At 38.2% G+C, this 72,089-nt stretch overlaps 2 protein-coding genes across 3 annotated transcripts; both read left to right on the top strand.

Annotated features, from left to right (window-relative positions):
* The first annotated feature begins 6,435 nt into the window (after window positions 1-6,435).
* LOC100554438 (lipase member M) lies at window positions 6,436-24,344 on the top strand. The gene is made up of 10 exons (XM_016995710.2): window positions 6,436-6,515; window positions 11,386-11,495; window positions 13,106-13,223; window positions 14,098-14,296; window positions 17,165-17,274; window positions 18,499-18,635; window positions 20,233-20,379; window positions 20,486-20,557; window positions 22,198-22,263; window positions 23,219-24,344. The coding sequence occupies exons 2-10, from the start codon at window positions 11,391-11,393 to the stop codon at window positions 23,450-23,452; spliced, it is 1,188 nt and encodes a 395-aa protein (XP_016851199.2). The 5' UTR covers window positions 6,436-6,515; window positions 11,386-11,390; the 3' UTR covers window positions 23,453-24,344.
* A 10,421-nt stretch (window positions 24,345-34,765) lies between these two features.
* Window positions 34,766-65,025, top strand: LOC100552476 (lysosomal acid lipase/cholesteryl ester hydrolase). 2 transcript variants are annotated; one of them, XM_003224369.4, is made up of 10 exons: window positions 34,766-34,855; window positions 41,718-41,826; window positions 51,638-51,755; window positions 52,687-52,885; window positions 53,655-53,764; window positions 55,159-55,295; window positions 60,973-61,119; window positions 61,898-61,969; window positions 63,532-63,597; window positions 64,760-65,025. In XM_003224369.4, the coding sequence occupies exons 2-10, from the start codon at window positions 41,725-41,727 to the stop codon at window positions 64,991-64,993; spliced, it is 1,185 nt and encodes a 394-aa protein (XP_003224417.2). In that variant the 5' UTR covers window positions 34,766-34,855; window positions 41,718-41,724; the 3' UTR covers window positions 64,994-65,025. The 2 variants fall into 2 exon arrangements, 1 of the variants encoding a protein (XP_003224417.2); XR_001730648.2 differs by lacking the exons at window positions 63,532-63,597; window positions 64,760-65,025 and having other exon boundaries at window positions 60,973-61,372.
* Window positions 65,026-72,089: the final 7,064 nt, after the last annotated feature.

The following is a 72,089-nucleotide window of genomic DNA, read 5'->3' as shown; positions in this document are numbered from 1 at the left end:
ATAACAAATTAAAGTTAATGATAAACACTACATTGAATAGGCTATTCTAAAGATATGAATTAAGTGTAAATTTAGATTGTGTCTTAAACTATCTTTATGAATTTGTGGAAAGAGGCTTTTAAAAATATAAATTGGATAAGAGAAAATGAAAAATGAATAAGATATGGTTTGCTGATATTCAAAGACAATCAATATACAGTAGGTTTAAGGCAGTTAAAGAATTGTCAACAGAAGGACTTGACATTCATTGGTACAAATATAGGCAGTTAAAGGAAAGACACAAAATGAATAACAAATTATACAATTTTGATTAGAAGCCAAAATTAGAGCTGCAGTTATGTCTAAATGACAACACTCTGATCTCCAGAAGGTACAAATTAAAACAGAGTTGGAAGATGAATTAATCAAGGACTGGGCACAGAATTTGGGTTATACTCATCAATGGAAAGAATGTGCGGAAAGCATTCGAAATTCAAATGTAGTGTGATTTGAAACTTCTACTAAATGATGTATCGGTGGCATTTGAGATCACCAATTTTAGCCAAAATCTATCAAGGATGTATTAACTGATATTGGTGATGTAAAAGACAAGAAGGAACCCTTTCCCACCTTTGGTGGATTTACAATAAAGCAAAACAACAGCAGCAGCAACAGCGACAACAACAACAACAAACCCAAACCTCAAATCTGTCCTGTAGTAGCACTGAAGGTAGAACACTGAATCTGACTTAGGTGAAGGTTTCCCTACATTTGGGGAAATCTACCATGAACAGAGATGGCCCTGCAAATCCACATCCTGCATTGTTTATAGAATCATAGAATCATAGAATAGTAGAGTTGGAAGAGACCACATGGGCCATCCAGTCCAACCCCCTGCTAAGAAGCAGGAAATCGCATTCAAAGCACCCCCGACAGATGGCCATCCAGCCTCTGCTTAAAAGCCTCCAAAGAAGGAGCCTCCACCACGGCCCCGGGGAGAGAGTTCCACTGTCGAACAGCCCTCACAGTGAGGAAGTTCTTCCTGATGTTCAGGCGGAATCTCCTTTCCTGTAGTTTGAAGCCGTTGTTCCGTGTCCTAGTCTGCAGGGCAGCAGAAAACAAGCTTGCTCCCTCCTCCCTATGACTTCCCTTCATGTATTTGTACATGGCTATCATGTCTCCTCTCAGCCTTCTCTTCTGCAGGCTAAACATGCCCAGCTCTTTAAGCCGCTCCTCATAGGGCTTGTTCTCCAGACCCTTAATCATTTTAGTTGCCCTCCTCTGGACGCTTTCCAGCTTGTCAACATCTCCCTTCAACTGTGGTGCCCAAAATTGGACACAGTATTCCAGGTGTGGTCTGACCAAGGCAGAATAGAGGGGGAGCATGACTTCCCTGGATCTAGACGCTATTCCCCTATTGATGCAGGCCAGAATCCCATTGGCTTTTTTAGCAGCCGCATCACATTGTTGGCTCATGTTTAACTTGTTGTCCACAAGGACTCCAAGGTCTTTTTCTCACACACTGCTGTCATGCCAGGCATCGTCCCCCATTCTGTAGCTTTGATTTCCATTTTTTCTGCCGAAGTGAAGTATCTTGCATTTGTCCCTGTTGAACTTCATTTTGTTAGTTTCGGCCCATCTCTCTAGTCTGTCAAGATCGTTTTGAATTCTGCTCCTGTCTTCTGGAGTGTTGGCTATCCCTCCCAGTTTTGTGTCGTCTGCAAACTTGATGATCGTGCCTTCTAACCCTTCGTCTAAGTCGTTAATAAAGATGTTGAACAGAACCGGGCCCAGGACAGAGCCCTGCGGCACTCCACTTGTCACTTCTTTCCATGATGAAGACGACGCGTTGGTGAGCACCCTTTGGGTTCGTTCGCTTAGCCAATTACAGATCCACCTAACCGTAGTTTTGTCTAGCCCACATTTTACTAGTTTGTTTGCCAGAAGGTCGTGGGGGACTTTGTCGAAGGCCTTAATGAAATCCAGGTACGCTACATCCACAGCATTCCCTGTATCGACCCAACTCGTAACTCTATCGAAAAAAGAGATCAGATTAGTCTGGCATGACTTGTTTTTGGTAAATCCGTGTTGACTATTAGCAATGACCGCATTTGTTTCTAAGTGTTCGCAGACCACTTCCTTAATGATCTTTTCCAGAATCTTGCCTGGTATTGATGTGAGGCTGACTGGATGGTAATTGTTTGGGTCGTTCTTTTTTCCCTTCTTGAAGATAGGGACCACATTCACCCTCCTCCAATCTGCTGGGACTTCTCCCGTTCTCCAAGAACTCTCGAAGATAATTGCCAGTGGTTCTGAAATAACTTCCGCTAGTTCCTTCAGTACTCTTGGATGTAGCTGATCTGGCCCTGGGGACTTGAATTCGTTTAGAGTGGCCAGGTGTTCCTGGACAACTTGTTTCCCTATTTGGGGTTGGATTTCCCCCAATCCTTCGTCCATTCCATGTTGCTGAGGTTGAAGATGGCTTTCTTTTTGTGAGAAGACCGAGGCAAAGAAGGCATTAAGTAGTTCTGCCTTTTCCCTGTCCCCTGTCGCCATCACCCCATCTTCTCCTTGCAGTGGCCCTATCACCTCCTTTTTCTTCCTTTTTCTACCAACGTAAGCAAAAAAGCCTTTTTTGTTGTTTTTTATGTCCCTGGCAAGCCTGAGCTCATTTTGCGCTTTAGCCTTGCGAACCTTTTCCCTACAGGTGTTGGCTATACGTTTGAATTCTTCTTTGGTGATTTCTCCCCTTTTCCACTTCTTGTGCATGTCACTTTTGAGCTTTAGCTCAGTTAGAAGTTCTTTGGACATCCATTCTGGCTTCTTTGCACTTGTCTTATTTTTCTTCTTTGTTGGCACTGTTTGCATTTGCGCCTTGAGTATTTCACTTTTGAAAAACTCCCATCCATCCTTAACTCCCTTGTTTTTTAATATCGGCGTCCATGGAATGCCACTCAGTAATTCCTTCATTTTTTGGAAGTCAGCTCTCTTAAAGTCCAGAATGCGTGTTTGACTTGTCTTAGTTTCAGCATTCCTTTGTATTGCAAACTGCAGGAGCACATGGTCACTTGCCCCTAAGGATCCAACCACTTCAACTGTATTGATCAGGTCTTCCACATTTGTTAAGATTAGATCAAGAGTTGCTGATCCCCTTGTTGCCTCTTCTACCTTCTGGACCATAAAATTATCTGCAATGCAAGTGAGGAATTTGTTGGACTTTGTACTCTTGGCTGAGTTTGTTTTCCAGCAGATATCGGGATAATTGAAATCGCCCATGACTACTATATCTCTTCTTTGTGCCTGTTTGGTCAGCTGTTGACAGAAGGCTTCATCAAGTCCTTCATCCTGACTCGGAGGTCTGTAGTAGACACCCACGACAAGATCTTTTTGAGTCCCGGTTCCCTTGATTCTTATCCAGATGCTTATCTGGATTGTTTAATTTTGGATTTTTCTTTCTCATTTCGAGAATTATTAATACCTGGGGAGTGAGTTCCAAAATTCTAATTTTCTTCTGCATTGTAGGTTTTCACTTTGTCTGAAATAGAACTATTAATGTTAAGTGGGGCCAGGCCCACAGAAAGGAAAATCAAATTGAAACTGCATTGAATATTAAGGATTCATGTCCAGGCCTTGATTGAAATTTATCCCACCAAACTTTCATTTGAATGTAAATGCAATAGGTTTCTAAAAGCTTTTAAATGATTAGCTATATGTATTTGCACTTTTCTATTTCTATCTCTATTTGGAACTAATGTTTTTTTAGGAGATTTGCATATTTAATGAGTAATTCAAACTATGTTGTGAGAACTGTTTTTGTTTCTAGAATATCTCTTCCTTGAAGAATGCAAATAGGTTGTTCTTGCCAAGTCTTAGATTGCTGAGTCAGAAAAAAAGGAATGTTTCCTAGAAAGGCTTCAGATTTCTTGGTTACTACAGAAATAGAACAAAAACAGCTGTTTTCCTTAATATAGAATAGTACTATTTAGCAGTGTCTCCCGCTATAGCCAGAAATTCCTCTATTGTTTCCTGCTCAATAAAATTCCACCATTGCTTCCTGCTTAACGAACCCAGAATAATTTTGACAAGCCTCTTAATTGCCATAACAATTTAATTTAGTATCTATAAATAAAATACAGAATACACATAGAAATACAAAATGAACCTAAGGTGTCATTTATATTATCAAACATGCTTGTCTATTTCCTGGGTTCAATGAATTTTTTTTAAAAAATGTTTTAGTTAGCATATCTTATATCCTTTAGTTCGAATGTGCTGTTACTGTAGTGGTATAGTCTTCCCATATTATTTTAATCTAAACAATCTTAATCCCTAATTAGAATTACAGTCTTTCTGTATTAGTACGTTTTCGGCTGGAGGGCATATTCCACTGGAGAGAATTTCAGACGTGTCACTTCAAAAAAAAAACCTATTTATTTATTAATCGTGTCAGAAGCAAAACGAGGGTTCAAGTTCTAATGTATTTGAAAACACAAAGTTAAAAAGAACACAACAACAACAACAACAACAACAAGGCATTATACTAAATGTCCTTTGACTAGTAGCTGGCTACTTGGAGTGCCTCTGGTATTGCTGTAGGAAGGTTCTCCATTATGCATGTGGCAGGGCTGTGGTGGTCTGTGGTTTGTTCTTCTCCACACTCGCATGACATGGACTCCACTTTGTAACCTCATTTCTTAAGGTTGGCTCTGCATCTCGTGGTGCCAGAGAACAGTCTGTTCAGTGCCTTCCAAGTCACCCGGTCTTTTGTGTGCTAGGAGGGAGTCTCTCATCTGACATCAGCCACTAATTGTGGTTCCGGGTTTTAGCCTGCCACTTTTGGACTCTCGCTTGTTGAAGAGTTCCTGTGAGTACCTCTGTAGATCTTAGAAAACTATTTCTTGATTTAAGACGCTGGCATGCTGGCTGATACCCGAACAGGGGATGAGCTGGAGATGTGAATGCCTTGGTCCTTTCATTTCTGGCTGCTGCTTCCCGATGGATGTCAGGTGGTGCAATGCTGGCTAAACAGTATAATTTTTCCAGTAGTGTGAGGTGTAGACATCCTGTGATAATGTGATATGTCTCATTAAGAGTCACATCCACTGTTTTAATGTGGTGAGATACATTCCACACTGGGCATTCCACACTTCAGCAGCAGAGTAGCAAAGCACAAGAGCAGATGTCTTCACTGTGTCTGGTTGTGATTCCCAGGTTGTGCCAGCCAGCTTTTGTACAATGTTATTTCTAGTGCCCACCTTTTGCTTGATAGTCAAGCAGTGCTTCTTGTAAGTCAGGGCACGATCCAGGGTAACTCACAAGTATTTTGGTGTGCTGCAATGCTCCAGTGGGATTCCTTCCCAGGTAATCCTCAGAACTCGAGATGCTTGTCTGTTCTTGATATTCACGAGGAAGATCATTATTTCAGCAAATTTGCATCTGAGCTGGGTCAGAGGAAATCACATGTTGAATAATGTCCTGTATCTTCTCTTTGTAGTTCTTGTTTTTAATAGAGTTTATGACTGTGCAAACAATTATTTTGTGGTCATATTAGCTTCTCCAACATCGTCATGATCATTCCCTCATTTAGTATCACACTTCAAAACATTTTATATATACTAATGATTTCTCCCACACCTCTTCTTAATAAGGAAACACTTATCCACTCGATGCATTCCATGCCAAGTTATATCTGTTAATATTTCCTCTCCTGCATGGCTTTCTAAAGTGCAGGTGCACTGTCCTCTTTTAAAACTGTCAGATTTGGACCAAACTTTAGTGATATTACCTAACATCCCAAAACAAACAATGCCTTCTTCTAATAACCCGGGCACCACCGGGTCCACAAGCTATTATATCTACATCCATGTAATTTTTATTGCAAAGATATGATGCGTGGGGAAAGGTGCAAAGGTGGATACAGAACAGAGGCATTTTAAACATCTTACATATTTGTCTTCTTCCATTGTTATCTAATACAAAAGAGGTTTCTGTGATGTTAAAAAGAAAAGAGAAAAAATAGAACATTTCTTTTGTAATCTAAAGCAGAAGGATAGAAAAGCAGGTGTACAGTGTTTTGAAGCAAAGGAGATTTTAAAAAGTTGAGAAATAGAAAAGAGAAAGTCCTAGTGTTTCCTATCCTGTCTATGCAAAGAAAAAAGACATGGTGGTATGGGAGAGTCAGCAAATCTGTCACTTCAAAATTTCTTGGAATATCTGCCACTGCCTTGTATACCACTAAAGACTATATGGAGGAAGGGTGGGTTCCTAAACATAGTCTCTGTGTGTGCTAATTGCAACTTTAAAGACACAGAAGATAATGAATGCTGTAATAACTATTTACTTCTATCACGCATTGTATATGTAAATCAAAACAGTGAAATGATACAGCTGGTGATTGGAAAGCATGCTTGGGGAAGTGCTATGATGAAATCAAATGTTAACCTCTTACTTATTCTCAGATACAAGGTAGCTATCATTGTCTTCACCCTTCAGATATCTGAAACATATATCGGACGGCACGGAACATCGAACAGACGGTAAGATTTTCTTGTGCATTCTGTGGACCCTTAACAAAAAGGTGCAGCAACAATTTTGCTTGGTTTGTAATAGGAAAAGAATGTATAGTTTCTTAATGATGTTTTAAAAACATTGTGATAAAATTCATACATTTCTTCCAATTTATGATGGAAGTAATCTTAACGGAAAAACTGAGTGTGTGAGAATCACACAAATGGTTTTATTTGTTTTTGCTGTGTGCCTTCTAGCTGTTTTTGATTTATGGAGACCCTAAGACACATGTGTCAAACTCAAGGCCCATGGTCCAAATCTGGCCCTCCATGTCATTTTATGTGGCCCTCCAGATGCTTGACTATAACTACTGTATTATCATCACTAGACATCATGATTAGAGCTGACAGGATTTTGGAAATAGTAACATCTAAAAGGTTGCAAATTTGTTCTGTTTAGTCAGGATAGTGGGGTTTGAATTTAGATACAAGGCTTGTGGATATGATGTCTGACTTTAAAATCTCTGTCAACCTTTCTCCAACCTCAGAGTTACAAGTGCTGTTGGGTTGCAATTCCCAGTAGTCACAGTCCTCATGGTGGATAATCAAAAGTGAAGGAAGTTGTCATTCAGTGACATCTGGGGACCAAAACTGGGTAGTAACTAAAGAGCACTTACCACTATGCAAACAAATTATGGTTGACCATTTGTATCCATGGATTCTCTGTCCATGGATTCAACAGCCCTCTGAGGGTAACCATAAGGCTGATATAAGGGGGTTGGAATGGATGGGCCGTGAGGTCTCTTCCAACTCTACGATTCTATGATACTATGATATAACCCTCAATGAAAATGAGTTTTACGCTCGTGCCCTAATGCAACCCTATCATGAGTTTTTCTAGGGAAGATTTGTGTGGGATTGTCTGCCTGCATCTGTGAGTGTGAAACTTCCCAGAGGTCACCCAGTGAATTTCCATGGTTTTGCAGGGATTTGAATTCTGGTGTCCAGCGTTGTAATCCATTGCTCATACCACTATCCTATTGCTGGCTCACTTGTTAAATACCAAGAATTAAAAATGTATATATGTGATAACTGCATAAAGTTAAGATTTGGCACAGAAAACAGTCTTCACTTATGAAGTCTACAAACCAACAAATTTCTGACACCCCCAAACTAGAGTTAAAACCACACTGACTTGAAAAGCTTCTGTGATTTGATGTATTGCTCTTGGGAACCTAAATTTTAAACATATGGTTAGAAATTATACACAAACCACAGACTTTAGTTCATATTTCTTTAGAAGTGGAGCCTGAAGCAGTAAAAACAGGCTTCAGTCCCGACTACATAAAGGATCATAGCTTTCTATATGAGCTTGCTCAAGTTCAAATATCCCTTTTTTGGCTTATCACTTTCATAGACATTGTGAAAGGGGCACTAGGAAAACTTGGCATGAAAGCAGCCAATCATTATTCAGAGAGGCTGTGAAATGGGGCTGCAAGAGAACAGAATATCAAAAGTCAAGCTTTTTTCTGAGAGAATCTAGACAGGGTTTTTGACTGACACCATCAGGGACTTGAAGTAGACACAGGGAAGGTTGTGATCTGATAAGAGACAAAATTTTGGATGTGAGGAGGTGCTTTGGAGAACTAAAAGAAATATAATATTAGTGGTCAATATGCTGTATTTAAAACATTATCTGGCTCTATATCAAACCTGAATTAGTGTCAGGTCAAGCACATCAAAATTAAAGAATTAAAGTGAATAGGCCGACACTTAAGGGATCACCCAGAGACCTAATAACCCAATCCTTCAAAGGAATAATTGAGAGAATAAGAGTGTATTGTCATATTTCTGGGGTTGGAGTTTGGAGACAGCCAGGATAAAACAAGTTGTTTAATGGTAACTTAAGGGAAAGCTTTCTTGGTGGTTTCTCCCAGGATCTAAAACACTTTCCCTTCTCAGGCCGTAGTTGTTCCCTCCTTGTTGACAAGTGAAAACTTTTCAACAGTGGCAGACCTTTTATTAGTGTGCTGATTTTTATATTTTGCTTTTTTACTGGATTTAGGTCAAATGGCTTAATATATATGTAAAGTTCAATTGCATATTAATATGTAGTTTAGTATGTGTTTATACCTATATCTTTGTGGATGTTTTTATCTGAATTTATTTTGCAAGCTACCTTGAGCCTTAGAGGAAGTGAATTCATTTTCATCATTATTATACAAGCTAGAAATGTGATCTTATTACTAGCATCATGTCATGGCCAGCTCAGATAGAAAAGACGAGGAGTTTCTAGAAGGGCCACTAGAGGAGACAAAGGCCAGCAGCTCCCAGTAGTCTACCTTGCCTGGTTTCAGTCATTGCATGTCCCCTCTGGAGGAAGCTGAAACAAGGGACCTTATATCATGGTATGTGTGTGTGTGTGGGGGGGGGGGGGAGGGTAGCATCAGGAAATTATGGCATTTAGTCATTAGAAATGGAAAAATTCCGTTATTATTTATCACATGTCTGCAGAATTTGCTTATTTCCCCATTGCTGTCTTCATCCTAATCCCACAAGCAAGTAGATTGTCCATCCTTCCCCCCGCCCTTTTTATAGCAGAAAACATCAGAAACTCGAACAATTACATTAAAGGAACAGAAATTTAGTGGTATAACAAAACTGTGATTTTTTAAAGTTTTAAATCTATAAAAATACCGTAATGGATCATGTGGTCACATTACAGCAGAGAGACTTGCTGCTGGTAGAGACCACCCACAGGACAGTCCATGTACCCATGTCATCCTATGCGAATCTATGTGGGCAATTTTGACAGCTTCCATCCCACGTATTTTTGGCACTTTAGAATATAACACATCCTAGGCTTCTGAGACGGTTTCTGATCGTCTCTCTCTCCCCCTCCCCTGTTTTCAACAATTACATAATGAATTGTGACAGGTGGGATGGGCTCTGTCACTTTCTATTAAAATGGATTAAAACAGTTTAAAAATGGGGGGAGGGGCCCTCCTGGAATAAGGTCCTAAAACATCTAAGCAAACTGCAAAAGGGTAAATCATACCCAAATGTCTAGAACATTGGAAAGAGTGGGTAGAATATCACAGGTCTCAGGGCCCTTCCACACAGCTCTATATCTAAGAATATCAAGGCAGAAAACCCCACATTGTCTGAGTGTGGGCTCAGATAACCCAGTTCAAAGCAGATATTGTGGGATTTTCAGCCTTGATATTCTGGGATATAGGGCTGTGTGGAAGGGCCCTCAGAGATTAGCTGAGAAACTTCAAAAATAAAGCCTTCAGTGCCATGGCTCTTTTGCAGTGGACAATGTAAATATTTGGCTTAAATCTAATGACTGTCTCATCTCATCCTGGGACCTGACTACTTTTTCTAGGGGTTCTTCCACACAGCTCTATATCCCAGAATATCAAGACAGAAAAACCTACATTATCTGAGTGTGGACTTAGATAACCCAGTTCAAAGCAGATATGTGGGATTTTCTGTCTTGATATTCTGGAATATAGGGCTGTGTGGAAGGGCCCCAGGTTTGTTACTCAAGAACTTATGGCTTCTGGTAATTTGACTTTTAGTTTTGGCATCTCTGTTTGCTTGAACTTGGTATTTTTGTCTCTGGACCAGACTTTTAGATATCTTGCTGCTTTTTTTAGGATCTAGTAATTGACTTTTCTGAATCTGGACTCTTTATTTTGGCTATTTTACCTGTTTCTGTGAGTTTGTTTGGATTTTGCTCTTAAATAGCAGCACTGTTTATGACACATCATGAAATTTCAGATAGTTTGTTTTAAATAGTATCATATCCTCTTCCCGTTGTTTCTCACGAACACTTTTATCCTTTGGTTACATTCTCTGTAATTTGAGTCTCAAGCAAGCAAACAAACAAACAAACAAAAAACCCCAAATGTACATACATATATTTATTTCTATTCAGAATTTAGGACCAATTTAGGACCAGGACTAAAAGAAATGAATAAAAAGCTGGCCAGGAGTTAAATAATGGGACTGATTATTATTATTATTATTATTATTATTATTATTATTATTATTATTATTATTATTAAGACAATGTCCTTATATCTGCATCATGCCAGCAACCATGAAGTCTGAAGGAGTCTTTTTGGCTTCTTTCATTTGAACCTTGATACCATGGAAGGAAAAAAACCCAGTACAGTGTTCCCTCACTACTTCACAGTTCGCTTTTTGCGGATTCGCTGTTTTGCGGTTTTTCAATAAACTCTAAAAGAATATTATAAATCATAAAAAATTACAATTTACAGCCTAAGGAAGGGAGGAAGGAGAAGCCGAAGGGAGAGAAAAGGAGCCCAAGGAGCAATGGGAAGAGAAGGAGAAGATTTATCATCACAGATTCAACAATTTATATGGCTCTACCAATCCCTAATTTATTATTGGATCAAAACAAATTGATAACTCTTTGTATATGAGTAATGCATTAATGACATGATTAGTAATAACTGTTGTTTTTATGGTTGTGGCCTTAATCAACACAATCACAATAATTTGCTAACATAGAAGTATTCGTGGATATTAAATCTGGCCCAAGTCTAACCATAACTAGATTTCTTTGGAATTGTTCAAAGCAGGTAAAAGATTTTTCTTTCCAGAGCCAAAGTGAACACCACTTGAATTTTCATTTTAGCTTCAGAAGTTGAGGTTGTTGCACCTTAAGCCCTGAGGCAACTAGCTGGAATTGCACTCCTGGATTCAACGGACACAAGAGAAGTCTTTAAAAAATTATAGTCAGTATATGAGGCACACTTTTTGAATTACCAATTTCAAAATACAAATCAAAGCAGAGACCGTCTTTAAGTTGGCATGAGCAAAAGCTACAAATTGTAATAATATTGCTAATTACACTGTTATTTTACAGATAAGATGCTTTCATTTATTGTGCTATCTTTTATGATCATGGGATTTATGGAATCAGAACAATCCTTAAGGAAAAGGACAGAGCTAGACCCTGAAACATTCATGAATATTGTAAGTTTGTTTTCTATTTCATATCTGAAGGAAAAAAAAAATCTATTGCAGTATGTGCTCCACATTGCCTGTGCTAATCTATCTTCCTAACCATGATGTAATGCATGAAATCCATAAACATTTCTTTTACATTCATACATATATGTGTATGTTTCTGTATGCTTCTCAAGTCATTCCATAGATTTTGATTTCTAGAGGCAATCACATCAATTCTATCTTACTTCCCATTTCTGAGTAGAGGAGTGAGATGAATATTATTTTTATTCATTGCCCTGTAATATAAGAAGAAGAACACATTACATTTTGTGAAGAATCAATATTGGATTCAGGCATGTAGCCGGGGGGGGGGGGGGTCAGGGGCTTCAGCTGCCCCCGAAATTCTCAGGATGGTCTGCGAGAAGGCCTTACATGTATTATTTAAACTGTTATGTTTATTCATATCATGATATGATCACCATGCTTAATATATCCCATATGCATGGGGATATTGGGATAATGATACAAAAGGTTTGCTAGGGTAGATCCTCTCTCACTCAGACTCAGCCCCCCTTCACAAATCTCACAAATCTCTCACCAAAATCTCAGCCCTCCCCCACAAATCAAAATCCTGGCTACGGGCCAGATGGGATTATTTTGTGAATAAATATACAGCGGGCCCTTGCTATCTGCTGGAATTTAGTTCCAAGAGGTCCGGCAGATACCAAAATCCATGGATGCTCAAGTCCTAGGATATGCAATGATGTAGTAAAATAGTGTCTCCTATATCAAATGGCAAAGTCAAGAATGGCTTTTGGGATTAATATTTTTATGCTCATTGAACCCATGAATATGGAATCTGTGGATACAGAGTGCCAACTGTATGCAGTTTTCTGTACAAAAAACTCATCACAGTCCAAATATAGAGTACAGAAGAACCACAGATAATTCCACAAGAAACAATGTTCTGCTAATATTTCCCATGAGCTATATAAAATCTTCGTTTTCTTTCATAGCAGAGAGGAAACTCTCAAATTTACAGAGCAGAAGTTGGTGACATCACTGCTGACATCAGTAAAAATTGTGATGATATCATTTTTGTTGCACTATTTTAAGTTGTGTGTTCCTCCCCAGGCAAATGTAATTTCCCTGTTCCTACTAACTATTTTTAAATACTATGAGATCATTGAGGAGGGAACAGAATAGTTTAGAGCAGGCAGGGCTGTAGCCAAGCCGGGGGGGGGGGGAGGTTATGGGTTCACCCCCCCACCCCATTTTTTTCAGGTTTTAAAAATCCTGGTTTACTCGTGAATTTTAACTGATTAACCGAATCCCCATGAGTGTCCACTGAAGTTTATCGATGGAGCCTGATTTCTAACTTATTTTGTGTTATGGAACTATTCTTTTGCTAAAAAATGTTTCAACCCCCCCCCCCCCCCCGAATTTTTTCTGGCTATGGCCCTGAGAGCAGGCAACACTGTGCCCCCAATATTTTAGTGGAACTATAAAGTTTCCCTCAGTGGTTAAAAAAAGTAGTCTTGCTCAGATGACTCCCCTCTTGCTGCATATATACCCCCACACAGAGGATTTTACTCACATTTCCAATTGTGATTGGACGGGGTATCTATCTGCAGAGTGAAATGATACATTACCAAGGCTACCCTAATGAAGAGTATGAAATCCTTACAGATGATGGCTATTTTCTCCCAATCAACAGAATTCCACACGGCAGAAAGGAAGTAGAAAATACAGGTATTTCATCATTTTTGCTTTTTTAAAAAATAAAAAATGATGTAAGGCAATTGATATACTAGTTTTCCTTCTAAATATTTTACTTCTGTTTCTATTTTTTTTTTTTGCTGAAGAAATCTTTGAACTACTATTTTTATTTTATTAGTTTATATCTAGCCTCTCTCTGATATAGGTAGGTACCAAAGGCAGCTGACAACACATAGAAAACAATGCAGATAAAAATGTAAATGTCCAAAAATAGAAATATAAAAATTAAAAAGCAATTGAATGATTTGTGTAATTGAAACTATTAAACTTTAAAATATTGAAATGCATTAAACATTAATTGGAATTAAAATTATTTAAAGCTACTGATTTTCAAAACAGTTCGCTTTAATCAGCTGTTGTAAATTGGTGGAATAGAAATGCTTTAAATATTAATGGAATGTGGGATGTGATTAAGGACAAATTAGGAAATGGAGGTGAGGAAAACAATTTTATTTTTAAATGAAGTGTTTTGATGTTCAATTTTATTTTTGAATACTGCAAATCCATACCATTTATTAGATTTAATTAAATTTTCTATTTATTATTTACTTTCTTTTTATTCTGCCTATCTCCCAAATTAAGGTTTAAATGTGGATAATATCAAATGTTAAAATACAATTAAAACTATGCATCTCCCCATCCCACTAACAATTTATTGTCTTCATAATATTTTGGTCCCACTCTTCTGTTGGGTGATTGACTCCTGCCCAAAGACTATTCTTATTTAGAAGCTGCACTATGCATCTTCAGGCTATTCTCTTTAAAATCTGAAATTCTGAAAATTCCAAATGGTTGTTTGCCCTTGTTGAAAGTTTGTTTTATACCATTTTTTTTGCTTTGTTTTCAGCTTCAAAGCCTGTTGTATTAGTTATGCCTGGTGTACTTACAAATGGTGGGACCTGGGTAGCTAATATGCCCAACAACAGCCTGGGTTTTGTACTAGCAGATGCAGGCTTTGATGTGTGGCTGGGAAATAATAGAGGATGCAGATGGTGTAGAAAACACCAGAATTTTTCAATAGATAAAGAGCAGTTTTGGGATTTCAGGTGAGTTGAATTAATGACTGGGAACTGGGTACCAGAGTGCCCTTATATTTGTTCATTATTAAAAGCTTCTATACAATACATGTATAACACTATGTAATGCAATTTTTGTTCCTGGGTTATAAATGTCATATCCTAATTAGCTCTATCAAAACAACATGGAAACAATTGATTAAACTGCAAAAAAAGTTGTTGTTTTTTTGCGGGACACCTTGCAGCACATTTTGCTATAGTTTTTCAATGAATATCTCTTTAAGTCTCAATCAATCCAACATAATTTGGGGCAGCCACATAAATGAAGTTTCTGGAGTATAACAACTACTTTCAAAGTATGTACGAAACAGTTAAAAAGAAATAACACTTTCAAACCTATTTAACTATTTAAACTATTTAAAAATTGCAAAATGTCTTTTTAAAAGTCAATCTTACTTGAAAAGGAACCCTATCAACTGGTCTTCTCAAACCTTCCTCTCCTCTGGGATAACAGCAAAATCAGTGTTAAATCAGAGGCAGAGAGAATTGATGGAGAGGTTTGTGTCCTATGGAAAATATATTACTGTGTCTCCAAGGGACCTTCCAAACAGGCTCTAAAATGTAGAAGAAACTGGCATAAAAGCTGAGGGGGGGGGGGGGGTACTAAATGATGTTTCCAAAAATATGTGATGGATCGCATTAATGGCCTAAAAACATGTGTTAAAAAGGTGTGCTTAAAATCCAATTTTGTCCGGAAAACATGCATATTGGCATCACTCTATATCCCTGCACTCAAGGAAAACATGTGATTTTGTTGTTATACCCTGGTGTGGGCTGATCCGGTGCAAGTGCACATTTTATAATCCCAAAACATCTGATGGGGGCTGTAAACAAATGGAGCCATGGGCACACAGGTGGCTAGATGGAAGCACAATTGGAAAGCAATTCCTGTGAGAACTCTCTGCAAGCATCTCTTTGTTCTTATGTTTACAAAATTAAACAGAGTTTGAATGTACAAGTGGGCACTAACATGACCCCAAAGGAAAATGGGATTAAAGAGGGGGAAAAATAAAGGCAGCAGGAGGGTCAGGAGAGATAATGACAAGAAATATGCTTGTATGCAAATTCAGATATTTGCAACAGTGCTTATGAGGTGCGTTCGGAGAGTCAATTAATTTTTTTTAAAAAAATCCAGTGGATGTCTCACATCCATCTTGCAAATTAATCTGCTACAAACTGATGTGTCATGACACCGGGGAAGATTTGCTGGGACTGACAGTTCCGTGTTTGGACTTGCTGTCAGGTACTGGGATATTTTGCTCCACATAATTTTCCCAGATTATGAGGCTGTCTGGATGTGCCCCAAGTATTACTAAGAGCTCTTTTACAATAATATTATGAGTGGCAGAGAGCAGAAGATATCTGATTTTCTCCTTTCTCCTTCTGCCAGAATGGTTAGGGTTTCATTGCCGCCGTAGTTATCCTGGGCAAACAGATCTTGTTGATGGAAAGAGGGTTGTGTCAGTTTTATTGCTAAGACAACTATCTATTGTGACTTTATGCTGTCATAAATGCTGCTATGTAACTGATTGCACTTTCTTAGAGTTGCACAAGGATGGCATCTCACCTCATTTAGGGTTATATAATCATGGTGAGAATCAACTCATTTGAAATAAGCTCTGTGGATACATGGACTGTTAAAAAGTCAAATACATGGGTTCTATCAGACCTGGACTCTCCTTAAAAGCCAGGATGTCTAAACTGAGGTCAGACCATGAGACAAGAGACTACTCACTAGAAAAGGAATTAATGTTTGGTAAAATGGAGGCCAGTTGGGCGGTGGATGCTTCCCCTCATGGAATGAGTTAGGGGGGAAGCCAGGCAATGTGGGACATGCAGAGATGACACCCCCCCCCCCCCCCGGCACCACCAGATTTGCCATGATGCATGGCGATTCTGGTGGCCCATCTGATGAGGTTGTCAGTAAAGAGGAAGACTATATTACAGATGGATAGACTTAAATGGGGAAGCAATGGCTGTGACTGTGAAGGACCTGAACAGGGCTGTTGCGAACAGGGTCATTTGAAAGTCTCCCATTCACAGTCGGTCAACAACAACAAAAGCATAGTATGTCCAAGATAAACTACTGTACATGGGCACAAAAGTTCCATGAGAGAAATACTGTACTTGTTGAAGTTTATGTTGCACAACCAATGAAGACAATCTTGCATGATTTCCATCTAATCCAGAAAATTCACAGGGGCATCATAACGTTCACTGGATTTGGTTTGGCATGAGTATAAGGAAGCCCAGAGCTCTACTTGTGGCTGTACTTGGTAAACTTCAACAGTATTTATTGTGTGCACACTGTCAGTAGGAATGCCAATATGACATGGAAGTGGAAAGTAATAATAATATAATAAATTGTTATTTATTACATGCCTCTCCTTTCGGCTTGAGGCACTTCACAATATAGTTAAATGCATCTATGAAATCACATATTTAAACATAGTTAAAATGCAACAAAAAAAAAACACATATCAAAATATACACATATTAAAATACATGAGACAAAAATGCAAACACAATAAACATCAAATGTGATTTAAAAGTCATAGTTTAAAAAAACTGAGTAGGCCTGCTGAAAGAGATAAGTCCTCAGCTGTGTTTTAAATTCTGATAGCTCATTTAGTTGTCAGGTAATTTCTGGTAGGTAGCATGTGGACAGGACCAAAATCTCTCATTGAGATGCTGCCTCAGGCTTTAATTCTTCAATATTGAATGAATGATTAAAATGTCATCGTTAACATGCCATATTTTGAATAATCTATCACAAATTCCTATAGCAGGGTAACTGCTAAGTACTGATGCATCACTGTTCTTTTTGTTTTGTTGCAGTTTTCATGAAATGGCGATGAATGACCTGTCAGCCATTATAAATTTTATTCTATCTAAAACTGGACAAGAAAAAATATTTTACATTGGCCATTCTCAGGGCTCCACTATAGGTATGTTGTGGAATTTGCACATTATTGTTGAGCCAATCTGGTAATAGACTAGTGGTGGAAATGCAATTCATCAGGACTACATTTTAAATGTGTAAGGAATGGTGTGTTTTAAGGGTTTGCACATGACAACTTTAATAGTTAGAGCTTACTTCATTGAAATTACCTTAAATTGAGCATCATCATCCTCTGGGGAATGACCTCTTTCTATAAATAATAAACAAACGAAACACAGGAAGTTGCCTTATGCTGAATCAGGCTGTTGGTCCCACTGTTTCCAAAGGGGTCTGCACACTGATATGGAGGCAGATTTGTAAGATTTCAAGGGTTTTTCTCAATTCTTGGAAATGCCAGGAATCAAATCACCATTGAAGTACTACCCTACCCAATTAGATTATTAGATGAAATGCCGATAAACAATCCATCTGATATCAAAAATTCCTTGTAATCATGGGAATTATAGTTTTATAAAACCTTTAGTCTTCTCTGTTGATGCCACTCTAAACTACAACTCCTATGAGTCATTTGTAAGTTGGATGTTTGTAACTCGTGGACTGCCAGTATATTTTCTTCAAAAACTGTTTAATTTTAAAGGCTTTATCATGGTTGGGAGGAGAAGTCTTCCAGAGCAAAAATAAAAAGAATTGCAGTCCTATTTATGAAGTGATGACGCATAGAGCACAACTTTATATTCCATCAGAGGATCAGTTGTTGCAATACATTTTCCAAGTATTCCTGTCAAATACTAGGTAAAACTCAGAACAAAAAAAACTAACCCTAAGAACTTAAAAAGAGTGCATAGTACATATTCTTCCATATGAAAAATAATTCCGTTCTTTATCATCCCTGGCTGTACATTGAATGTTCTATGACAATAACATATATAAACATTAAAAAATATATAATCCTTGGCTGTACATTGAATGTTCTATGACAACAGCATATATAGAAATTACTGTTTTATGGTTTATATTATTGAATTACATTTCTAGTTATAGTGGCCTCTTGTCTTTGCATTTCAGGGAATCCCTTCTTTAAATCAAGAAATTGCACATCCCTAGTTGTGCCCCCTTGATTGTTGTTGTGTCCCCTTGGGGACCAACATCTGGATTTATCTCCCTATATTTGTTCATATGTTACCAAAACAGTTGTAGAGCTCTGTTTATAAGCAATTCTAGACCTGACAGTGTTTGTAACGCTAATGTAATTCATATTCTTTTCTTCCAGCTTTCATTGCATTTTCAGAAATCCCTCAGTTGGCACAGAAAATCAAAATATTTTTTGCATTTGGTCCTGTAGCTTCCCTGAATCATAGCAAATCTCCTTATACTAAACTTGCATTTTTCGCTGACAATGCAGGAAAGGTATGTGTAGCTTTTTAATGAATAATCCCCTCAAAGACAATGTGTTTGAAACCATTCTATTTAGGTATATTTGATTGGTATTTAATTCATCTTATAGAACACAATCTAGCAGAAATAGGTCACACATGTCATATGAAATATCAAATATTGCATGTTCAATGAAAGAACTAGTCATCATAAACCTTGAAATACAATCTCATCTATTGTAGTAATATGTATTGGTTGTACACATCCTTTGGAGGACAGTAATGATCCTGGAAGTTTGAAGGAAATGTGATTCTTGTTTAAAACAAGATAAGTGCACATCTTGTTAACAATAAGAAAATGCTTTCCCAGGGAAACCTTATAGATGTGAGTCAAAATAAGGACCTCGTCAGATGGGGGAAATTTAACATCCTAAGATGCTTCTACTGCATCTAATGGATGGAACCCCATCCAAGATATCATGTCACTTCCAGTGGAGGCCCTGTCTCCATCCAGGGTGAAAATGACACTGGATGCTTTCCCCACAACATGTGATGTTTCCCGTGTTGTGTGCTGGCTCCAATTGAACCAGCGCAGGGTTTCGCTGGGTGGGTGATGCTTTCCCTATGTGATGGGGAAAACGTCACTGAGGCTGATGGATTTGCCCCGCTGTCTCTCTCCTTTCTCGGTGAAGCCAGGGGAAGCAGGATGATTCATCTCACCTTTTTGATGAGGCCCTAAGACACAAATAAAGTGTAAAATTGCTATATTTAATCCCAAATCATGTGGTATTTTAATGAGTTCTAAGCTCTTGAATAAATTATTGAAGTAATTCATAAAGCTTTGCTATCAACAGCAGTTGATGTTTTGGAACATATTCTTTGGGAATACAGGAATTGTGCTGTACTATGTACATTTTGAAATTGAATTCCTAGCACACTTTTAATCATAAGAACAAGCAGCATGAGATCTTGTACTCCGTGAAAAGTACTCCCATGCAGGGAATCTTGGCCTACCAGATGATTTGGGTTATAACTTCTACATTACCTTACCATTGACCTTGTTGGGTTGGACTGGAGAGTGGTAGAACAAACATCCAGAGGACTAATGATAATCTAGCCTCATTGTACTAAATCTCTAAAAGTTTTATATATTGCATGTAGTTTGTGAGGCTAGGCACCTAGTATTAATGATTGATGGCACTGTAATGGTATCCCAAGTGCAGTTTCCCATCTTTCTTCATTTGTGAATGAAATCAATTCTCTTACATGGCATAAAGCTGGATATGGCAATGGGGAACATCACTGAAGAAGGGTTTAAAAACAGGATATATTGATTCAGTTCACAGAACATAAAAAGGGAGATGGACATTTCCATAAATTTCTGGAGTCAAAGCATGCCACGAGGCCCAAGAAGTAGCAACTGCCAGATTTCTGTCTACACATGAATGGGGTGGAGCAAGCAAGCTGCATTCTTTACTCACATGTTGATTCACTGCATGAGTGGGTCAAATGAAGTGGTATGATATGTATTCAGTGTGCCATGTCATGTGACTTTCTATTTCTTTTATCTAAAAAACAGGGGAGCCAATGCACTGAATATTTAACATGAGCATTGTGGTTATATGTTACAGGCTATCCTTGGTAAGAAAGAATTTTGTGTTCTACATAATAACACACGGACATTCCTTGCTAAGACATGTGACCAGGAGTTTTGGAGAAACATTTGTGTCAAGCTCCTTTTTTCAGCAGGTGGAATTAGCAAAAATAATGTGAACATGGTATGTGTAATTTATTTCAATGAATCAGACATATTTGAAAGGCCATGACAAATATACTTATGTAGACTCAATTTTCCTTAAAATTGCTGCTCTTTTCCTCCACCAGAGTCGCATGGATGTCTTTGCATCACATTTACCAGGTTGCACATCTATCAAAAATCTCTTACACTGGGCACAGGTAGATATTTAGATTTTTTTAAAATTTAAATTTAATACTAATGCATGGTTTTAGAATATAAAAATGAATGAACAAATTGGGTTCACATCTAACTGGAAATCTTTTTTAAAAAAAAATAATTGCTGTCTACATCATAAACTCTTCCAGAATAATCTCTTCTGTGTTGTTTTTAAATAGTCTTTATGGGATTTCTGTAGAGGTGAAATTGTCTCATTATGGGATTGAGAGATGGAAATTATTATCAATGCAATTGCTCCTACGTGCCCAATTCAGTACCTTGATAGCTATAATTGGCCTATAGAAGACCTGAGGGTAATGCAACAAGTTAGATAATGGTTAGAGTGTACATGGTGTAAGTGTTGGAGCAAATTGTGACAGGAAATTAGCAAGGACTTTTCATTGTACCTGATGGAGAAGTCCTTCTCAGTGATGGCAGCCCCCTCATGGAATGATCTCCCCTTGGAGGTCTGATTGCCTATACTGATTTATTTTACGTGTCAAAATGAAAATATAGTTGTTCAAGACTTTTTGTTATTATTAAATGCCATCAAGTCAATCTTGACTTATGGTGACTAGATGAAAGAATGTCCTCAAAATCATCCTGCTTATCAACACCACGCTCAGATTTTTCAAACTCAGAGATATGGCTTCATTGATGGAATCTATCCACATGTTGTGTGATCTCTCCTTATTTTCCTTCTGTCAGCCTTTTTCACTGCCCAACTTTCAGATCCATACATAGAAAGCGGAAATACATTGGCACAGACAATCATGGCTCAGGAATTCAATGAGGATCCATTTAGTTCATAGGTGCTCTCTAAAGTTCTACTCTCCTTCTGAAGTTTCAATTTTGATTAATGGCTGAGCCAAGATCTCTTTGATCTTCTCAATTAATGTCTTTCAAATACTGATGTACATAGATCTAGTACTTTATTAATCTTTTAAATCTGATTTAACATTATGTTTAATAAGGACCTCGTCATATTGAGGCCCAGTATGTGGGCAATAGTAGGGGGATTCACCATGCAGCATGGCAAATATGGTGGGCAGCGTGGGAGCTCATCACCCCGTGCCCTGCATTGCTCTTTTACCCATCCCAGAGTGGAGCATCGCTGCCTGGCTCACTGACTCACCCCATTCTTTCCTATGAGAACATGGGAAGCCTCTTGTGTTCTCTGGGAAGCGTCCTAACATATTGCCAGGATGCTGAAAAAATGAAACTGTGCTGGAAGTAGCGGTGTGTCGTCTAAAGGCATCCAGCAGGCTTCATCCTCCCAGCATCCTCCAAACATCCTAGGATGCTAAAATTCATTAATATGATGAGGTCCTAAGTTAGTAGCTATTTTTATCTTTTAAAACTTTTGACCTGTTATTTTAAAGTTACTTGTAAGCCTTCCTAAAATCTTTTTGATATAGTAGGAAAACTGAAATAAATGAATTTCTAAATATTGTCCTCATAAGATTCCTGTTATATTATACACGCATCATATATATAAATATATTAATTATATCTCACAATTATACATATTCTGATAAAACAAATATCTGTTTTTCAATATAAATTATTTCACTTCTCCAATTTGTAAAACTCAAAGCATCTTTTTTTTAAAGAATTTCCTTTATTTCCTTTCTCTTTTTAGATAAAGACAAGTGGAGTACTCAAGTTTTTTGATTATGGTTCTGAGAATATCATGAAATATAGTCAGGTAAGCAAAGATTTATTAATTGATTTCTTTAAACAAAAGAAAGTATCTTTCAGATAAACAAGAATAAAGCAAAAACTATTACATTCCAAGTTAATTTTTTTTGAAAGATGGGATCACTGTTTAAGACATATTCAGCTTTGACTAGAGGCAGAGAAGTTCAAAGCAATGTGAAACACTGAGTTATTTTGTGTAAACTAGAGCAAGGTAATGGTGTTCCATGCCAGCTCTTCAGCTTAGAAATGGAGATGAACACCAACCCCCAGAGTCGGACACAACTAGACTTAATGTCAAGAGGAACCTTTACCTTTACTTTAGAGCAATCCCAAGCAAATGAGTCAATATATTACCATATATACTGTATAAATCAATCATAAGTTTAAAATTATGGATATTAATATGATCAATAGATAAGATGAGTGTCATTCCATGGAGAGGGGGAAAGCATCAGTGTCACCTCATACCTGGCCACTGCCACCATTTCCTTGCCCAGGCATTCAACAGGCCAGCAACAGTACTATGGCAGTGAGAGTAGAGTGGGGTCAGTCCTCTTCCAGTAGATTTTACTGGGAGAGACCAAGCTCTTGCCCTTTGTCACTCTACTCAGAGAACGGGGTGTTTTCTTATTTGATAAGAGCACTCACAGCACTCACATAAACCTGTGGGGAAGCAATCCCAAGTTTTTTGAGCTTTTGACAAAAAAGATGCTAGACTTATAGATGAGTATATAGTGTAGTAGCAATCTAATCAAAATCTTCTTGGTCTTCTTGGTCTACTTGACTGAAAGTGGAAATGTTTCTCCTTCAGCATAACTTGTTTCCTAGAAAAGCTAAACTTGTCTTCTCCTTCTGTATGTGAGTGTATTTTGCTTTAGCAAGCCTTTGAAGATGGATTGCTTCTGGGGCCTTTGATAGTGTGTTGTATTGTGTACATTTTCTGATTGTTCTCTTCTCTTTAGGTTGCCCCTCCTGCATACAACATTCAAAAAATGGCTGTACCAATTGCAATGTGGAGTGGTGGACATGACATAATGGCAACACCAAAGGATACTAAACAGTTACTGCCTCTTCTTCAGAATCTCATATACTACAAAGAAATCCCACATTGGATGCATTATGATTTTATTTTTGGGCTTGATGCACGTCAAGAAGTATATGATGAAATCATTGAAATCATCCAGAATTTTCCCTAAGCAGATTACCCTGATCAGAATTTTTTTGGAATCTGCAGTTAAAGTGGTTTACTAGAACATAATTATGTTATTTCATAGTATGAAGAACTGTTGCAATCAAATCAGAAATAGAAAACTTTATTTCAATATCACAAGCCAAATACCACTAGAATCAAGTCTCAGAGCAAATTAGCTTTCTCCAGCCATGGAAAGTCTATGAGTCATGATACAAAAAACAAAACAAAACAAAAAAAACAGAAACAAAACCTATGTGCCACCTGTCATACCTGTATTGTATTTTCCCCTATTTTGGAAGATGCTAAGACCACCTTTAGAGGCTTTCCTCCTTGTAGTGATGGTGATAGTCATAAAATGATGTCATATGTAGCTATAGAACACAGAATAGAATCTCCTCCTCAGAAACTTTTACTATATGTCTACATTTTATTTATAATGCCAGATGAAGACCTTTGTAATCACACAAGCATTGTAATCTTTTGTATTTTTTATTTGGCTGTATTAATTCAAATACTTTTGGTGTTTGCTGCTTCAAGTTAATTAAGTAAGTTCTATGTAATTGCAGATTGTTATAATTATCTTAAGGTATTAAGCATTTACTATTGACCTAAGGAATGTATATGGAATGATGTGCAATGATTTTTTGGAACGGCCCGGATTACACTTGTGGATTACGTGATTAATTATGAATGCATTGTTTTAAATATTTTAATTGTTTCAATGTATTTTATCATTCTCTTTTAATGTCCATTTGAATTGTACACTGTTTTTAAGGTATAAATTGTTGCCTATTTGTAAAGTCACCTTGAGTCCCCTCTGGGGTTGAGAAAGACAAGGTAGAAATACCATAAATAAATAATAAATAAAATAAATGTGAGCACTGATAATAAAAAAACAGATTTTGCACTGATTTCTCATAAGAAAATGAAATAAAGTAATTTTCAGTTTTCTACAAATGCCCCTGATAAATGGTTTTGGTGGTTCCAGATTATTAGGCTTGAGCCAGAATAAGTCTGAACGAAAATGATTTATAGTTTCCAGTGGGATATTTTGTATAATTCTTGAAAACAGAATGGGGAGGAGGGAGACAAAAAGCCCAGCAAAACAGACCAAGAAGGCCAGATTTATAGAGTCCACTTTTTTGGGGATAAATGTTTTTGTCTAAACTTTTTTAAATCCCCTCAAATCAGTGGATGTGTGAATCTTTCTGAAATTTGGATGGATTGATGTCATGGTTATCTTGTGTATTGTATATAAAATTCAAGTAAATAGCTCTTGTAGTGTTTTAAAAATACTCTGTTTTTAAAAATCCATGTGCAACATTCTGAAATTTGATGGACAAATAGTGAAAAATGTGTGATACAATTATAGCAAGTTTCATCATGACAACTCTAAATATGAAGGAGCAATGAGTGCCTGAAGTTTCCCCACTTACTCAATTACTTAACAAAAAAAGTAACGAAAAATGTGTTACTTCGTTATTGTTTTGAGGTTCATAATTTCAGAAACATCCTAAAAAAGATTCACCCCCCTCCCCAATTTCATAATGAATACATTTTTCATTGATCACACAGCCCTAGAAGATAACCAAAGATGTTTTCAGACAAAGGATGCCGCCTAGTCTTCTTTGGAAATGTTATTCACTATTTGTTTCATTAAAAAAGCACTGATGTCTTCATCTAGTGCAGTGGTTTTCAACCTGATGTTTTTGGCCTTCAACTCCCAGAAATCTGTCCGGGATTTCTGGTAAACTGGCTGGGATTTCTGGGAGTTGTAGGCCAAAAATATGCTGGGGACCCCAGGTTGAGAACCATTGATCTAGTGTGACATAGTGGCTTGGTTGCTGAACTAGGAGATTGGAATTAATCTTCACTCAGCCATGGAAGCCAACTGGATGACTTTGAGCAAGTCACACTCTCTCAGCCCCGGTGGAAGAAGATGGTGAACTTTTTCTGAATAAATCTTGTCAATGAAATTCCTTGTCAAGCTTATCTTACAGTCATCACAATCCAGAAATTGCTTTTCAAAGTCACTTTGGCATCAGCACTGGGGAAAGTGGTATATAAGTAAAGAAAAAAGGAAAAGTTTTGAATCCTAGAGGAAGTTAATTGAAGTAAGTCCCATGGGTAGATACCCAAAGTATATATGGAGAAATAGGGAGCTTCTCTAAACAATGAGAGAGATGATGCAAAGGGGATATTGCGGTCATATGAGTTTTTTAAATCCATGTATTGCCAGAGAAATTAATTTGAATATCAATTCAAAGTCACACATAGTACCGAGCTAATTCCAGCTCTGCAGATTATATGAGTCAGTCATTCAATCTCTGACAAACTGTATTAAACCCTGTCACATATTAAGAAGCCTTTTTCTTTTACTTATCATTTAGAAAGGTATTACTACTATATCCCTTTGCACAATTATTTGGCAGAGATTCATAAGGTCTGAGCATAATAAGCATTAAATGTCACTTTAAAGATGTAGCTAGCGGACATGTCTGTTTTCCTGTTATTGCTTAATCTAAAGTAAGCTTGGATGTTTCTTTGTTTTAACTTCTGCCACAAGGTTTCAATTAGAACAAATTGTGGAGCAATGCAAACTACTTCCATGCTCACTAGTATGGATGAAGACCATGTGGCCATGCGTAATTCTTTTAAATAAAGTATTCTTACATTTCAAAGTTAAACTGCTAGATATATTTTCAAAATTGTTGGAAAGATTTGGAGGAAGCATTCAGCAGAAGAACTAGAGCAATATGAACTCATGGTAGAAACTGCAATATTCAAATGCTCTTCTAAGGTAAGAATAGATGGCTCTTCTAAAGTAAGAGCAGGAGCTGTAAGAATAACTCCCATTTATGGTCCCAGGAGACCCATATCAGTTAAGTATAGGAGATAAACAATTCACACTGACCTGTACTTAGTACAAGAACTCCTAAAAACTGGCTCTCTGAAATTCGAAGCCTTTTGTTACCATCTTTCAATAGGAGTCAGTCAATGTAGGCATAGAAGTCATCCATACAGTCACAAAAATAAAAATAACTGTATTACATAGCCAATAAGCTTTAAAAAGTACAGAGAGTTATATTAGCTATAATAAACATGAAAGACGAATTAACAACTAATTAGTAAAAAATAATAACATTCCTGTTTTTGATGAACATATGATGTAGCGGTATTGCATGTGATTGAAAAATGTTGCTTGGCAACATCACTGCCATTGTTTGAAAAAAAATGTTCTGCTTTTGTTTCAAATTTCAAGTGCCCCCCCCCCCCCCACACACACACACACATTCTCTTTTCAAGCAGATTTGTCCTGAAATGAAAACGGAACTCAGGATTCCAAATCCTGAATCCAAACACCCTCCTCCTCCTAATCTCCCAGAATCTTCACAAAAAACAGATTTTTTTTCTAGTTTTAAAGTGTTACTTCCTGTTTAATTGTGTGGTACATACTTTGAAAATAGTTATTATACTCCAGAATCTTCTTTTTGTGGCTGCCACAAACTATGTTGGATTGGGTTAAGAATCTATTAGATCAGGGGTCCTCAAACTTTTTAAGCAGAGGGCCAGTCCACAATCCTTCAGACTGTTGAGGGGCCGAATTATCATTTGAAAAGAAAAAAAACAAATTCCTATGCATACTGCACATGTCTTATTTGTAGTTTTTTGTGTGTGTGTGTGTCAGGAGCAACCGGAGTTGCTTCTGGAGTGAGAGAATTGGCTGTCTGCAAGGACGTTGCCCAGGGGATGCCCGGATGTTTTGATGTTTTTACCATCCTTGTGGGAGGCTTCTCTCATGTCCCCGCATGGAGCTGGAGCTGATAGAGGGAGCTCATCCACACTCTCCCCAGGTGGGATTCGAACCTGGCAGCTTTCAGGTCAGCAACCCAACCTTCAAGTCACTTAGTCCACTACGCCATCTGGGGGCTCCTTATTTGTAGTGCAACAACAACAATGAAAGAATACAATATTTAAAAATGAAAACAATTTTAACCAACATAAACCTATCAGGATTTCAATGGGAAGTGTGGGCCTGCTTCTGGCCAATGAGATAGTCAAGTTAATTAGGATTGTTGTTGTTGTGTGCCTTCAAGTTATTTCAGACTTTGGGCGAGCCTAAGTCTAAAATTATTTATTTATTAATTTACTACATTTATTTACTACATTTATATCCCGCCCTTCTCACCCTGAAGGGGACTCAGAGCAGCTGTATGCACATACAATACATTATATTATTAGCATAGCACAATATTAGCATTATATATTACTATATTGAACTATACCACTATACTGTAATATTATATAGAATATATATCATATAATTAATCTTATTATATGGTATTATTAGTATTATATTGTATAACATTATATGATTATCAATATTATATGTATATACAATATATTATATTATTTAAAATGATGTAAAATATTATATTATAAAACTGAGGGCGGGGGCCAGGTAAATGACCTTGGAGGGCTGCATTCGGCCCCCGGGCCTTAGTTTGGGGACCCCTGTATTAGATGTTCATTGAAAAATGATAGCAAAGTGTGCTGCAGGATGTCCTGCAAAAACAAAAACAAGCATCATCCTGATATTATGCAAAAGCTGGTCATGTGCCCATGTAATGCCTGTCATCTGGTTCCCAGAGAAGAGCTCACTCAACACATGCCAGACTGTGATGATCAAACAAGCATTGCACCTGACATCGCACATATGCAGAATAGAAGAGAAGTTAATGTAATACATTCTTCATGGTAACTTCCTCCATATGAAGAAAATTGGAAAAAAGAGCTGGAGGACCCACCCCAGCCTCTGACTTCATTTGGGACATTTTATTATACTTATCTCTGATTTAAAGAAACAAGTTGCTGAGAAGGTAAGAGAAAGGAAGAAAGAGAAAGAAAATAAGAGGGGGAAGGTGTATTAGAAAATATAAGGGAAGACCAAAAAAAAAAAAAACAGAAGAAAAGAGAGATGAATAAAGTGTATGATATAAAGGGGGAAGAAAAGGAAGAGTCACAAAGAAAATGCAAACCTGGACTATGTCAGATATATATGCTAGTTTGTAGGGTTGTCCATATGTTCGTAAAAATTCTCCTACCGTAATTATTTCGTATTGTTCCTGTTTTTTGACACGAGTATTGAAACGTTTTCCCTGGGCGCAACTGGCAATGTAATACGATCCATCGTTGGCCCATTCTGTAATTGTGTCTTAAAATTTTCGTTATTTTTTTTCCTCCAATTTTTTTTTAATATTTTTAAATATTATTTATTTATTTATTTATTGTTTCTGCAACCTAACATGAACGGGAGCCTAGCGCAGCCTAACATGGCTCCCGCTTCCTGCCAATCAGAGTCTTCCACGATGGCTAAAAAAGGTGGGGGCTAGCGTCCTCTGCGTCCACGTGTAGAATCGCTATAAAAATCGCCTCCGCACGGAGCCAAGCCATTCTGGGTTGGGATACCGAGGAGAGAGGGTGGTTCGCGCACGCCATGAAGCTGAGAGGGCAAAGTGACTGGGGGTAGAGGGTTGTTGCTGCTTTGCTTAGATATTATGTTGGGGGGAAATTGGCTTGGGGCAGAGTCCTTGCTGTGGATGTTGGGAATTTTTTTTCCCAAAGGAGTCTGCGTCCCTCCCTGCTAGTGCTGAGCTTTGGGTTGGTTCCTTCTCCTGAGGTAGACCTTTTGCCTTTCTATTTTTCCTTTTTTGGAATAAAGCAATCACCCCATAAGCCTTTCTTTCCAAGCCTTAAAAGGAGGGAGCTTGAAAATGATAGTTTTCTAAGCACATCTGCATCCCTGTAAGCGCTGAACTTCCCTCACACTTCGTTTATAATCCCAAGCCCCCGGGCTGAGTGTTATTGCATCAATTACAAAGACACACATTGTTTTCAAACCTAAAGGGTACATTGGAAGAAATAGTTTCCAAAGGACGTGGGGCACCCGCCAAGGCATTGCTTCCCTCACGCTCCATTTCTATTCCCAAGCCTTGGGCTGAGTTTTATTTCTGCAATCACAAAGTCAGACATTGATTTGATTCAATAGAGGGTCCACAGCAATTTATAGTTTCCAAAGGACGTTGCCAATCCTGTCAAGGCATTGCTTGGCGTGTGCTGCATTTCTAATCCAAAGTCCTCAGCCAGAGTTTCATTTTTGCAATCACAAGGTCAGCCAGTGGCACCATTGATCAAAAGGTTCAAAGGCAATTTATAGTTTCCAAAGGACAGTAGCACTCCTGCCAAGGCATTGCTTGGCGTGTGCTGCATTTCTAATCCAAAGTCCTCAGCCAGAGTTTCATTTTTGCAATCACAAGGTCAGCCAGTGGCACCATTGATCAAAAGGTTCAAAGGCAATTTATAGTTTCCAAAGGACAGTGGCACTCCTGCCAAGGCATTGCTTGGCGTGTGCTGCATTTCTAATCCAAAGTCCTCAGCCAGAGTTTCATTTTTGCAATCACAAGGTCAGCCAGTGGCACCATTGATCAAAAGGTTCAAAGGCAATTTATAGTTTCCAAAGGACAGTGGCACTGCTGCCAAGGTATTGCTTGGCGTGTGCTGCATTTCTAATCCAAAGTCCTCAGCCAGAGTTTCATTTTTGCAATCACAAGGTCAGCCAGTGGCACCATTGATCAAAAGGTTCAAAGGCAATTTATAGTTTCCAAAGGACGTTGCCAATCCTGTCAAGGCATTGCTTGGCGTGTGCTGCATTTCTAATCCAAAGTCTACACAAGTAGAAGAGGGACTTTTACAGTGATAAGAACCCAATTGAACAGGAAATAAGACTTTCAAACCAGGAACAGGTTTCTTCAAATATTGAAAAATAGTGTATTATAAAAAGTTATGAAAATTCACCAAAAATCATAGGAGACAGGAAACGTTCTGCAATTTGTTGAGCAAAGAGTGTGGAATGTGTTCTCCCACTGTACCAAATTTGATGAGAATAGCTCAAGAAATGAGGGCGGGAGACTCCCAGAAAAGTCCCCCTCGGTTTCCTGTTTTTTGGCGATTGCGCATGCGCGTCCGCCATTTTAGAAACATTTTAGAAACATTACGAATTTTCGGAAATATCCAAAAATTTTGGGTGAAACATTTAGAAATAATTTCTACATCGAAGAGCCGGCACCCCCTACTTTAGAAACGAGAATTGAAACATTTTTTCCATCGATCGGACAAGCCTACTAGTTTGTACTAAAATTCAGTGTTAATTCCGCTGGGTGTGTCTTTTGTGTACATGAAAGAAGAAACTGTGCATTGTTTTTGGAAACTCAAGCCCCCATGAACTAGAGGTATAGGGAGGCCAAAAAAATGGAAGTGCCTTTTAAAAGGCAAGTATCTGCTATGAGGAAAAGCCTGCTGATTCAAATTCTTACATCTGAAAATTTCTAATGATTTACAAAACCTTCAAACCTAATATTTTGAAAAGTCAACCACTCTACTTCTTAGGTTGCCAAATCAAATGAATTTAAATATATTGACTATGGAATGAACAACAAAGCAATATACAAGATGACAAGGACAAAGAGGCTGTAATTATGAACCAATGAGTGATTTTGTCTGCTGGTTAAAAAACACGTTACATATAACTATCCAATGGCTCTGCTTTGAAATGCCTTCTTGCTCTTTCTGTTCTATTGTTGTAGACAGCTTACTGAAATATTGTTGTGTCATCGTGGCATTTTTTTCCTTTCTCCATTAGTGCTAACAATACGTAGAGCTATCTTGTTGCTAATCTGACCCATATGCAAAATGCTACTCAGTTTATCAAGATGCCCCTTTCATGTTAATCAGATTCATCTTCTGGATTATGGGAATTTAATAATGCTGGGATCATGTGGTAAAAAAACAGAGCAATAAACAGAAGTATTTCTTTCTCTCAGAGTAGAAATGTAACTTGTTTCTTCACAAAAAACTGTCCTGTACACATTCCCTATTTGAGAATCGGAGCATTGATAATTTCATAAGAGGTTCTTCTGCTCTTTATCTGAGAACCTAGATGTTATCTTAATTTGGTGTGTAGGATGAGCCTTCCCATATCACTCACAAGGTAAGCAGCATTCCTAGTCTGCTATTGTCACAATTTTGTAATAGATAGAGTGGATATCATGTCTAGCTTGAAAGAAAAATATCTTTGTGGTACACAATAAACATGTTTCTTTACTAATTTAGTCATATTATGTCCTCCAATATTTGTGGGTGCTTACATAGGTGAGTGACTACAGGCGCTTGTGTATTCATAGAAAGTTGAAGAATGCAGAATCATATCAGGGAACAGCTTACCAAACTGAAGAATGATGAAGCTTCCAGGGCAACATTTCAAACTAATGATACATAATACAGAGATCCAGTTATTTAGAGTAATTGATATCATGGAACCAGGTGGCTCTAAAAATGTTCCCAATTGACTTATGCTGTTGTAGCCTAGTCTGCACCTGAGCTGTCAGGTGAGCCTGAGGTTGGGCCTGTTCAACTTATGATTGTTCCTGCACCTGACTTGTCAAAAGACTCTGGGTTTGGGCCTGACATTCCTATGCAGTCAGAGTTGGATGAAGCTGCTGTTCCAGGCCAGCCAGAGTTTGGCTCAGAGGACTCTGGGAACAGGCACACAATGGTTTCAAGCAGTCAGCTTGAACTGCATTCCTTGAAAGAGTCAAGGTCGAACCTTCCTCTGCCAGATGGGTATTCTAGTTGTTACAAGGCTAATGAGTTTGACAGAAAGAAAGCGATATGTCAGCAGAGACAAGAAAGGGAGGTTTCCAGAGGCAGGAAAAGGTTATTACTGAGAAAGTTTCCTATGGAAAGAGATCTTGAGTTTAGCCTTAAGAAGAGCTGCTTTTGTGAGAGATTTTCAGAGGTGGTAACTTTGCTCATCGAGAGAGAGATCTCTGTTTCATGCTTCATAGAATCCAGTTTCATGTTCCTGTGGACTTCCATGTCAAGTTATGTAGCCTTGTGCCTTGAATTTTGTTTCAGTCTTTGTCCTGCTCTTGGGGATTTTTGGATTATCCAGTCATTGTTCTTGTAAGTTTGCAGTTTGGAATTTTTTTGCTCCAGTTAAGATCCTGACTTTTATTCCAGTATTGATCCTGTTCATTGGACTAATTTTGGTGCCTTGATTCCTGTGTTCCAGTTTGATCCTGTGCCTTGGACTAATTTTGATACCTTGTTTGGATTAATTTTGATATCCTGTTTGGACTTCGTTCTTTAAGGACCCTTGCTGTAAGATTCTGAAGTATTTTGCACGTTGTGGACTTAAATCTTATTTCATTGACTTTGAACTCTGATTTGCTACTGCTTGCATATAATCTTCAATAAACAGCTTGCTTTGTTTATAATCTGGGGCTCCAATGTGGTTTTGAGGGGCCTTGGCAGCCTAGGGGTGCAACATTTGCAATCCATTCTCCCTATTTTTAATCAGGTATTTTGCATTAGGGGTGTAAACAATATTCCCAGATTTTTGTATGTTTGACGAGAAAGACCCATTGTCAATCTAAACTGATGGTTGCTAAGTTTTTAATCTCTTGCATAAATTATTTTGCTTGGCTGTAAAGGGAAAAGAACTTGAGGTTAGCAACCAAATTTTCAAGTGTCATGATTAGTAGAGCAAAAAGGTTCAACACATCTTTCCACAAAAGTACAGGAACTCTCTCAAAATGTTATTCTTGCAACCCTACAATCTGAGTCATGGCCTCATCACACGGGGTTCTTTTAACATCCAAGGAACTTCCCCAGTAGTCCAGCAACTGATGGGCCATCACACAACATATTTGGACTTCCAGCAGAGGCCCCATCCACAACTGGAGTAGAAATGCCATATGATGCTTCCTTTGCAACACAGGAGGCCTGTGGAGCCAGCACAAATCCGTGTGGCTTCAGTGATGCTTCTAAGTGTGATGGGGAAGTAGTGTTGCAAATGAGCGATGCACAGGGTGACAGATTCATCTCGCTGCCTCTCAGCGGGATGCTTCACCTGGCTGATAAGGTCCTAGAAGTTGCAAAGATTCCCTGATGCAAAAACATATGGCTAGTATTTGGTGGATGGGGCCTCTCTAACATAACAAGCAGTAGTAGCACCTGCAGACTACAATATCTGGAGTCCCCCGAAGTTAGCCAACGTCAACATCACTCCTTCCACTGCTGTTGAACACCAATTTGAAACTGCATGAAACTCCCTGAACTGCCTCATGAGTGGAAGGGTGCTCCAACTGGCACTGGGCAGCCTCCCTAGTGGTCTCCCCAGTCCTGTGTCATGAATAGCCCCCTAGCCATGACACCCCACCTACCATGGAGATGGGAGGATAGAAGGACTCCTTCTCTCCCCCTCCCAATCACCATGTGGACACTCTGGTTGACATTGCAATAGGTTTTGCTATCTATGGGGAAAACAAGTTCATCCTTAACTGGGGGTAGATTCTGATTTGTTTAACTCAGAACATTTCAACCAGTTATGAATTGAGACTGATTCTTCTGTGATTTATGTGTTGGTCAAAATTAGTTAGACTTGAGATTAGCTATTTCCTTACTATTTTTCTTACTTCTATTTCTGAATATAACTTATGATAGTGTAGGAAGAAGGAAAACTAGGCAAATGTATCTGGCTCCATATGCCCTATCCTAACTACAAGCACCATATGTTCTATATGCTCTTTGTGCCTCTGCCTTGGTTTCTCCCATCCAACCACACCATCTTTCTCCACTCAGATGATTTTTTTTCCCTCCTGCATCCAAAGAGTGGCTAAATAGTCTGTTCAGTCCCTTGGGTTCACTTGCAGAGAAAAAAATCTCTTGGGATCCCCCTCACATCTTTTGGTAGTGCCCGTAGATTCCCTTGTGGGATGCCCCAAAGAACAAAGGGGGGTTGCTGTTTTTGCCCTAGCCACTGGGCATTACACAGTGCTACTGAAAAAGCTACTTCCCTTAATCAATTTGTTGCCTGAATAGGGTAGTTCACATTGTTGAACAATGGGTATCCAGAAGTCCACCATTAAACAGTGACCCAAAATGTTTCTTCAAAAACTCCTATTCGTGGATTCTATAGATATTACAGTTACAAGTGAAGTATTCAGTGAGAGAACAGTGAATAACAGTTCTGACTGAACTATTATTTCACCATTAGTAACATCTTCCTTGCCATTTTTACAAATACTAAATTTGTCACTGATCCCTGTCGTGTTTGTAACACACTGAAAATTATCTAGTGGGCGTGTTATGATATTGTATTATCAGGGAAGCTTCCCTGTCCTAGTTCTCTTCTTAATTATCATGGTGTATGTTTATTAAAAGATCCTTATACACGTGGATATAATTATATGTTGCAAGGCTCTCTTCATTTTATTACCTTGCTGCTCATTCTAAGTCTTATACTTCATCTGTTCAAGATTCAAGCTATACAGGATCACAGCACCAAGTAAGTCAAAACCTTTCTTCAAACAATCTCAGTACCATTGTGGAGATTATGCTTGTGTATGAAATATAATGTTAAGAGTTGGTATGTCAACCTATTCTTGTAAAAAACATGTTAAAGACAGTGGGAAGTGAAGATGAAGACATACTTCTATTTTGTATAATTCTATTCTCTAATGTTACATTTTAGAGTAAATATTGGACAACAGAAGATTTGCATTGGCCACTGATAAAGACTTCTAGTCCAAAGAAATCTGATATTTATTTGAATGAAAAATGGGATGAAACCTTCAGCCATCTTTATACAATTTTGCCATTAATCTGGCAAATTTATCTCCCTGTATCATGAATTTTATTTTGATTTCTTTCTTTTTTTGAAGGAAAGTATAACAAAATAACAGGTAATCTGAAAAACCTTGGGGAAATTTTGAGATTAAAAATACTATATGTGGATAAAGGAAAAAGGAAAACAGGAGATTTCTCCCTCCTACTTGGGATAAAATATCATTGAGCTGAATGTGACTCACTTCTAAGAAAATATGGATCAAACTGAGTTTTCAACCAAATTCATAGGTTCTTATATTATGCCTTTATTTCACCAAAGTTTAACTTTATATTATATAGACTGATTCTGGTTTTTAATTTCATGAAATGAAAAAAAAATCCAGTGCTAATGTTTTAACAAAATGATCATTAACATTCTCTTGATATTTTTCTTCTGATTAAAAATATTAAGCATGGCATATCAGACGCTGAAAATTTAACATAAATGCATTTTTAAACTAAACGGTATCTTAACAGTACAAGATTTATTATTTCTCTACATGAAAATTATATTGTAAGTAACTTTAATTTTCTTTGGTGACAAATCTAAAATACTAATTTGCAATTTTTCCACTTTTCATTCAATGGTAAAAAGTTTGTATGTAATCCAATTTACACTAAGAGGCCTATGAAGTTACTTTTAAAATTTAAGTACAGTTCTGAATTCCAAAAATAGTTACTGCTACAGTTTAAAAATTAAATGGCATTATTTACTTCCTCATTATACAGAATATTTTTACAAGTAGCTTTTTAGTCAAAGTACTGCAAAAATACTTGGTTGAAGGATGTTTGTTGTGAAATCCCTGATTTTTCCAACCGGACAGTCTGTTTATGGACAACAAAAGAAATACATTATTTCTTCACACATCATACAATATTTAGTTCAGAGATAAATATCATGTAACTATGGGGCTGCATATGGCCACTCAATCTTGTTTTGAGACCCCTGCCCGCCCCATTTTTAACGTTTTCAAGTAACAGTTTACTCCCTAATTGAAAATAAAAGGTATTTCCTATGATTAAAAAGTCATTTACCCAAACAGCAATGGCTAAAATTATCTTCTATGCACCATTTTAATTTTAAGTAAAGCATTACATCCCTTTGAGGTCCCGGAACACCCCCAGTCTCCAATGTTTTTTCCTGGCCCTCTGGAAGTTGCTTGACCTCAACCTAACCTTAATGCAGTGGTTTTCAACCTGTGGGTCCCCAAGTTTTGGCCTCCAACTCCCAGAAGTCCTGGCCAGTTTACCAGCTGTTAGGGTTTCTGGGAGCTGAAGGCCAAAACATCTGGGGACCCACAGGCTGAGAACCACTGCATTAATGGCATCTAAATTGAGATCTGACATTTAGCTTGGCATTTTCCTATCTATACAGGATGTTTAGGGCTAACTAATTACACTTTTGCAAGTACATAACTTAATTTTCATTCATTAGTATGAATATGCAGCTCTCTACCTTCCTAGGGGGATGACTCAGTGGTGAGCAAGGATCTTTCTGGATATTCCTCTGAATTGTAGTTTCTATAATGATGACGGAGAGGAATTGTTTCCCTTCTTTACAGATTGCGTGGTAGAGAAAACAAGTGATATGCATTTTAGTGTTTATGTGACACAGGTCCTTCTACTACTAAATCAGACCCAAAGTATTTTTTATATTTCCACAAAAAGTTCAATTACTACCAACTTTTAAGTAATTTTATTGTTTAACTTGCTTTCATCTTAAAGGGCTTAATTTGCCTCTTTGGGTGTCAGTTATATTTGTGACCATATATAATTGCACTGGAGGAAGGAGGTTTTTTATTGCATTTTCTTCATTTTTGCAGGGGTCCTGTGCCCCATAAACTATGGGCCTCATCAGAAAGACCAGGTGAAACATCCCACTTCACCATGAAAAGAGGGGGGCAGTGGGATGAATCTATCACCCCACATGCAGTTCCCTCTTGGAAATGCTTTCGCCATCACATGGGGGAAGCATTACTCTCCCATTGAGGCCTTGTGCTGGCTCCATTGAAGCCAGAACAACACAGGCAGCCTCTTGTGTTCTGAGGAAAGTATCTAACAACACTTGCACCCTAGTTGGAGGCAGGGCTCAGCTGGAAGTCACACAAGGTCATGTGATGGCCGATGTGGAACTTTGTCCTAGGATGCTAAATTTCCCCATCTAATAAGGTCATTTGTGAAAGTGGATAACTTTCTGTCTTAGGAATAACAATTTCTGGTTGTATTATTCAGAAATAAGTATCAGTCCCAGTTGCATAGAGTTTGCAATGAAGATTAAAAAAAATACCAAGTCCAACAAATAGATAAAAATATTTTCAAGATAATACTTTTTCCTGCCATTACTCCCTCTGGCCCTGAGGAAGGGAGAAGAGATATCAGGATCTGAGATCTGAAAACACTAAAAGCACTGAATACATGCTCAAAATGTAGAATCCATCTCTTCCTTCACCATTCCCCCTGCATGGTCACACATTGCATTAATGTGCATTCTTCAGGTTATTCCCAGTTCTTACTAATATTGATTTTTATATTATGGACCAGTCAACCAAGCATCTTGAGTAAAATGCTCTGCATGTGATTCACTCTGAATAACAATTCACAGTGATGATGATGATGATGATGATGATAATAATAATAATAATAATAATAATAATAATAATAATAATAATAATAATAATTTTATTTTTATACCCCGCCCCATCTCCCCGGAGGGACTCGGAGAGGCTTACATGGGGCCATACCTGACAACAATACAACAGCAGCAGTAAAACAATAAAACAAATATCGAGAATAAAACAAATGTCACATCAATAAAACATCAACATCAGTAAACAGTCATAAAAGTCTGGGATAAAGTCCCAGATTTCTATTCTAGATAATAGATTGAATACTGAGTATTGTTTTCTCTATTAAAAACAATGGGGTGTGGGATACTAGTCTAGGCTTGGGTAGAAAAATAAACTGGAGACTGGATTCATATAGAAGTAATTCTGCTACTACTTCTTGTTTCACTCAAAGTTCAAAGTACTGTACCTTTAAAGCACAAAGAAGGTTGGCAGCAGCAGAGATGGACTGAAGAAATTATAATGATGCTCACAACTATCTGATCTTGCTTATATTTATATGATTTAGTAGTGTCCCTATGTGAATGCGTGCAAAATGCATACATCTAACAGTTTCCAAAATTTAAGTATTTATGCCTAATGGATATGTTTCTAGTTAAAACTTTCCTCCAACCACATTATTCTAACAACAGGAAATAGAGCCAATGGCAGTGGATATCTGTGGAGATCTCATGCAGGGGAGATTACTTTTTAATCCCACCGCTGCCACCAATTGTAAAGAACTCAGGCAGGGGGGAATCTTTTTAATCCCACCTCTTATACCGATTGTGGAGATGTGGAGATGGAGGTTGTTTTATTAATTAATTATATATATTTTATATCCGCTGCCACCAGTTATTAAAGATGTCTTGTTTAAATGCTGCCACCTGAGGTAAAAATGTTTATAATGCGGCCACCAGATGTTAAGGGGATTATCAACTCTTGCCACCACTATAGGAATATGTAGCCACTAGCTACCTAGAGAGGAGACTTTTAAAAGTTTATGTTTCTTCTTTCTTCTTCTTGTTTATTCTTGATGTGCGTATATATGACAGAGACTGAGATGTTTGAAGGAATAAAAATCACATTTATTTAGGCACAAGCTTGATGGTTACAATAACTTTTCTTCTTGTTTGAGGTACGTTACTGAACAGTTGCAAAGTTATATTGAGGTGTTTCAAACTTTAAAATTCCACTTCAATCAAGAATATCTGTTCCTAGTCAGGAGACAGACTACCTTAAAATAAGTCACCAAACTTATTTTAAAATTGACTCAAAAATCCAACCTTTGAGCCACCCTGATTCTCTCACTGAGAATCAGTCTTAACTGCAATTCCTCCAATTACAGACTACCTTAAAATAAGTCACCAAACTTATTTTATCCCTGATCCCCTAACTTAGGATCAGCCTTCCCTGAGCTTCAACAGAGCCCACACTGAGTTTCCCTCCAAATTCTGCTCTCTCTTCAGCTAACCCAGTTGGCTCCGCCCCTTTCTCCATGGCAACCAACTCATGGTGCAGAGTAACTGAAATATTAACCCTTTTTAAAACACAGTTAAAAATGGCATCTGTAAATAAAAAATCACACTTCGTTACAATATCCAATGGTTCTTTCATCACGTGAATAATACAAGGTGGATTCATTTCCATCAAATATCATTAAGATAGGATAGCATGCAATTAAAGGTCTCCTACATATTTCTTCATAATTCAATATAGTAAAACATTTAATGTAAAATAGTGTGTCAAATATTTATATCAAACTTTTATTTATACATTATTCCATTCCAACCATCTTGGAAATAGTCAATTGAAACTATCTCATCCATGCAGTTCTACTTCTTTTATGAATATGTATTCTTGATGGAAATTTTTCCTCAGGCGCCATTTACACTGCCATATAATCCAGATTATCAAAACAGATAATCCACATTATTTGCTTTGAACTGGATTGTATGAGTCTATGCTGCCATATAATCCAGTCCAAAGCAGATAATCTGGATTTTATATGGCAGTGTAGAAGGGGTTTCAGAGAACAATGCTACAGATCAAAAGATCAGATCAATCAGTGATTATTTGCAAGCAACATCTTATTTGTAGAAGGTGACACGTCCTATATATAATGATCTTAGACACTTAGAAAAGTCCTAATATGGTTATATTTTAAAAGATAAGTCTCCTTTTTAATTTTTATTTATTGATTAACAACCCAATATACAATCAAACTTTCAATAAAGAAAGCAGAAGGAATTAAAAGAGAAAAAAGGGAGGAAAAAGTTATATAACTAAAACACAGTAGGGCTTTGACGCCCCTGGCTAGATTGTAATGAAGAGAAAATTAGATTATTCTGCCACTACAGATCTATCTAAATAAGCCTACTAACATTATTAATAGCCACAACCACAGATGTTGTTGAATTGCTTACTCCTCAAATATCCATAAATTGCTTTCCAATCTTTTTTTAAAAAACTTTTAGAGGGTTATTTTTCAACACCAATGTTAGTTTGGCAAGTAACATCTTGTTTATAAAAGGAGGGGATATGTCCCCATAATTATTTCACACCTTTAGAAAAGTCCTAATATGACCCTCTTTTAGTAGATCAGTCTCTTGAAACAATACACAACACTTTTAAATGAGAGCTATATAGAACTATGTAGTGCTTATTTCTTCCCACATACATCTTTTTATATGTTACACAAGCTTGTTTGTGAAATCATCTGATCTATAAGATGAAACCACATGCCCATGTGTTACAAGATCTATAAGCATCTACTATGCATAAAGTGCAGTGCTCACGTGTAATTAGAGATCGATTTGTTTATGCAAGAATGACAAATACCCTTTTCTTTGAGATTAGCAAAGAAAATGACATTGTATGAAAAGAAATTTGTGAAGTATTTTGCACTTTTTAATTGGTTTACTTTATTTATTATCATTAAGTACCATAAAGCTGAAATTATATATATTATTTCAGTTTTGGGATAAGTAGCAATGATCAGTGTAGAAGATGGGTAAGTATGAAGTGATCCTGCCTAAGCACCCTAAAGGCACCAGTTCCCAAAAGCTAAGCAGGGTCAGCCCTAGCTAACATTTGGATGGGTGATTGACAAGGAATCCTAGGTGCCATAGACTAGGTGGTATGTCCCAAAAGTAATGAGAGTTATGATGGCTTTTTTTGTACTGAACGTGCATGCTATTACAGTTTATCCACTTCAGTGTAGGCTCCTTTTGCTTGAAATACATAGCAATTCCAGTGTAGCTGCCACTCTCCATAGCAGTGGAGGAAGTCTTCACTAGTCCTGTTGTTCAAAGCCCTTGTTGCAGCTGCCAGGATGTTCTCAACTATCATAAAATGATGTCCTTCAGGGTGGGTTTTGAGCTTGGTAAACAAAATGGAGCCAACTCGGGGCTGTATGATGGGTGGGAAAGCATTCAGAACAGCCTTCACACAAGCCACATTTCTCTCAGTTCTTGAACTGAAGGAAGCTGCTCCAGACCCTCTACATTTTTGCCTGTGACACAAAAAGCTGCTACACGCTTTGCAAACATACCGATGGCTACAAAGGCACAGACTCAACTAGGGAAGATCAAACTGTATGTCTGGGTTTCTACTCAACTTTCATCAAACCTCACGCTTCTTTCCTGGTCTTTCTGCGCTGCACACAAAATAAGTCATTCTCATTACTTTTGAGACAAACCAAATGTGAATTTAGTACAGAATAGATCACTAAATATACTCATTTCTTGTACATTAAAGAAGATTTTTTTGTCAGTCTTGTATTTTGGGTCAGATCTTCTCATCACCAAAGAAAATGTTTTTAACCATTTTTCAAACATTTTAAAATATCATTTCCATCTCTACTGCCCACCTCCCTGCTCCAAATCCTTTTCCCAATTCCAAAATAAATTTTGAAACTGCTTGCATTTTTTTACACAGGTCCAGGATGTGGCTTTTCATTGCCATAGCATGCTTACTCCATCAGGCTACATATTCAGAAGGACTCAAGGACAAAAGACATTTGAATCCTCAAGAATTTATGTCTCCTGTAAGTTACTTAGATTCATTTAGGAAAATGTGTGTGTGTGTGAAAGAGAGGTCCTCCTCACTCCCTATCTGTAACACAAACTTCATGTTTTCCATGGTTATTCCACACAGGATACTATTTGAAAGTATTTACCTCGGAGATTATGAGATGAGCAATTTCCTAAAAAGGGTGTGGTTGAACGGAAGCATTAAAGTAGCTGACCCTGTTTTACCGGAAACTTGAGACTTAGCATACATATATTTTGTCTGCATTAATAATAATACATTTTTGTTTATATTCCGCTGGACCTCCCTGAGGGGACTCAGAGCAGATTACAGTAAATACATATATAGGCAAACATTCAACGCCTTTTATACAGTGAACAATGACATACAATACACAAACAAAAGGCAAAGGTTTTCCTTTCCATCTCCGGCATCTGGAGGTGATGACCAATTCTGGCCATGGAGAGGTGCTCTTGTTCCATTTTCCATGTTGAGCAGCCTGTTGTCCATAGACCCTCCTAGTCGTTTTTTGCTGGCATGGCTGCAAGACGCCAATTACCTTCCTGCCGAGGTGATACTGATTGATCTACTCACATTGCACGTTTTCAAACTGTTAGGTAGGCAGAAGCTAGGGCTGACAGTGGGAGCTCACCCTGTCCCATGGCTTCAAACTGCCGCCCTTCTGGTCAGTAAGTTTTTTTTTCTGCAGCTAGTGGTTTAACCTGCTGAGCTACCATATTGGAGAAGATCTTTTTCTTTATAGGGGTATTCAGCTTAGGAGGCTTTCATCACAGCATATTTTAGTTCTTTTTTGATATGATGTAACCTGGAAAAATGAGCACAGCAGAACATGCTAATTACCACATTTCGTGGATTCTAAAATGTACCTCCACACATATAAACATCTATAAAAATGGGGTGCATCTTAGGACCTCGCCACACATGCCACCGGAATTGCCATGGATTTTGGTGATTCTGCTGGTGCCCATCCAGGAGTGGGAGCGTCCACTTCCCAGCTTCCCCCCGTTGATCCAAGGCAACACTGAATTAATTCCACTATAATGAAATAACTAGGCCTCCACACTTGCAAAGCATGCCACTTTATTTCACAAAGGAATAGTGAAAGTGGAGTAGAGTGATAACAGCCAAACTGCAAATGTGGGGAAAAAATAAATAAACCTGTGCTTCTAAGATGCACCTACAATTCTAACAACCTCATCAGACAAGGATGACATTGGTGGCATGAGCTGATTCACCTTGTCCTTTACAACAGAGCCCTGTCGGAAGTTGCAGTGTGTTATGGGATGCGAGCTAGCGGGCTTCATTGTAATGGAGAAGTTGAATTGGCACACACCACCAATTTCCCCCTCATCTGATGAGGTCATTAGAATTGTAGGTGTACCTTAGAAGTGCAGGTTTATTGAATTGTTTCCCTCATTTTGCGGTTTGGCTGTTATCACTCTCCTCTGCTCTTGCTATTCAAATAAAGTGGCATGCTTTTCTAACTCAGTGACAACTATGCAGTTTTAGTTCTGGCCCAGCTTACTTGTCCGAACGTACCTTCTGTTATGATCTGCCTCACAGTTTAAGATCATCGGGGGAGGCCCTACTCTCGATCCCACCACCTTCACAAATGTGATTGGTGGGGATGAGAGACAGGGCCTTCTCAGTGGTGCCCCCCCATCTTTGGAACTCTCTTCCTGATGAAATCAGGTTGTCTCCCTCCCTCCTGTCATTTTGTAAAAAAAAACCTTAAAACATGATATGGGACCAGGCATTTGAGCAGCAGACTCAGCTGATTGACTGATAATGAACAGACCTGGATTATGACTTGAACTGCATTTTTTAAACTGATGTTTAAACAGATGTTTAAAATTAATGTTTTAATTTGTTTTAATTGTAATTCTTTTACATATTATGTTTCTTGGCATCTAATGGTTGCCGATTGTGAGGCCGCCCTGAGTCCGCCCCCCCCCCCCCCCCCCCGCTCCCCAGTTGAGAAGGATGGGATATAAATGTCTGAAATAGATAAAAAATAGTTGGAAAACACTGAGTGTTTTTCATTCAATATTTCATTCATTTTGATTCCTTATTGCACGACAAAACGTTCTCAAAAAGACTGCACTATGAAACTGTATTGACATGAAAAGTTATTGTGTATGCAAAAGATATTCAAAGAGATATTTTAGATTTTTAATTATCTTTTTTTGTTGTTGATGATGGTGGTACTAAAATTAGTGTGCATCTTAGAATTGATGAAACATGGTAACGATGTATGGAAATAGCAAAACGCTCCTTGTTGTCTTGAAAACTTATTTGATTTTATGTCCATGCAACCACTGTCATTCACACCTTTTTCCACTGTAAATTGTGCACATCCCAGACTCTCAAGCACCACTTAATGGGTTGATGCTGAAGAACAGTGATAGTTTTGTATTGAAATTTAAAGGACTATATCTTACTGTAGTAATTTGAAAAAAACCAGAAGCCAGCATTTCCAATACCTGGATTTTGTATTCTGTCAACAGCACAATCCCTACTTTCAAAGCTGTGACATCATGCAGAAGTGGAGATTTAAATTTTTCCATTTGCACAAGTTGAAATAGAGTAGGACGTGGGGGAGGAAAGATCCTAACAAACCAGACATATAGGGCACAAAGACAGTGGGTAATAGAACAGGATGATCCCTTAGTGTTCTACTTTAGCAAAGATGCAATCCCATATCATGCTAAACCATGTCATTTTAGCAATGGCTAATCCAGTGCTAGGCAGGACTGTGAGGAAATTTTGCCAGCGGCTGAGGTATGTGGTTCAGATAGGCTATTGTGACACAGTAAGACAATCTGTCAAGGATTCATCAATCCCCACACAAGCTCCTTAATCATCACCTTCATTGCAAAGGTGAACCACTAATATTTTTATGTAATGTTGTATATAATTTGCATAACATTGTCTCTAGTATCAATCTGCATGCAGAGTCAATTTTATAAAAAATGTAGACCTGTTGTCGGGGATCCCCTGGTGGCGCAGCAAGTTAAACCATTGAGCTGCTGAACTTGCTGACTGAAAGGTTGGCAGTTCGAATACGAGGAGCAGAGTGAGCTCCCACTATTAGCCCCAGCTTCTGCCAACCTAGCAGTTCGAAAGCATGCAAATGTGAGTAGGAAGGTAACAGCGCTCCATGCAATCATGCTGGCCACATGATCTTGGTGACTTCTACGGACAACGCTGGCTCTTGGGCTTAGAAATAGAGATGAGCACCAACCCCCAGAATCGGACACGACTAGACTTAATGTCAGGGAAAACCTTTATCTTTTACCTTAGACCTGTTGTCACAAAGATGCAACAAATCTATCCAGTGCTGCTTCTTTTTAGCAGGTCATGCAATAAAAGCCGTATCTACACTGTCACATAATGCATTTTCTGAATGCAGTTCAAACTGCATTATATGGCAATGCAGATTGGGCCAAATAAGTAGTTATCATAGTTTTAACCTTTGTGCATTTACAAAAGTGCAGTAAGCATCCCATCAATTGCACAATCATTTCCAATACAAAACAAAATGTGATTGTTTCTTTTTTCTTTTCTTTTTTAAACCTCATTTGATGCAGAAAAATGAACTGAGACACAATTTACTGTTCTAATTTTTGATAGACAATTCTGTGGATAAGGATAAGGAGCAAGAGAACACTTTGAGTCATTCAAGCTATGTTACCCTATTACTACTGTCCACTCTGAGGCATTCTTGACTCTCTATTGCTAAGTATTTCAACAGAATATGTACAAGTCCACAAAGTTATTCTTTTCTTCATAATAGTCTCTGAATAATAACTTGATAAGGACATTGGCAATATTTTTTTTTCCTTTGGGCGATATTTCGGCTTGATAAAGCCTTGCTCATTCACATCCTTTATAAAACATTAACTTTGTTACAACATGTTTAAGATATGAACTGATCTTCTCCATCCAAGGCCACATTTACACTGCCATATAATCCAGTTTTAGAATGCAAAATAACTTGATTGAAATATATTATATGGCCATGTAAATTTATATAATTCAATTCAATGTACAACTTTGCTGGACTGGCCACGTTATCCAAATGCATGATCAACATCTCCCAAAGCCTTTACTTTACTCTCAACTCAAGCATGGAAAACATAATGTTGGTGGAAGACAAAAGAGATTTAAAGTTGATTTTAAAGCTACTCTTAAAAACTGTGGCATCAACACCAAGAATTGGGAAAGGTTGGCCCTTGAGCATTCAAACTGGAGGTCAGCAATCACCAACAGTGCTGTGGATTTCAAAAAGACATGAATGGAGAATAAAATGGAGCAAAGTGCCAAGAGGAAGGCATGTCAAGCCAACCCTTATCTGGACCGTCTTCCATCTGGAAATCAATGTCCTCACTGCAAAAGAATATACTGATCTAGAATAGCTCTCTATAGCCACTAACGGACCCATCGCCAGGACATTGGAAGGCAACCATACTTAGCCACAAATGATAGCCTATTATGACTCTACACTGACCATCATAATGAAGTTCAAACTGCATTATATGGCAGTGCAGATGGGGCCTGAGAGATCTTTATCCATCTTTAGTTTTCTTTGCATATCTCTAATATTAACACATGTGGCTGCTTTAGTTGTTTGCATGCTTCTCAGGCTGAGGGATATTCAGTTTCTTGAGAGGAGGTCACTCACAGCTGACTTCTGCTTTTGTGGAGTCCCATCAATTATTCCATCTCTATAAAAGAATAGTTTATTCCATTTGTCTCCTTTTGGCATTTTATCTAATTAAGCTTAGGTGGATGGCTCTGGTTCTACCAATCTTGCAAGGTAGTGTTAGGTTCTCTGCTTTATCTCATTGGTACTCTTCTGTATCACACTGGGGTCTTCTTGTTCATCGTGTGCAGCAGGCATGGGCAACTTTTCTAACTTGGAGGCCACATGGTGGGCCGGAGAGGGGTGGGTAGGCCAGGAGGGAGGGAGTTCTCCCCAAGTCCCCTCCTTGCTCTTTCCTTCCCTTCCTCTTCTCTTTCGTAGGCAAAAAGCGAAGGAAATAAGGGAAATGTTTGCATCCCAAAAGGGTTAGCCTTTGCCAGAATGAGATGGTGGACGGCAGAGAAAAAGTGTATATATTAGACCCCATATTGCCTACTCCTGATATATAATCCTAGAATCCTAGAGCTGGAAGAAACCCCCCAAGGGCCATCCAGTTCAACCCCTTGTCATGCAAGAAAGCACAATCAAAGCACTCCCGATAGACAGCCTCTGTATAAAAGCCTCCATAGAAGGAGACTCCACCACACTCCAAGGCAGCCTATGCCACTCTCCAACAGCTCTTACTCTCAGGAAGTTCTTCCTAATCTTTTCAGTTGAATCTCTTTGCCTGCCATTTGAATTCATTGCTCCCTTGTGCCCTGGTCTCTAGAACAGCAGAGAGTCAGTGTTCCCCCTCCCTCCTCCTCAATGGGACACTCTTTTAAATCTTGAGACATGGATCTCATATTCCCGCTCTACCTTCTCTTCTCCCAGCTAAACAGCCTCAGGAGGAAGGGCGGAAGGAAAAAAGAGAAGGAAGGAAAAAAGAGAAGAGAGGGAGGGAGGAAGGGAAGCATGGAAAGAAAGAAGGGTGGAAGAAAATGTAGAGAGGGAAGAGAGGGGAAGGAGGTTGGGTGGAAAGAGAGAAGGAAGGAAGGAAAGAAGGAGAAAGGGAAAGAGGGAGAAAAGAGGGAAGGAAAGATGAAAGTGTGGAAGTGAAGGAAGGACAGAAGGAGAAAGAGGGGGTAAGGAAGGAAGGGAAGGAGGGGAGGAGGAGGGAAAGAGAGAAGGAAGGATAAGTAGGTGAGAGGAGGGACTGAGAAAAGAGCGCAAGGGGCTACATCTGGTCCCAAGGTTTGGGTTTTCCCATACCTGATATACAGGATTTGCCATCCAACACTTCCTCTGTGCCTCAGTCTTATGAAGGTACACTGCTCTGGCTATGACAATCTTTTGACTGGGCATCCTAGTGCATATTTCACAAATATACACATTTTTATTACCAAAATTGGTTCTTTTACTTTTCAGGATATATGCATAAGCCTCAGACTCCTCTCCGGTGTCCCACACTGGCTTTTTACCCGTTCCATGGTTCTTAATGTGTGTTCCCTTTTGGTTTATTTTGCTGTCTATTTTACAAGTAGGTTGCTGTTGCAATTCTGCGTCCACAGTCTTGCATCTTGCCATTTCCTTTAGGGAGTGAGTTCTCCTTTCTGTCACGCCATTCTGTACCATGAAATATGGGGCAGCAGTCTCATGTTTAATGCCTCCTTTTTTGAGGAAGTCCGGCAATTTCACATCCATGATCTGTTCTGAGAATTTCTGATTTCCTGATAAATTGATTACTCAAATAATTGCAAAATAATGCTTTGGTCCTTTATTGGAGCAAATACCTGTTCACAGCAATAGATTTTGTTTTTCATGTTCTGGACATCTCTGTGAATGAACTCTAGAGGGTGCCATGTCTCTCTTTTGGGAAATTTAGGTCCTGTTCCTTTTGCCTCACACAGCAAACACACCTTATTTAATCACAGCTATCTTTTATGCCTAGGCTTTTATTAGATTCACCTTTGCAAGTTCATATATGCCATTAGTATCTTTATGTGCCTTCATTCTCTGCCATATTTTCATGCCTGGATTGTTTGGCTATCTTTGCAAATTCAGTTTTGTAGTCATCAACATAAAGATCTTCAGCATTAGGGCTCTAAGGATATTACATTGGATGCCAAGTCTAGTACATATAGAGCATTGTTAAGAGTTGCTTCATGCTGCCTTATGGGGCTTTGAGGGACAGAAGAACACTCCTTAATCTTGAGATTGAAACCTTTTTTTCCTATTCTATCAAATTGTGCCAAGCCGTAAGCCACTCTGAGTCCCTCTCGGGGTGAGATAGACCAGGATAGAAATACAGTAAACAAATAAATAAATATATTCCATGCACATAATCCTTGACATTTTCAACCAATTGTGTGCAAAATTATCTGGTCTGACACAAACAGGTTGTTATTTTTGAGACAAGACTGAATATATTCATATTCCTAACTAAGTGGGTGGCTTGCAAACCCAAATTTTCAATTCCAAAAAAACTCTCCATAAAAGTCATAGACAACACCTCATTCCAGCCCTGTTTGGCTGATCTCAACCACATTTTCAACCACATTCACACATTCCTTTCGCAATCTGACTTGATACTTAGTCCTTAAAGTAATTAGATTGAAAATGTCCCATTTTACCATATGAAAAAGGTGGGGATTAACACTTAAAAATAATGACACATGGGATCCTCTTAAGCAGATTTTAGTGCCAGATCCAAAATTACAGTGCAAGAATCTCTGGGTGCCTTTTCAGTATTTTACTTTGGTTGTAGCTACAATACAGAGTTAATGCAGGTTAACATCACTTAAATTGCTATGATTCAATGCTATGTAACCATGGGAGTTGTTGTTTAGTGAGACACTACCACCATTTGACAGAGAAGTCTAAAAACCTTGTAAAACCATAACTCCCATGATTATTTTTGTATTTACTGTATTTTAACCTGTTTTTTCCTTAGGATCCTTTTACGCTGGGTAGAAACCTGGGAGGAGGTGGGTGAAAATAACCTGCTTCCTCCTGGGTTTCTGTCTTCACACCCTCCCACAATCCCAGGCTTTTACCTCGGGGAGTGGTTACATGCCTTCCTAGGTCAACTATACCAGTCTTACACCCCCCCCCCCACAAACTTACTCCAGCAGGTCCCTTTGGTACTTTTTTTGGAGGGGGTAGTGGGGAGCTGGGGGAGGGGGTGGGCTCCTTCTCACTCCTTTCAGCTCCAGGAGTCCAAAGAACCGGGATAGTTGTGGGGAATGACCCCCAGGACTGTGGAAGCGGTCCCAGGAGTCAATCCCCACAGAGCTCACACCTGGAAAGAGCTTAAGGTCTGGTTCTTTACAGATGTTTAATTAATGTGTAGTAAATTAATTCACTTTTACCTGAGGCTTCATTAGGAAACCTCAAATAAAAGCGAGATAGGACCCTCATTTTGGGCCTGTCTGGAAGGGCCCTCAAGGTGCTGTTTTTTTTTTTTTCGTGTCAGGAGCAACCGGAGTTGCTTCTAGAGTGAGAGAATTGGCCGTCTGCAAGGACGTTGCCCAGGGGACGCCTGGATGTTTTGATGTTTTACCATCCTTGTGGGAGGCTTTTCTCATGTCCCCGCATGGAGCTGGAGCTGATAGAGGGAGCTCATCCGCACTCCCCCCGGGTGGGATTCGAACCTGGCAGCTTTCAGGTCAGCAACCCAACCTTCAAGTCACGAGGCTTTTATCCCCTTGGCCACCGGGGGCTCCTAAGGTGCTGTGATTCTATAGGATTGAGCCATGATAGTTAAAGTGGTGTCATTTCATTTGTTCAACAGTATAGATCCACTCTATATCACTGTATGTACACCAGCTCTCAAAATTAATGCTTTGACAGATTTTGTAAAACATTAAGATTGGTGTGAGGCTGTTTTTGCATTGTGTTGTCGAAGGCTTTCATGGCCGGGATCATAGGGTTGTTGTATGTTTTCCGGGCTGCATGACTATACAAAATCCCAGAATACTTGTATCTACACAAACACAAGATGGTCTATGCACAAAGAAAATATGTCCAAATAGCATATAGTATTATTAAAGTTCCCCGTACAAAGCTCAATTTGGCAGTACCAGACAAAATGAAAAGGAACAACAGCTCTAACACAAAAATTATCCAAGTCTGATATTAGTTTCAATGTATATAGGCTTCAGGGATACAAAGTCAATGAAAATATCTTCCAAACAAAATAAACAGATGGTTGGTCATGTTGCTGTATACTGGAATGAAGAAAATAAAGATGGAGCACAGCTCTCAAGAAAGTCTTCGTAAGTAAACTCCAAATAAAGTCCCAAGTCTACAGGGGTTCCCAGGTATTTTTGTACCCTGTTTCGGGGAGAAAATCCCCTTCTTCAGGAGTTGGTATACTCAGCAACAATGAACTATTATCTAAAACAAAACATAGAGTAACAAGTATTTTACCAGCATTATTAACAGAAGTAAAGGTAACCCATATAACTGTTATATACTTACATAGTGCCTAATTGATTGCAAGGAGTGACTCTGCTTGTGGTGATTTCAACTACGAGTGATTCTGGAGGTTCATTCAAAGGTTTTTAAAGAGTATTTGGTAACTTAAAGGAAACAGCTAAAATTAAGTGATTCATTAAGTCCCTGAGGGGAAAAGGTTTTAAACTTAAAGATCCAGTACATTTCCCTTTGGGATGGCCATGTTCTAGAAGCTGTATGGCCATGTTTTTGCATTTTTTTAAAAAAAAAACATTTCATCTATCATATTATGAGGATTCAGGTCTAATAACCTTAAAGGTAAAGGTAAAGGTTTCCCCTGACGTTAAGTCCAGTCATGTCTGACTCTGGGGGTTGGTGCTCATCTCCATTTCTAAGCCAAGAGCCGGGGTTGTCCGTAGACACCTCCAAGGTCATGTGGCCTGCATGGAGTGCCCTTACATTCCCGCCAGAGCAGTACCTATTGATCTACTTACATTGGCGTGTTTTCGAACTGCTAGGTTGGCAGAAGCTGGAGCTAACAGCGGCTGCTCACGCCACTCCCGGGGTTTGAACCTGGGACCTTTTGGTCTGCAACTTCAGCAGTTCAGTGCTTTAACACACTTCGCCACTGGGGTTCCTTACTTGAAATAATAACTTTAATAACCTTACTTGAAACTATTTTGGGATACTCAGCAATTTTCAGTGAGTTTCTGATTTGTTGCAGAATGAAATTATCAAATACTGGGGATACCCCAGTGAAGAATATGAAATCCTGACTGAGGATGGGTATTATCTCAAGGCAAACAGAATTCCACATGGATTACGCAATCCTGGGATGTCAGGTATTTTTGTAATATTCATATTATATGTAATGCTAGTATTTTGTCAAACTGTTTGAAAGTAGTTCTGTCTCCTCATATTCATCCTAATGGACATTATCTTTCCAGAATTCATTTTCCCCATCCTAAGATGTAGTCAGGCTCTATTTTTTCAGAGTGAGAGATAGAGGGGGGTAGTAGAAGATAAACACCAGACAAAGGAGCGGGAGAGGGAGAGAGATTAGATAATTTAAGGGAAGCAAGAAGCAATTATATTTTATGCTTCCTTGCCCCATAGAAATAATGTAGAGATGTGTCTTTATGTGTGTATCAGTAGAAGTGCATTGAAATAGGAGCTACTAAACTGTATGAGAACTACAATCCCACACTTTTTAGTATGTGTTTGAGTAAAATATGTAATATGTAATACGTGTGTGAATACAGGAATGTAAAACATATTCACCATATTTCTCAGCTTCAGTATTGTAATTCATGTCAGCATATTATATGGAAAATTTATCTTTTAAACTTTTAAATATTTTAGAACACTTTTGTGTAATTGTATTTTGTGCAATAATGGTAGTTTTGCCTGCACAATGTGGAAAATCAGAAAAATGAAGAAAAGCTATCATAATTTTACCCAGTAAAGAAAAACTTTTTGTCATTTTTCATGAAATGTGCATCCCTAGTCAAACAAAAGCTCTGGTCTTATCTATGCATAGCTTGTTAATATTCTTTTAAGTATTGACATTTGCATGATAAAAGAAGGTTAGCCCTGAAATTAATTTTACAATAAACAACAGTCATTTATTCTCTAAAGATTTACATGTATCACTTACTGATCTCTACAACAGCAAGAATAGAAGCACTGAAAGAGTGGGTTGGGGCAATAAATCTTCCTAGACAAAAGTTAACATACATGATCCAGTCATTTGTTTCTGACTTTCTTTAACAGAGCCTAGGCCAGTTGTGTTGTTAGTACCTGGAGTCCTGGCTGAAGCTAGGTGCTGGCTCGCAAATATTCCAAACAATAGTTTGGGATTTTTTCTAGCTGATGCTGGCTATGATGTATGGATAATAAATAACAGAGGGACCACATGGTCTAGAAGACACCAGAACCTATCAATCAATCAAGAAGAATTCTGGAATTTCAGGTACGTTCAAGGGACACTTTTTTACTATAGCTTGGGTGGATTGACCCTACAGCAATACAACATTAGAAAAATCTTATTTTCGGACAAAAGAAAATTAGTTATAGACAATCACTAATGGTTAGAGAAGATGTGTTATAAATTGACAAAATATTGACTGCATTCCTTTTGGTTTTTCCTGATCTGTTCTTTGAACTAATAGCAAGTACACTCCATCAAAATTGGCTCCAACCTCTTCAAATAATGACTAGCTGTGGCAGCTAATGCTGTAAGGCCACACAGTTTTAAAAATGTAATGATGAAACTATCAATAGGAAAGAGGCTTCAATACAAACACACACACACCAGTAGAGAAATGAAGAGGGATAACCAAATGAGACTATGTTCCCTATATGTTCCAGGCCTATTTCCAGTTATTCAAGTCCAGTCAGACCATGAAGCCTGATGAGGACCTGGACACCTCAATTAGAAAAATACAAGTGATGATAAGGCATTACTACTCCTGTCTGCTCCATGTTCTGTTTTGGGCAGCAGTCACTATGGTTGCTCTTTGGCGTTGGCAGAGGTTGACCAATGAACACACACACACACACACACACACACACACACACACACACACATGTTCTTGGTGCATAGAACAGCACATCCACCCAACCAAACACACCACCACGAGGCCTCCTGATTGGGATTTCTTAGTTTTCTCTCTGTAGTCTACCTAGTTCAGATAGTGCCAATTATGTGAAATTGTTGTTGTTGTGTGTGTCTGTTACAGTTTTCATGAACAGGCAATGTATGACATTCCAGCCACCATCGACTTTATCCTGAAGAAAACTCAGCAAGATAAATTACATTATATTGGCCATTCCCAGGGTGGTTCATTGGGTAAGTTGAGATGAATGGAATAGAATTTATCACTATATACTTTTTGAGTTGTCAAGATGTCTAGAAAATAGAAACCACATTTTAAAAATGCTCACAATTGAGATTTTGTATGTTGCCAGGGGACATCTTTTTAACACGAAGACTTCATATTTCAGCTCATATTTGAAAGCAGGATATATTATTGGCCTTTAGCTGACAGAGCTTAACTATTTTAAAATCAAAGGAATTTGATTGATCAGATTTAGATCTGTCTAATAAAACATTATTTTCCTATTATGTACAGAGTAATCTTGCCCCCAGTACAGGGCACAGCTATTTAACATTGTAGTCTTCCATGTTAGGGAAAGTCAGGGAAAGCTATAGAGCAGCCCTGAACTTCAGGATATTAGAAAGAGCTGGGTGAGTTAAGATTCAAAACTGTAGTTGCAACTGTGAGGCTCCAAAACACTTTTGAGTGCTTTTGTCAATATAAGCAAATATAACTACTCAGAGAGAGGAGTTGGATTATGTCCTCCTTTTGCCTTCCCCTTCCCGAAGTCATGGGTTGCTTTCCCTTGCCTTTACATCAGCAAAGGCATCCAGGAATGGCCAGGAGCTCTTTGGAACTCCATGGCCTGTACTATGCTGACAACAACATGACACAGATAAGAGTGGCTGTCCAGCAAGGCCGATCCATGCTTGGATGGCCTGAAGAGTGTTCTGCTGGGACTTCTGGGATCAGTCCAGACTACTGACACTCAAGAGCAGCCCCACATGGGCTCATGGCAGCATTGCAATCAAACAGAAATCCAGAGGTAGATTCTCTTGCACAAATGCACCTCATTTCTTTTTTGAGCCCTCTAAGATAACAAAAGAAGGAAAATGGCAAGGGTGATGAAAATACACAGGAAGGATGTAGTATGATAAGGCAACAAATAGATTGTTCCTGAAATTCCACGAAAGGTGTGGTTATGGTACAAGTAAAGCCTCATTGGAGAAAGATAGTTCTTAGCAAAGGCTGTTTTTAAAAGCCTCAGATTGCATATGGTTTGGAAGAACTTTGTCAGCATACAAAAAAATAGTGGAAGAACTAAAGTTTTGTACATATCACATATTGTAATATAACTTCAATATATCCTTATTACAAAAAAAACCCTCCTGAGTTACTTCCCCTTATTTCTATTCTCTAACCCACATCCTGAAATACCTAAGAAAAACAGCATCTGTAAAATTAGTTTAAAGGTTCATATTGTTAGAGAAAGAGGGAAATATATCAATGTTATCACTATTATTAAGTTTGACAACTCAGAAACCAGACAGAAAAAAATCACTGAAACCCCAGCAGCCCATGCATGAATAAAAACTATGCTTAATCTTCAACTTTTCACAACTGAAACTTTTACATTTCTCTACAGGTTTTATCTCTTTCACAGCCATGCCACAAATTGCTAAAAAAATCAAGCTCTTTATGTGCTTTTCTCCTCCCTATACATTGGTGCGAACCAAGGGACTCATGAAAATGATTGTGTCCCTTCATGATAGAGTCAAAACAGTATGTATTTTTCAGGTGTCTCTTTTTCATCATTTCATTGTATGTGTTCAGTGTTGGGACAGTCACCTAATGAAGTGTAGCTGAAAGGAAAATTTGTAATTATTTTTATTAATAGACCAGGAAGATTTTTTTTTTTTGCAATTTTCAAAAATCTTAAACTGTTACAGAAATTTTATTCTCTGAAGGAAAATCAATGGCTTCATGGTGAATTTTTTTTATTTACTGAAAATTTCCTGTGAATGAAATACTGTTTTCATTCATATAAATTACTAGCTATGCCCGGCCACGCGTTGCTGTGGCTTAGTCTGGTGGTGTTGGTCAGTCTACATTAGGTTGTATTTATGGTGTGACCTCCACCCTTCTTTATACTCACATTAGTAGTAGTATTTTAAGTCTGTTACCTTCTTCATTTTTTTGTTGATTGATAATTGCTTGAGATCCCTGTTGTCTTTGGTTTGTTGTTAATCGTGATGTCTGATTCTGCTGAGTGCGGTTTACATCTTATTGTGGTACAATAGTCTTTTTTTTTTGCCTGTGTAGGTGTTTATTATTGTTGTTGTTGTAGTGGTCATGAAGGCTGGATAAGTTAGATGCTACTGTATTGTTTTTTGGAGGCCCAGTGTAGCACTGACTGGCCTTTCAGCCTCAGTGCCTGGCTGCTTCTTGTCTGTGATGGTATTGATTCTTATTGTTATTGTTGTCATTGTTATTATTGTAATTGTTTTTTTGGAGGCCAAGTGTGAATGTAGGGATTGGGGAGGTGGATGAGCACTGAATGGCCTTGTAGACTCAGTGCATGGCTGATTCTTAGAGCCTTTCCTGCCTGCAGAGCCATGGAACTGGGCCAGTGGGTTGGATGGCAGGGAAAGGGAGAAGGAAGAGGCCTCTAATTGAAATGCATGGACTCCATGCCATGGGGTGCTGGAATTTGTAGTTTGCATCCAGTCCAACCCCTTTCTTTCTTTTTGTCATGGAGGAAGAACCCACCCAAACCTCTCAGACAGATGGCCATCCGGTTTAGTTGTGTTGTTATAGTCACGATGCATTGTTGTGAGTTTTATGGGTCCAGATTGTGGTTTTGTGGTGTGGTTGTGTTGTTACAACCGGGAGGGAAGGCTTTTGCGTTGTGTTGTCAAGTTTTGTATTTCTGGGGCATTTAGTTGTGTGCCAAGTTTTGTATTTCTGGGGCATTTAGTTGTAGTGTTATAGTCACGATGCATTGTTGTGAGTTTTGTGGGTCCGGATTGTGTTTTGTGGTGTGATTGTGTTGTTACAACTGGGAGGCAAGGCTTTTGCGTTGTTTTGCCAAGATTCGTATTTCTGGGGCTTTTAGTTGTAGTGTTATAGTCATGATGCGTTGTTGTGAATTTTGTGGGTCTGGATTGTGGTTTTGTGGTGTGATTGTGTTGTTACAACCGGGAGGCAAGGCTTTTGCGTTGTTTTGTCAAATTTTGTATTTCTGGGGCGTTTAGTTGTGTTGTTATAGTCACAATGAGTTGTTGTGAGTTTTGTGGGTCCGGATTGTGGTTTTGTAGTGTGGTTGTGTTGTTACAACTGGGAGGAAAGGCTTTTGCATTGTCTTGTCAAGTTTTGTATTTCTGGGACATTTAGTTGTGTGCCAAGTTTCGTATTTCTGGGGCGTTTAGTTGTGTTGTTATAGTCACGATGCTTTGTTGTGAGTTTTGTGCATCCGGATTGTGGTTTTGTGGTGTGGTTGTATTGTTACAACCAGGAGGCAAGACTTTTGCGTTGTGTTGTCAAGTTTTGTATTTCTGGGGCATTTAGTTGTGTGCCAAGTTTCGTATTTCTGGGGCCTTTAGTTGTGTTGTTATAGTCACGATGCATTGTTGTGAGTTTTATGGGTCCGGATTGTGGTTTTGTGGTGTGGTTGTGTTGTTACAACCGGGAGGGAAGGCTTTTGCGTTGTGTCGCCAAGTTTTGTATTTCTGGGGTGTTTAGTTGTGTTGTTATAGTCACGATGCGTTGTTGTGAGTTTTGTGGGTCCAGTGTGGTTTTGTGGTGTGATTGTGTTGTTACAACCGGGAGGCAAGGCTTTTGCATTGTGTTGCCAAGTTTTGTATTTCTAGGGCGTTTAGTTGTGTTGTTATAGTCATGATGTGTTGTTGTGAGTTTTGTGAGTCCGGATTGTGGTTTTGTGGTGTGATTGTGTTGTTGTAACCGGGAGGCAAGGCTTTTGCATTGTGTTGCCAAGTTTCGTATTTCTGGGATGTTTAGTTTTGTTGTTATAGTCACTGCGCCCGCAACTTTATCCTTTTATATATATAGATAAATGCATATAAATGAGAAAAAATAACTCCCTAGTAGGGATGTTTGAATATCAGAAGAATTCTGTGGAGGAATAGTTTCCCCATGCAATACGCACTTCCATTCTTAAATAGATGAAGGGGAGAACCTTTACTTTGAGGTTCACTTTGTAAATAATCTCAGAGGAAAACCTAGGACTTATCCACATTTGCAAAAAACTCTGGCCTTATTCAGTAGTTTCTGGGACATTTCCCAGGGCTTTGACAGAATCTGGACAGAAGAATTGAGTCTGTTCATCCCAATCTGGAGTCCAGACACCGATGCCATCAGCTTTTCCCTGCACTCATCTGAGCTCCTGAACACACAACCAGTGAGAAGAAGGGGGATTGCATTAGGAGGGAATCTCTCATCCTCCTTGTTGGCCATGCAGTTCTGATGTCAAGAGAAACACCCAAGCTAAGAGCTTGGAAAAAACTTTGTAGCTACCTTGTTTCCCCCAAAATAAAACCTACCTTGAAAATAAGACTTATAATGATTTTTCAGCATTTCTGAGGATGCTCGAAATATAAGCCCTAATTCAAAAATAAGCCCTAGATATAATTCATTTAAAAAGTCAATTTAGAAAAAATATGGCTGCCCCTGAAAACAAGCCCTAACACATATTTTGGAGCAAAAATTAATATAGACCCTGTCTCATTTTTCAGGAAACAGGGTAGCTAGGAGTGGTGGTGGTAACCATTCAGAGACAGTTAGATGTGGACTGCCCTGGCTCTTGGCTAGTGAACAGCAGTCCTGGATTTGGCACAGTTGTCATTTCAAACAGTTTCATTCAAACTACTCATCATATTTATCATATATTCCCTCTCTTGATTTATAACTACATTTATAAATCAACATGCAGGGATTATAAAGTACAGTAGAGTCTCACTTATCCAAACCTCGCTTATCCAAGCTTAATCCAAGCCATTTTTGTAGTCAATGTTTTCCATATATCATGATATTTTGGTGTTAAATTCGTAAATACAGTAATTATAACATAACATTACTGCGTATTGAACTACTTTTTATGTCAATTTTGTTGTATAACATGATGTTTTGGTGCTTAATTTGTAAAATCATAACCTAATTTGATGTTTAATAGGCTTTTCCTTAATTATTCCTTATTATCCAAGATATTCGCTTATCCAAGCTTCTGCCGGCCTGTTTAGCTTGGATAAGTGAGACTCTACTGTAGCTTCAATTTTCAATTGTACAGATCTCAGTTTCTGAAACAAAACACATGTCCATAAAACCACTATAATTAGCAACATTATAATCATTACAATTGAGTGAATCATTAAATAAAAAAGAATGAGGCTTTTGGTGAATATTGTTTGAAAATATCCCACCAATTACATTAGGTCAGAGAGCTTTCTTGATCTGCAATCCTCTGGAATTCTCCATGTTCATATTGAATGTTAACAAAATACCTTTTAGTATTCCAAGCATACTGTTCTAAGTGTTTTTTGATTTGTTCATTTTGCAAACATAATGCCTTAAGTTTTACATAATCAGGTCCTGTTGTTATATTTAAACCTGGCATTAACAATTCTAAATATATTTTACGCTTAATCATTTTTGTAGCAAAAACTTTATTTCCCATTACCAGGTTTTTAATATAAGTAATATTACAACATTAGAACAGAGGGCAGTTCTACTCTACCATATAATGCAGTGTACACTTGTATTAGTGTGTGCGCATCCACATCAAACACAGGTTAAAAAGCAGTAAGTTGTATAATGCAGCTGCATCCCAGGTTTAAAAAATAGGGGAAAGTCTTGCTCTTGCTCCATGATTTAGATCAGGGGTCCTCAAACTTTTAAAGCAAAGGGCCTGTCCACAATCCTTCAGACTGTTGAGGGGCCGAATTATCATTTGAAAAAAATACGAACAAATTCCTATGCACAATGCATATTTGTCTTATTTGTAGTGCAAAACAACAACAACAACAATGAAAGAACAATACAATATTTAAAAATGAAAACAATCTTAACCAACATAAACCTATCAGGATTTCAATGGGAAGCGTGGGCCTGCTTCTGGCCAATGAGATAGTCAAGTGAATTAGGATTGTTGCTGTTGTGTGCCTTCAAGTCATTTCAGACTTTGGGCGAGCCTAAGTCTAACATTATTTATTTATTTATTTATTTATTTACTGCATTTATTTACTACATTTATATCCTGGCCTTCTCAGAGTGGCTTACACGTTGTATATACATACAATATATTATATTATTAGCATAGCACAATATTAGCATTATATATTACTATAGTGAACTATACCACTACACTGTAATATTATGTGTAATATATAACATATAATTAATATTATTATATCGTATTATTAGTATTCTATTGTATAACATTATAATATTTTTATCAATATTATATGTATATACAATACAGTAGAGTCTCACTTATCCAAGCTTCACTTATCCAATGGTCTGGATTATCCAAGGCAGTCTGCCTTTTAGTAGTCATTGTTTTTGTAGTAAATGTTGCAATGTTTTGGTGCTAAATTCGTAAATACAGTAATTACTACATAACATTACTGTGTATTGAACTGCTTTTTCTGTCAATTTCTTGTAAAACATGATGCTTTGGTGCTTAATTTGTAAAATCATAATGTAATTTTATGTTTAATAGGCTTTTTTCTTAATTCCTCATTATTATCCAAGATTTTCGCTTATCCAAGGTTCTGCCAGCTCGTTTATCTTGGATAAGTGAGACTCTACTGTATATTATATTATTAAAACTGATATAAAAATATTATATTATAAAACTGAGGGCGAGGGCCAGGTAAATGATCTTGGAGGGCCGCATCCGGCCCCCGGGCCTTAGTTTGGGGACCCCTGATTTAGATTTTTCCCTGTGTTTGGGCAGTGGGGACCGCCATCTTGGATGCCTATACTGGATCGAGGATTGTGTTCCCACAGCCATCTGGGTAGGTGGTGTGACTGTCTCTTTTGCCTCCCAGCAACCCAATTCCACCATCTCTTACATCCTGGTTCACTACCATGTGACTGAGCCCAACAACTTGAGAGGAAGGGGAGGCTTGTTCCTCCCAAGCTGCTTTACTCGGTCACATGGAGCAAACCATGAAGTAGATATCCAGCAAATGAAGATAAATGTCAATGTTCTCTCTTTTTATTAGACAGCACAGCTGTAGCCACTGTCTCAGGTTGATAGCACTCCTGTGTAGGAACAATGCAGTGCTAAACTAGTATATTGTCATACTTGTCGAAGCTGCAATAAGTGCCTGTGGAGAGCTGCCTTGAACATGAACTAGCTTCACTAAAAAAAAAACAACAACCACTATTTGGATATACTTTGTTTAAAAATCATAATAATTTGTATGTTTTTATTTTACAGCATCTATGGGGCAATAAGGAATTCGTATTTTTTAGTAACAAGTTGAAAACCATCAATGCCAATTTGTGCAGCCATCCAGGAATAGACAAATTATGTCTCCAACTAATTTTCCTTGTTTCAGGTTTTAATGAGTATAATTTAAATGTGGTAAGTGAGTTTTTTTCCGTTGATAAAAAAAGACATACAATTCAAATAATCACAAAGAAGGGCAAAAATAATAAACTGATTCATATTTTTAAATGTTTACTAAGGGTGCATCTACACAGACCATATAATGCTGCTTGAGGCTGTCACAAGGGTGGGATGTCCATAAAGTGGACATCACCGATATGTGCTGTAACATGCATCAAGCCCAAAAGAGCATATTAAAAAACTCACCAGGAAGCCTGAAACAAGCCAGGTAGTGTGCTCTCTATTCATACACCATCTGATCACATTTTTTTAAATTATAAAGATGTGGACTAATACACTTTTAGAATGTTATATAAAGCAGGTTTTGGACATAAAGCTCTGTGGCAGTAGTACTACACTGATAGACTGACTCCTAAACTGTAGTCTGCAAAATGACATGTTTGCTCTCATTCTATCAGTTGTCAGTCAATATTGTTTCATTTTTTGCTTGATTTTGATGCTGTCTTTGTTTCCCAAAACAGGGCTTGTGACAGCACATTCTTCATTATCACCCAAATAGTTCATGTTATTAATTCTTCCAAAATTACTGTCTATTGTTTTACTACTGTAGGTAATATGATACTGATATCTAAACTGAATGTACGTCCCATATTGAATTCATACTGAATTGTAGATGCAGATGTGAGACAGATTGTGATGTAGTGCACTCAGCCATAAATCTATATAGCTATTCATATATTAATGGCTTTCAAATATTACCAACAAACTGTAAGTGTATCTGCTTTTCCCCCAGAGTCGAACAGATGTATATATGGGAACCTATCCTGATTTTACTTCTGTAAAAACAGTAAGACACTGGAGCCAGGTAGTTTCATAAATACTTTCTCTACAATTCTAAATGCGTCACTGTTCAATATTTGCAGAGTTTAATGTTTGGTATATGTACAAGAATATGTGAAATTTTTCTTCCACTTTTTAAAAAGTAGTTTCGTTAGGGTTATTTAGAAATAAATTAGAAATTATTTTCTAAACATTTTAATATCACAATGAGAACTGCATCAATTATGATATGAAAAATTGTGTAAAACATTAGTAATGTAGAATGCTTGCCATGAACCAAAATAGCTAAATATTCTCAAGAAATGGGGACTACAAATATGTTATTGATTTTTTTTAAAAAAGAGGTTGCAATATTTTTATTTCACTAAAGAGCTTTCACCAAAATATTGGGTTTGGTAAATATTTGTAACTGAAATCCTGTGATATTTAATTTGCTTGCGGCTAAGATTATGTTTGCAATTATGTTTGCAAACAAACTAGTCAAATGTGAGCTAGGCAATGCTTCTATTAAGTGGATTTGTAATTGGTTAAGTGACTGAACCCAAAGGGTGCTCACCAATGCTTCCACTTCATCCTCGAAAGAAATGACTAGTGGAGTGCCGCAGGGTTCGGTCCTGGTCCCAGTTCTGTTCAACATCTTTATTAATGACTTGGATGAAGGTTTATAAGATGTGCTTATCAAGTTTGCAGATGACACCAAATTGGGAGGGAAAGCTAATACTCCAGAGGACAGGATCAGAATTTTAATTGACCTCAACAGATTAGAGAGCTGGGTCAAAACTAACAAAATGAATTTCAACAAGGACAAATGTAAGATACTACACTTAGGCAAAAGAAATGCAAATATACAGAATGGATTATGCCTAGCTTGACAAAGTCCATATGAAAAAGATCTTGGAGTCTTAGTGGACAGCAAGTTGAATATGAGTCAACAGTGTGATGCATTCAGCTTAAAAAGCCAATGGTATGTTGAGCTGCATCAAAAATCTAGATTGAGGGAAGTCATGGTGCCTCTCTATTCTTCTTTGGTTAGACCTCACCTAGAATACTGTGTCCAATTCTGGGAACCACAGTTCAGAACAGATATTCACAAGCTGGAAGATGTTCAGAGGAGGGCAAATAAAATGATCAAAGCTCTGGAAACCATGCCCTATGAGGAGCATCTTAAAGAACTGCACAAGAGAAGGCTGACAGGAGACATGATTGCCATGTATAAATATGTGAAGGGATGTCAAATGGAAGAGGGAGCAAGCGTGTTTTCTGCTACCCTGGAAACTAGAACTTGGAGCAGTGGGTTCAAATTACAGGGAAGGAGATTTCAAAAGACATTTGAAAGAACTTCCTTTCTTTAAAATCTGTCTCTGCCTCGGAGTGTGGTGGAAGCTCCTTCCTTGGAGGCTTTTAAACAGAGGTTGGGTAGCCATCTGTCAAGGGTACTTTGTGCTTTTCCTGCATGGCAGGAGATTGGACTAGATGACCCATGTGGTCTCTTCCAACTCTACGATGCTATGATTCTGTGATTCTATGATTCTTATAATCAGATCATCAGATTTTCAAAGTGCATATAATTCTTTCCTTTTTCTCTAGATTGCGAAATCAAAAGAATTTAAATATTTTGACTATGGAAAAGAGAACAAAGTTGTGTATAATATGGTAAGGAAAGCAGAAAAGATAATTGTCACATGCAGATATCTTGTAATATTGTATGATTTGGGTTGTTATTAAAAGTGCATTATCTTCCAATAAACTTAAACAGCAAGAACACATCAAATGAAGCAATCACAATGTGTACATTTTGAGGTAATTTCTAGGGATATTAATTCCCTTTTTAATTTTCTTCTTGCCCATTTTCACTTAATATATTGTACTGTTCCTCCCCAAAAAGCTTTCACTTGTCTTTTATTTGAATATTTTTTTCACTTAACAGGATATACATAGTTTCTTCATCTCTTGTGCACAACTTCCATAACTTTCGTTATGAAAAAGGTTGTACCACATCCAGTTTGTCAGAATTATTTTTAATTTAAAAAATTGAAATATTAACTTTTTTCACTTTTTCATATTTTTAAATGACCCCCTCAAATTGGCACTTTCCTAATTTATGCCCTTTTGTATTGACATTTCATGACATATTTGTGAAAAGGAATGCACAAAAAAGCATTATATAAGGAGAAATGAATATGAATTTATGTGGAGCTATTTCTTTAAAAAGCAAATTGAATTGAAGTAGGACAATGTGAAGGAAAGAAAACAAGAGAAACACAGAGAAACCAAAATTAACAGATTCACCAATCCCTATGTAATTACAATGCTGAACATGAATATACACTGACCACTTAAGTCAGTTTCAAAATGGTATTGAAGAAAGTGGTTTCACTGTCCTGGAATCAGTTTAAGATCCAGATGATGATTCTTACACAAACATAATGAAATCATTATGTAAGCCAACATTTTAAGTTTTCAAGTAAGTTTTTTTAAGTACATATGATGATAAAACATTAAATGTGCTTTGAATTATAATTCTGTGCCTTCTCAGCAAGTTTGAATAGACCTGGAGGTTTATGTAAAATAATCAGACTTCAAATGCCATATAGCTAAACCTTTCATGTGAGAGTTTTATTACTTATTATTATGGGAGAGATGCAGGTATAATAGATGATAAGATGGAAGGAACTCTCAAATAATGATTTTTAAAGGCCTAGTGTCAACCAGTAAAGAATTCTGATGATATTAAAAATGAATGGTATAGAGAAGAAGAATAAGAAAATATTTTAAACAATATTTTTTCTGTTTTGCTCCCCCCCTCCCCCAACAGACCAAGCCTCCATTCTATAAAATAGAAGAGATGATGGTGCCAACAGCTGTATGGAGTGGTGGGAAGGATATTATTGCACATTCAAAAGACATTGAAGAATTGCTGCCTCGAATCACTAATTTAGTTTTCTACAAAAATATTCCTAGCTGGCACCATGCCGATTTTCTTTGGGGTCTTGATGCTCCCAGTCAACTATATACTGATGTGCTTTATCTGATGGAGACATATAAATAAATAAAAACTTAGCATAGACTGTGAACAATGAACCTTTGTTTCCATATTATGTCTTTTCACACATATCTTGAATTATACATTAATGGAAAATATGAGTTTACTTCTTGCTGTTTACTACTACTTTTTCTCTGGTTAGTCCCATCTGTAAACCTATATCAGGCAGAAAATTTGTAAGGCATAACGAAGGTACTTCTTTTACTAGAAGGAACTCAACATTACAGATATTATGTGTATTGTGTATTGTTTTTCTCTCTATGTTCTGTCTATTTGAAAGGTACGGTTTTACAGATTTGCATCTACATAGAGCTTTGGCAGTCTGAAAAACTGACATTGTTAAATTTAGAGGAGGAAATATTTATTATTGACTCCCTCAAGGGGCTCTTTTGTATACTGCCATATAAAAACTAGATCATTTGCTTTGAGTTGGGTTACATGGCAACGTAGACTCATATAATCCAGGTCAAACCTGGTAATCTTGATTATCTGTTTTGATCATCTGGATTATATGGCAATGTAGAAGGGGCCTGAGGAGATACAAAAATGCTAATCCTTGTCCAGAACACTGTTTAGTCTAAGGCCAGTGCTATATATCACAAAATGAGTACATTTTTTCTTTAGGAAATTTTTTTAATGGGCAAGAAAATGTAGATACCTCTACATTTATTTGTCTTGCAAATCACACAGAGGTTTTTGTAGAGTTCACATTCCATAGGAGGGAGTGGAACTGGCAACAATACCTTTCCAGTCATGGCACCCTTTTATTATCTGCTGTCTTCTGTAATTTATCTTTGATTGGTAGCTTGCTTATTCTTGTCCTCTCTTTACCTTACGTAGGTTGGGCATGGACAATAAATGATTTTATCGCAGCATAGGATGGGATAGAAACTGCCACAGGGATAGAAACTAGAGCAGCCTCTTTCTTCTTTCTTCAGAAGGGACTGGGAACTGCAAGAATTTCCTGCATCACATTTGTGGAGCCTGAAATTTGTAGGGAGAACCAGTCAGGTATGAAGACAAACTCTTTGACACCATGAAAACACTGGGTACCATAAAATGTTCTTGAATAAAACTCCTTCCCATTCTCACTTAAGAACAGAGTTTATAATGATTTCTTATTTTAAAAATCCTTCTAATATTCTTCTAAACTGAGTAGGTGGTGGAAAGTGAAGCGTGAATAAAAAATAGGGCAGCTGATCAGTACTGTGCATTGAGATAGTTCCCTAAAATTTCTAGTAATTGAACTTTCCTTTAGGTTGTCTGAATTTCCTCTGAATTAGCTATGTGGAAATATAACTAAAAGTGCTCCAAGCATGAGAAATTCAGTTGTCCCTTCACCCACGTTAGGGTTAAGGGTGCAGCTCCCCCATGAAAGTAGAAAAACTCTTAATATTTCTGCTGGTAGGCAATGGGGTACCTCTGCTATGGTCTTGGAGGTGAGGGGAGCCATTCCCATAGGCCACATCACTTACTATGCAGATTCCAGATCCTTTCCCTCTTTCTGCATATTTTGAGCTCTCTGTCTCGTGGGCTAAGGAAAGAAGATATTGAGTGGATAAGTAATACATGACAAACTAGAAAATGAATTGGTCTCAGCGGATGTGACACCTCCTCCTCCTCTTCCTGTGTGTATCAGCCACTGCAGAACTTCACCAGCAATGAAACCTACCACAAGTCACTCCTTGGAATTAGATTTATCGCCTACATTACTACAACAAGCAAAAAGTCGCTAATGCCATTTCCGTACAAAAGCCCCAGGTTTTCTACTCACTACGCTCAGTTCTTCTCCTGTTTATTTCATAGAATCATAGAATCATAGAATCGTAGAGTTGGAAGAGACCTCACGGGCCATCCAGTCCAACCCCCTGCAGGAAGCAGGAAAATCTCATTCATTTCAGTTCTCCCCCCCCCCCCCCCACAAGTCTCTTATCACCGTTTTCCCACAAGAAAGAGTTTCAGCAATTCCAGCACTGGTTGGATCTACACTGCCTATATCCCAGGATCTGATCTCAGATTATCTGATTTGAACTGAATTGTATGAGTCTACATTGTCTGGTAATCTGGGAAAAGCAGATAATCTGGGGTCCGATCCTGAGATATAGGGCAGTGTAGATTCAGCCACAGTCTCCCAGCAACACCTCTTACCAACCTTAAAAGTGTCATGGAGAAGATTTATGGTGTTTTCCCGAACAGCAGAAATCGGCTCCTGACCGTGTGCAACATATTCCCCCAGAATTTATTTTCCTTTGCTTGGGTGGTACATAAATATGAAGAACACAGGAAGAGGACCCAGTCCAGTGAGGTAAGTTAATGATGGGACAGTTCTGTTTAATCCAGAAAAGGAAGGAAGATATCAGGTAGAACACAGACTTGCAAAAAACTATCCCTGCCCATGCCTCCATTTACCTGGCAGATCCATTTCCTACTCCTCTTCCTATGTACTGAATGTTTCTCTCCATGTTTCTCTTCTTTTGCCATGATGGAACAGATTTTTTTGGAACATGGGAAAAAGGAAAGGGGGCCAACCAAGGGTGGTAAGTGAAGCAATGTGAGGCTGGCCTCACTAGTATGCTGTGATTCTATGTTTTGTCAAGAAAGGAAGAAGATACCAGACAGACTTGTGACAAGGACAAAGAGGAGGAATCTGCTCTGCCTGAACTTGTACCTTCATTTACCTGGCAGATCCAATTCACCCTCCTTTTCCTTTATGCTACATGTTCCTGTTGCCCCAATACTTCCTTTGAAAGTTTGTGCTTCATCCGAGAAATATAGGGAGATATTGGGTGGAACAGAGACTCACACTATGCATGGCTCTTGAACAGCCCTCTTACTCATCTCCTGGTGGTGGAGCTGTCGAGAGAACGTTCACATGGCAATTCCAACTTCAGGAGGTGGCAGATTTCAAACTTGTAAATAATCAAAACTTCAAGTATGAAACCCATGAAAGTTGATTGCCAACTGTACAACTTTTTTGCAAATAGTGAAAGCTTTTGCTTAAGAAAGTTAATTGAATGTTCCCATTGCCTCTTTCTTATGTTTCAAGAATATGGAAGATTTCAAGAGCAGAAGTAAAATTCAAAAACACTCCTCCATATCTTTCCAGACACTATTGCCTAGATTTTTCCAAGACGTAATTGCTTCATGGCATAAACATTGTGCTCAAGGATTCATATTTCTTCCCTGTTACAAAATAGCAGAAATGCCAACCCAATTTATATTACCTGTGAAAATGGAAAGGGCTTCATAGCACTATGAATCAAGTCCTGTGGGTTACAGGCACTAGAAAGCTTTTATATAGGATAATGAATGGGAAACATAATTATGAAATTCATTTCTTCATCAAGAAGCATTCTGTTCATATAGGCGCCTCATTTTTGTTAGCAGGAACAAATATGAAAATGAGATGAAATGAATGAAACAGCAATTCCATACAAAAGCACAACACTAGATCAGAGAAGTTGAATTGCTGAAGAAATGGTCAACCACTGAGTTTTTACAAATTTTATGGGGGACATTTGCAATAAATAAATATAATAATTTCTGTAAACTCCAGTTATCTGTTATCTGTCCAAAAATGTTTTTGCAGAAAAAATGCTTTTGTATTTTTATTTTTATTTTGCAAAATATATACAAAAATCACGCATTCTTGGATTTTACTCTAGCTACAATGTTGGTTTGCCTGTTTGCTGTGATACAGTCCTAAATGTGAAACTAGTTGCCTAGAAAGATGAGTGGGATCTCCTTGTCTGGGCATTGTGAAAAAAAAAAAAGCTTCACAGCTACACATTTGCAATGCTTTAGCTGGAAATCCTTCATTGAGCAAGTGGTTGGACTCAATGTTCCCTTGTAGCACTATAATTCTGTGACACTATTACCTGTATAATTTATAAGGTGCATGCTGAGGTAAATATCCCTCTGTTCATTGACTGTGCATTAACAGAACTATGGCGAACCATAATGTAAGAATAGAAGAGAGAAAATGTGTTGAGTTATGCTTTCACTAATCACAGACTGAATTGCATGGAGATTATGATATCCATATGAAGTTTACAGTGCAGTTTAAAGAAAAACAAATTTTAAAATGCTGTAGTCCTTGGACAACTTAATCTAGCTGCAATGTGTATATACTGAGTACCTGAAAATGGCATTTCAAATATGTGAATAGCTTATTCATTTATTTTGTATCAAAAGCATTGCATAAATAAGTATAAAACTGATAAAATAGAGGGAGCACAAGTGGCTAAATAATTTTTGATCAAAAACGGGCAACAGCAACTGCTTTGTCTGTAGCTTTCCACAATTCTTCCTCTGTACATGAGGCAGGGCATTTGTGGGCAAGCATAAAGATGCTGAGTAGTTTGTTCTGTTCCACAGATGCACAAGATAGAGGATTCTTCTAGGTAATGCCATTTTGCCAGGTTGTCTTTTGATCTGTCCACTCTGCTTCTGAGTCTGTTCAGGGACTTCCAAGTTGCCCATTCTTGGTTTCCCTCTGGAGGCAGACCCTCATAGGGGCCTTCCATTTGGGATTTCGTGGTTTAGCTGCCCAGAGGGATAATCTTGCTGTTGCTTCACATGGGCAGACTTGTGCCAAACAGGACAGGCATACCCAGCAGTTGAGGAAGACAAGGCCAGGGCTCTTACTAATTTTGGGTCTGAACCCTATTCAATGCCAATAAGTTTCCACAGTATGTCATTGTGTGCATCAACTTTTGCTTGGTATTCAAACAGTGTTTCCTAAATGTTAGTGTTCGATCTAAGATGACACCAAGATATTTAGTGTTCGAGCTCTTGGCCTTCCCAGGTAACTTTAAATTTCCTGTTGGCTTCACAGTTACATAGGTGTAAAGCACACACTTGCGACATGGCAGGGTTAGGCTTCAGGCGATTATCTTTGTAGTAGCTAGAGAGATTTTCCAAGGCATTAGTACGTAGGTTTTTGACTGTTTCAAAGTCTTTTGCTTGTGTTGTTAGACCAAGGTCACTAGCATATATAAAGCTCTTTTTGAGTGGTGGCTGTCGCTGATTGTTTGTAAAGATGTTAAACAAGGTTGGTGCAAGATAGCTGTCTTGGGGTAAACCATTCTTTTGCCTCCTCCATCTTCTTTTCCTGCTTTGAAACTCCACATAGAAGCTGCAGTTTTCTAAGAGGGTCTGGACACGTCTTGTAAAATTGTAGTCCCACATAATATGGTAGACTTTATGCAGCATTTTTCTATGTTGCACCATGTCCTAGGCTGCCGTAAGGGCCACAAAAACTGTTCCTGTAACGCAACCTTTCTCAAAGCCTTCCTTGATATACTCAGTCAGATTAAGAATTTGAGCTATACATTTTTCCCCTGGTCTGAAACCTGCTTGTTGTGCAATAAGTTGGGGTTCAATAATAGATCCTAATCAATTTAATACTTTATATAGATGACATAAGAGGGACATTGGTCGATAGTTCCTGGCATTGGATTAGTCTTTACCAGGTTTTAAAATGGCAATAATCATAGTTTTCCTCCATACTCTGGGAATCTGTTTGTATGTCAAGCATTGAACCCCAAAAGCATTGCTTTTAAACATTTTAAAATGTGAATACCTTAAAAATATCTTATTCACTTACACACTCTGCCTGGATGGAGTTGCATTTTAACCGCATTGAAAGGCCTAACATTTTTCATACAATACTATTTCTACATACACATACACATACACACAGATTAATATGTGTGTATGCATGTGCTACGATATGAATTCTTTCACACAGATTTTAGACAATGTCTGTTTTTTTGTAGTTAAATAAAGCCTTATTTAAAATCCTTGCAGACCATTTTTGCCAACTTCTGCCATTTATCCCAGCTTCTGCCAACCTAGCAGTTCGAAAACATGCAAATGTGAGTAGATCAATAGGTTTCCCTCTGGTGGGAAGGTAATGGCGCTGCATGCAGTCATGCTGGCCATATGACCTTGAAGATCTGTACGGACAATGCCGGCTCTTTGTCTTAGAAATGGAGATGAGCACCAAGCCACAGAGTTGGACACAATTAGACTAAACATCAGGGGAAAACCTTTACCTTTACCTAAGATTTGGTCCACTGGTGCCAATGGGGAAATATTAGAGACTTGTTTCTCTGTCAGTTTTAGGCCTATAAGCATGAAACTTGCCTAAGTTGTAGGGCACATTTACAACTGCAGGCCTGCTGGTAAAGCGAGTTCCCATTTGCTTCAAGTGAGTATGGGTGGGGGGCTTTGGAAAGGGATGGAAAAGACTGCCGAGGAGCCGCAGCGTGTCTGATATGCAAGGCTGCCGCCTCTGCTTTGAGTCAATTGCCGCTCAACCCCATAAGCTCCCATTAGTGTAAACAATCTGGCTGCTGTGATCCGTATCGGCCAAGGCTTTGGCTGCCTCCTGCCAGGCCCGTTTTTGGGGATTCAGCAGTTGGATCATCCAAATCCTCTGAATACAGTACACAAAAATGATATTATGCACACCCCTAATAGTTACCTATTGAGGAAAATATTTCATACAGGTGTATTTATTTCGTGTCAAAAGAATTGCATAACAAATACATTTTAAAATGATGAAAAAAAAGGAAATCACAAGCAACTAAATAGTTTTAGACCAAAAACGGGCAACAGCAACCGCATTGTCCGTAGCTTTAAACAACTCCTCCTCCATGCATGAGGCAGGACATTGTGGGCAAGCATACATATGCGGAGTTGTTTGTTCTGCTCCACAGTCACACAAGGTGGAGGATTCCTCCAGGTAGTGCCACCTTGCCAAGTTGTCTTTAGATCTGCCCACTCCACTTCTGAGTCTGTTCAGGGACTTCCAAGTTGCCCATTCTTGGTTTGCCCCTGGAGGAAGACCCTCATGGGGGGCCATCCAGTTGGAATTGCCAGGTTTAGCTGCCCAGAGAGACACCCTTGCTGTTGCTGGAGGAACATCAAGAGGAGTGGTGGTTCTCATGAAGCCCTTCCTTGATTTGAGTCTGGTGGGAGGAGGCTGATAGTCATGCAGTAGGTGGCTTTCACAGTGTTCAACCTTATTTCTCTCACCGTTAGCAGCAACTTCCCGTCGCACGTCAGGAGGGGCAATGCCAGCTAACTTGTAGAG

The sequence above is a fragment of the Anolis carolinensis genome, chromosome 3 (genome assembly GCF_035594765.1).
Source record: "Anolis carolinensis isolate JA03-04 chromosome 3, rAnoCar3.1.pri, whole genome shotgun sequence".
In the NCBI taxonomy this organism is placed as follows: domain Eukaryota; kingdom Metazoa; phylum Chordata; class Lepidosauria; order Squamata; family Dactyloidae; genus Anolis; species Anolis carolinensis.
Note: the sequence above shows the minus strand (reverse complement) of the source record. Positions and strands in the feature narration are given on the sequence as shown.

Coding starts and splice junctions, on each gene's coding strand:
- LOC100552476 (XM_003224369.4), top strand. CDS start 41,725: ATGTGGCTTTTCATTGCCATAGCATGCTTACTCCATCAGGCTACATAT. Junction 52,886..53,654: donor GAAGAATTCTGGAATTTCAG/GTACGTTCAAGG, acceptor TGTCTGTTACAG/TTTTCATGAACAGGCAATGT. Junction 61,970..63,531: donor CAGTAAGACACTGGAGCCAG/GTAGTTTCATAA, acceptor CTTTTTCTCTAG/ATTGCGAAATCAAAAGAATT.
- LOC100554438 (XM_016995710.2), top strand. CDS start 11,391: ATGCTTTCATTTATTGTGCTATCTTTTATGATCATGGGATTTATGGAA. Junction 17,275..18,498: donor TTCTCAGGGCTCCACTATAG/GTATGTTGTGGA, acceptor CTTTTCTTCCAG/CTTTCATTGCATTTTCAGAA. Junction 18,636..20,232: donor TCGCTGACAATGCAGGAAAG/GTATGTGTAGCT, acceptor TATATGTTACAG/GCTATCCTTGGTAAGAAAGA.